Genomic DNA, 72089 nt, shown 5'->3' on the forward strand with positions numbered 1-72089 from the left:
TTTTAGTCTTAGGCTTTTTCTTTTTATATTGTAGGTTTTTTGGTAGGGTTTTTAAGTTAAGGGGTATGGGCCTAGGAATTATGGGTTTGGCAATTGTGAGCTAGGTCTAAAATTAGGCCTAAAAATGGGTGGCTCGAGCCCAAGTTCTACTCTTTCGCTGCGAACGAGATTAAAAATACGGGCTCATTTATTAGTTATTCCTACTATTCAAATAATTATTAAAATAAAACTAACCATTAAAACAAATCTATTTTTGGTATTTTCAAAAATCATATTAAAATAAAAATACGATACTATTTTTGTATATATTTTTTTAAGATTAAAAATGACTACAAAACATTAATGAACCTATTTTTGTAAATTTTTGTTTTCTTGTAATAAAATAGAGTAAAAGAGTCAAAATTACTTAAAATATCTATATTTTGCCTAAATTAAATATTTTACGCTAATAAATAAAAAATCTTGGGGAGGGTCAAAAATCACATGTCTACAGCTGCCCCTCTTTGACTGGAAACGTGCAGAGTTTTCAGACAAAGACTGACTAGACAGGTTTTTGACCCGACCCTTATTTGGAGAGACCAAAGCTAAGAGAGAAGGGAATATCTGGGCTAGTATCTGGGCTGCCTACATATCCTTGGCTATAAAGGAATCAGGCCACGTGTAGTTCAGAAATGAGTGAGATGACGGAGTATGCCGAGGTGGAGATCCGGTCGAGGTGCCATTCCACCGAGGTTCCGGTCCTCAGTCCTGCTATTACATCAAAATCAAAACATGAAAAAGACTAGCTAAGCCCATCAATTACGAGTTACAATATTCCTATCTATAAGTCTTTTGAAGCTTGATCTTGAGTCTTGAGTGGTTCTTCATGCAGACTTTAGATTTGAACCTTAACGCTAGCCAGTTGCAGGTGCTAGCTCGTTCTTCTTCAGATTTTCGGACCAAGACCGGACATGTAGTGCTTGTGACCTTGGCCATGTCTTGAGCAGCTCACATCCTTCATCAACTTCTGCATTTGGATTAACTTGTTGCCTTTCTCTCTTTTCCTTTATTGATTAACTTTTGTTGATCATCTAGAACTACTGACTCGCATTCTGGACGCGAGCTTCTTTCGTTACTGACTTGAATTGCATTCTGAATTGAATTCCCTTTTTTCCAAGTGGGCGCCTGATTGCTGAACTTGAACCGTCTTACCTTGTTGCTTGACACTGTTTTCCCTTGCACCTTGAACCATTTTCCCTGAAACTTGAATTGTCTTCCTTCGAAACTGATTTCCCTTGAAACTCGAGTTGTCTTCCTTCAACACTGCTTTCCCTAGAAACTTGAGTTGTCTCCCCTTGTTCTCCAGGTGGGCGCCTGATTACAACAAAATAGACAAAACAAAGAAATTTTTCTGCCCCAGTTTGCACTAGGAAGATTTGTGAGTTGTTAGCAAAGTTGTAAACCACTTGTACTATTTATGCAATGATGAAATTAAACTAAAGAATATAGTAGGAAAACTGTAAACTAAGCTTGACTAAAGTAAAACTGACCCTATTCTCCAGGCGGGGCTCCCTGACTGCTAACTTGAAATGTATTCCCTACTCTCCAGGTGGGCTCCTGACTGCTAACTTGAAATGTATTCCCTGCTCTCCAGGCGGGCTCCTGACTTCAACAAATAGATAAAACAAAGAAACTTTCCTGCCCCGGTTTGGTGGCTGGGCACAGATGTAAGTGTAAAATGGATCACATTGCCAAATATCAATAAGAACTTGAAAGCTAAAACTTGAATTGTAATCCCTTGTTCTCCAGGCGGGCTCCTGATTGCTGACTTGAATGTATTCCTTACTTTCCAGGCGGGCTCCTGATTGTTGACTTGAAAGTATTCCCTGCTTTCCAGGCGGGCTCCTAACTTCAACTTGAAAGTGCTCCCTGCTCTCCAGGCTGGCTCCTGACTTCAAGATAGACAAAACATAGAATTTGAAAGCTAAAATTTAAATTGTACTCCCTTGTTCTCCAGGCGGGCTCCTGACTGCTAAAGTGAAAGTATTCCCTGCTCTTCAGGCGGGCTCCTGACTTCAATTTGAAATGTATTCCCTGCTTTCCAGGCGGGCTCCTGACTTCAACATAGACAAAACAAAGAATTTGAAAGCTAAAACTTGAATTGTACTCCCTTGTTCTCCAGGTGGGTTCCTGAATGCTGACTTGAAAGTATTCCCTGCTTTCCATGCGGGCTCCTGATTACTGACTTGAAAGTATTCCCTGCTTTCCAGGCGGGCTCCTGACTTCAACTTGAAAGTGCTCCCTGCTCTCCAGGCGGGTTCCTGATTTCAAGATAGACAACACAAAGAATTTGAAAGCTAAAATTTAAATTATACTCCCTTGTTCTCCAGGCGGGCTCCTGACTACTAACTTGAAAGTATTCCCTGCTCTCCAGGCGGGCTCCTGACTTCAACTTGAAATGTATTCCCTGCTCTTCAGGCGGGCTCCTGACTGCAACAAAATAGACAAAGAAAATTTTTCTACCCCAGTTTGGTGGCTGGGCACAGATGTGGGTGTAAAATTAAGTCATATTACCAAGTATTACTAAGAATTTGAAAGCTAGGTCCCATTATCCAGGGGGGTCCTGACAACTCTTAATTAAATGACAATTTTAAATCTATGTTATATCTTCTAAAGGTGCGACTTCTGCTAAATCTTGTTATCTAAGAGGGTTTCTAAACTATTCCCCATTATCCAGGAGGGTCCTGAAAATCAAAAGTCAAGTTTTATCTTAAGAGTGACGACTTTTATGGTTGAATTATACTACCCTACAGCAAAATTTACGCTAAATGTTGCTATCTAATTGAAATTTTAAAGCTAAGTCCCATTATCCATGAGGGTCCTGAAAACTCCTAATTAAACCCTATCTCGAACATGTAAACTTCTAAGCCAACTTATATTCCTTTGGGATGCATTTATGCTAGATTATGCTATTTCTGAACATTTAAATTAGGTTCCATTTTTCTGGAGGGTCCTGAAAATCAAGAATCAAACCTGTTTGTTGACTGCCTTTCTCCACGGAGGGTTTCTCCGAAACAACCGAAATTTCCTGCCCATATTTCAAATCAAAGAAAAATCTTATCAGTTTAAAAATGTGGTGGTTAGTTTGTGGCCTTGACTTTGAGGGCGGTTGCTCCTTCACTTCTCATGATAACTGATTTCCCCTCGAGAACCTTGCTTGCTTATGGACTAGCCACTTTCTCTACCATCCTTATCACAGAAAATGCCCTTTCTCCGTTCAGACCCAATTCCTTCTATTTGTTGCACTGCTCATGAACTGACATTTACCAACCTTTGTGTTTTACCAAAAATACCTTTGATCCGTTAACCTAACACCCTCCATATGTTGTATCGTGCTCTTGTGTTGACGTGTACTGCACCTTTGTGTTTCTCATGAATTCCAAAGCACGACAATTGCCACCCACTCATTGCGCATGTTGTTTTTCTTGATTTAAACCACTGTCCCTGGCCTTGAGGTCTGTTGCTCCTTCACTTGCCACGATAACTTTGATTTCTGCTCGGAGGACCTCGCTTGTCACTAATTAAACACCTTTTGTTGATCTTACCACAGAAAATACCTTTGATCCGTTCACCAAACCCCTCCATCTTGTTGCATTGTTTATGAATTGATATGTACCAAACCGTCGTGTTTCACCGAAAATACCTTTGATCTGTTCAACTAACACCCTCCATCTGTTGCATTGTTCCTGAATTGATGTGTACCAAACCTTTGTATTTCATAAGGATCCCAAATTATGTTGATTATTACTAGCTCAATGCGCTTGTTGTTCTGTCCTGACTTATGACACTTTGATGTACTGGCCAAATCCCGTTTTGTGAAATTGAAAAGTTGTTGGAAAATTTTGAAGTCATTTCTCACTTATTTTGACCAAACAGACTCAGGAAGAGGAAGTAAACAAGGCAAAAGGAACAGAGTAAAGGGCAAAGGAGAGAGATAATTCCTAACAAGAAAACTACAAAGTAGAAACCTATCAGATGTGGATACCAACTCTAATGACCATGACATGCACCTGTAGCCTATTCTGTTGAGCAAGTCTGATGTTCAACCCATGTTATACCTCTGAACCGTGAAACTGGGCTTCAATGCTCCGATCATCCAATCTGATTCACAATCCTTATTCGACTTGTAGTGCCCGAAGGGTTTTCACCATATCGTCGCCTTACGGTGCCCGCGAGGGTTTTCACCAATAAGACTCTCTCATTTTTGGATTTCTCTCAGCTCTCGTTGCCCTACGGTGCCCATGAGGGTTTTCACCAATAAGACTCTCTCATTTTCATTATTTTTCTGCTTGGACCAGAGTGTTGCCCCTGATATGAATTACCTCTTCTTGCTTGACTTGGCATTCCTCGAAGACTAATCGGAAGGCCTTTCTTTGGACCGTAACGTGGGCTTTTGGATAGGGTTAAAAAAGAAAGGATATCAAAGGCTCAAAACAATTCACGTGGGTTCAACATTACAACTTTCGGAACCAGATTTTCTTACACCAACCATAACTTCTGCCCCAGTTTCTTGCTTGGGAACTTTTGGATTTTTATTTTGATGGGACCGAACCGTGAGGCTGCCTACGTATCCTTAAAAGGAATCAGGTTGAACGTAGTTCATGACATAGGAATTGCTCTGTTGTTGTGATTTTTCTTTTCTCTTTCTCTCTTCTTTTCTTTTCTTTCTTCTTTTTTCTCTTTTTGTTGATTTGTTTTATTTCTTTCTTCTTTTTCCTCTTTTTTTCTTTTTTTTTCTTTTCTTCTCTTTTTTTTTCTTCTCTTTCATTTTTCTTCTCTCCCTTTTCGTTCTTTTCTTTTCTCCTTTTCCTTTACTTATCTTTCACGCTTGTGTTTCTGATCTTTGCTACTGATTCTGAAAGAGGGGTATGAAAGAAAATAAATGAGGCTCAAAGGGGTAACTAAGGATAAAGTATTTAGATAGCAGAACAAAATGCCTTCGTCATTCCAATCTCCAAAACATGTCAAGTGCAAACTATACAATTTAAACAAACCAAGGAAAACATTTGTAACATCTTTTGATTGCACTAGATTTGATAACCATACCCACACATTCGCCTTCTACATTTGTTATATACAAAGCACCATTGGACAAAATTCTCACTCTCATTACCACGAGCGGTCCCCTACAAATTTGGGACAAACTTGCTTTTATCTTCGAATTGATGCGGCAGAATGCATTTCAATAGGGTTTCTTTATGTTCTATCTGCCCAAGTTTCACATAATTCGGGCTTGAAGTGATCTCAAAATGCCTTTACTTATTTCCCTCAAATGTCCCTAAATCTTCAACATTGTTTCATTGCTTCGTGATTAAACTGACTTTTAAAACCAAGCTGAGAATTACGCGTACATGTCACGTCACTAGAGTCAATAGGCAAAGAACTATAAAAGAAAAGTGAACTAAACGAAAATGACTAGAAATCACAGAAAACAGAAAATTGCATTAGACAGATGGTGACCGGGTTTGGACAATAAAACAAACAAACTAAACTGGGGCTACAAACCTAGAACAAACCTAGACAACACTAAACAGGCTACTAGACTAAACAAACTAGGCAAAATAAGAGGATAGAAGGGTTTGAGTCACAAGACAATATCTGGATTACAACCCTGAAATAACCCGGACAACAGAAATGACAACAAAATAAACCACCAAAACTCCTCCCTGGCTAACCAAGACAGGAGCGTCTTTCCAATTGACAAGCTCGGCATCTTAGCCACTGAATTCTGCATCAACATTACTAGGACCTTCACAAACTTCCATCACATTGTTCTTAACAAATTGCTTTTGGGTTCCCTTTGCTGGCTCGTTCTTAAGATCAACCTCTAATAGCACTGAAAACTTTGCAGCGCATGGGCCTTAGAGTATCTCAGAAGAATTTTCATATTCCTTTTCAAAACAAATCATACTCACCATATGCGTCTCAGGCGATGGACTTTGGCTAGTGTCTGCTGCATCTGGATTTTGCACGACAACGTCACCTACATCAATAAGCTTCTGAATTGCTTTCTTTAGATTCCAACACTTCTCTATGTCATGCCCCGGGGCATCTGAGCAATATGCGCACCTTTGAGAAAAATCAGACTTCTTTGGAAGAGGGTTTGGCATTTTTATCTGGATCGGCTTCAACATGTCCAATTGCTTCAACCTTTGGAACAAACTGGCGTATGACACTCCCAATGGGGTGAAAGCCTTTTCTTTTTTCAGCAACCTATTCTTAAATTCTTGATTAGGCCGGAAACCTGATCCAGGGGGTTTTCGATAGGCTCGTGGGGGTGGATAGGCATTTTGTGGAGCTGGGTACTGAGAGAGTAATGTATGATTTTGGGAGTTCTGTGGAGAGAAGTGGCATTGAGGAGGAACGCCTGGTGCATCAGGATATCCATAGGGACGATGTCGAGGCTGGAAGTGTTGATCGGGAAATCCCATCGGATCATCTTTTCTGTTTCTCTTTCTTCCACCCAAGCTTACTGGGATGTTTTGAATGTCTTTCGAACAACTCATGATTTTGCCTGACTTGATTCCCTCTTCTACTAGCTCCCCCATTTTTAACACATCTTTAAAAGGACTTCCCAAGGCCGGGATCAAATAACTGAAGTAAGTGGGTCCATGGGCTTGTAGGAAAATCTCAACAATTTCTTCTTCACCAATCAGGGTATTGACTCTAGCAGCTTGCTCCCTCCACCTGAGCCCAAACTCCCTAAAGCTTTCCTCCGGCTTCTTTTCCATTTTAGATAGGGAGGAGCGATCTGGGGTAACACCCGATCTGTATTGAAAGTATCGAACAAAATCTTGAGCCATGCCACCCAATGTAGGCCAATTACCAACATCTTGACGATTATGCCATTCCAAAGCTTCCCCAGTCAAGCTCTCACTGAAGTACGCCATCAACAAATCATCTTTCTCGCCAACACTTCTCATTTCACTGCAATAATCCCTCAAAAGGGCTACCGGATCTCCACACCCATCATACAAGTTAAACTTTGGCACTTTAAACCCCGCGGGCAGGCAAACATCAGGGGACACAGACAGTTTTTTGTAAGCCATGCTACCCTGGTTCCCTCTTTCTTGTTTGTTCTTTAAGGATTGTCTATGCCTTTCAACCTCCTGGGTATCCCATCTCGCCTGTTTCTTCCTGTGAACTCTTCATTTACAACGTGAGGCCCATCCCGCGGACCGTGCTTGTATAAGTTGGGAACCTTGTGGGCAACCTCTGAGGGGTAATATTGGGCATCATGAGCTTTGAGTGGGTGTTCATTGTTGAGGATGGTGGATAAGACCGGAGGGCAATTTTTGGGAAAGGTAATTGGAAGATGAGTGATAGAGCTACTAAGACGGTTGGAAAAGCTGTGATAAGCGGGTAGATCTGGAGAGTATGGAGGATCATCTGGCATTGTGTTCGGAGCTTGGGTAAGGACGGCATCTAGGAGGCTAGGTGGTGGCGGGGGTGGTACCTTCCCAGTCATCCAAGCCTGATACATGTCAGCCATGTATTGTTTTAACATATTTACCTCTTCAACCAACCCATTGTTCTGTTCAACCAACTGCTTTCGAGCGCCGGTGTCAACCAACTTAGTTCTGTTGTCGTCTGCCATTGCCTTTTGACCTTATGTTGTAGAGAAGAGCTACCACTTTAAAACCACAAACCAACCACCCTTCCATCATGAATATAACAAAATAAAACTATCACGTTCGCGTTAGGGCATTTAACATAAGATAATCTCACTTTATGTGCAATGCACCTAGCCACAGTTATCGGCTCTAAAATGACTTCGAGGGTACAAAAATCAGTTGGCATCATCCCAATTTATTTATTTCAACCTCTCTTTTCTTTGCTTTTCTAGCACTTGCTGGCTTGCCCATATTCCTTCATTTCTCTTTATTTTTTTAATCATCCCCTTTTCTTTCTCTCATATCTCACATCTCACGATTTCACCTCTCTTTTCTCTTTTCTTTTTTTTTTCTTTTCTTTTAACAGTTTAAAAAAAATGATTCGATCGAACCATATGTAGGTTGCATACGTATCATGACGCCGCATGAATTAGATCTTTGCGTAGTTCTGAAAAATCGGAAATAAAGTAAACAAACCAACGTTCTTATTATTTTTTTTGACAATCTGATGAGATAAGAGAAATAAAAGAAGCAAACCCCTTTTTTTGAATTTTTCTTCTTTTTGAAACAAATACTCTACGGAAATTATTAAGGAACAAACTCTAGAAGAGAATCTTTTTTGAACTTGCATTTGATATCCCTGAAGAAGGATTTCGAAGCGAGAAATGAACAAGATAAACGATATTTTTGGATTTCAGTTTTTGATTACCTAAAGGGAAAATTCTAATGATAAACAAAAGATAAAGTATTTTTTCTATGTACAATATCCTAAAGTTCTAATAAGAATAAAAGAATTTTTTTTCTCATTTTTCACTAATTTCCCAAAGAGACACCTCAAAAGAAAATCTTTTTGGATTTTGGAATTAACACCCTAAAGAAAGCTTTTAAAGAAGTATTAAAAGAAAATTCTCTTTTTTCGAATTTTGGTCCTAATATACTAAAGGAAACTTAAAAACACTTCATTTTAAGTCCTAGATATTAATTGCCTAAAGGAAAAACAACCTCAAAATTTTCTCATTTCTAGAATTAGCATTCTAAAGAAAATTTATAACGAAATATAAAATGCAACATCTCTTTTTGGATTTTTGAGTTACAGCACATTTTTCAAATATAAAATAGAAAATAACAATAATAAAAGACTTGACATTACTGTACAAAAGTAGAGAGTAAAAGACGGCATAAAGTGAGGAACAGACTCAAAACATAAATAAAACAAATCTCCTTAAGCAACTCCTGACTGAGCGATTCTGACTGGATGGTCATGGGAAATCTGTCATGCTCAAACTCCGGTAAATAAATCTGCATCTTTGAGAAAACTGAAACCATCACTATGTGAGACAATAACATTCCCTACTAGACATATGCAAGACATGGTTGAGGCTATTTTTGGCAAAATGGCTTATTTGGCCAAAAGGTGGCTAGAAGTGTAAAATTTGGCTATGACCCCGAAAAGCCAAGAACCTAAGATTTACTAGGAAGACCGGACCCTATGTGGGTTGCCTACGTATCCCGCCCCGAGAGGCGAGAATCAGGTTCGCGCAGTTCGGGCAAATTGGATACGGGCGAGAATAATCAAAAAAACCACTAATTCATAGAAATCACATTTTTCTTGCTTTTTCTTGAAAAATGATGAAACATGCAAAATCTTTTTGGATTTTCTTTTTCTCTCTTTTTTTTTTGATTTTTGATTTTTTAAAAATGATGAAAAAGTGCAAAATCTTTTTGAATTTTTCATGTTTTTTTTTGTCTTTTTTCTTAAAAATGTAACAAAAAACATAACTAGACCCTACTTGCATTATTTTTACACTCCTTTCTCTCTTTTTTTCTTTCTTCTTTCTTTTTTCATTGTTTTTTTTTTCTTTTTTTTTTCACTTCTTCATTTACCCTCAGTTATCATTGGTCCGCCAAATGTCCCTTTTACCCTTGAATAAATGCAACATGTAGCACATAGGATGCATCAAGATGGTCTGTTATTTCGGGCATACCTGTCCTAGACGGACCCAACCCCTGTATTGAGTCCCCTAAGTCAAATGCACATGATGCAAACAAACGTTCCTACTAGGGATCCGGCATGAGGCTATGTTTTTTCTAGGTTTAAATCCTGGGATTTTGGTCTAGACTTGGGGTACCCGAGCGGACAATTGGGGCCGAGGAGGGGGTGACGTACCAGGAGCACTGAAGTCTACCCGGCCTTGTCGCTTGCCCAGCCTCGTTCTATTTGGTATAATTTCTACAGAAAAAGCGGGCTACGTGAACGTATGCACCATTTCCAGAAGATTCAGATGGGTGGCGTAAGAAGACAGTTATATACAACTCAAACAACATCAAAGCGGTAAACAGATAGCATTTAGCACAAAAGGTTCACATAATACAGTAATATCAACAATAAATAAAGCCAAGTAAAAATCATGTTAACAAGCTCGAATTCTTGAACCCTGAACTAGAGATTCTGGGTTCGTTCCCCAGCAGAGTCACCAGAGCTGTCACACCTCCTTTTTACCCACACCCCGTAAAGGGCATAAATATAAGGGAGTTTTTCCAATTAAAGGACAATCGAAACGGGATTGTTTATTTATTAAAAAATCAGAGTCGCCACTTGGGAGGTTTATGGTGTCCCAAGTCACCGGTTTAAAATCCCGAATCGAGAAAGAGCTTGACTCTGTTTAGCAGTCTGCGAACCAGAAATCCGGGTAAGGAATTCTGTTAACCTGGGAAAAGATGTTAGGCATTCCCGAGTTCCGTGGTTCTAGCATGGTCGCTTTGATCATACCTGGCTTATTAAAATAATTTAATTACTGATTTTAGATCCTATGTGCATTTACCCTTTACCGCTTTTAAATTAAGAAAATTATATTGAAACGAGTCACGCGCACGTGTACCCATTTGGTTGGCGCGTCGAAAATCATGTCACGCGAACGTGTCCACAATTAATAACGCATTATTATTATTAAGAAAGTTTGACCAAAGTTGCGCGAACGCATACTCCGGTTTTGTTTTTACAATCATAATCATGTCACGTGAACGTGTCCACAATCACGGTGGTATATTAAACGCGTTTAAAGGCTTTGAATATTCATTTTACGTTCTTCCTTACGAGTTTGAAAACTTTGCAAAGTCAAGGGCTAGCATAAATGAATTTTAAAAAAATGACTGTAGTACAATTGGCCCCTTTTTTGAAGAAAAAAACAACTAAAGTTGGACCATTTACTAGTTCACAAGCTACTCCATTGTCCCTTAGCCATTTTCAGTAAACAAACCCAACGCCCCTTTTAAAATTAATTAACATTCATGACCCAACTGTACCAAATGCTCTGACTAAGGCATCTTACGAATTACGCTATCTCAAATTTAAACAAAGTATGTGTGCCTCCCTACTACTACACCTGAATTTAGATTCATATAAATCAAAATTATACCTTTGACCCAAAGCGCTCACAATCGAACCAACTGATGATGAGAAATGAAACACAAACAAATCATGGAAAACAACCAAGCACAGAATGATAAAAATTCAAGCCAAATAAAATCAACAAAAAAACTGCGATTAAAAGAGATATGCCATGAACTTTGCTGAAATGGAAAAGAAGCGGACCTTTGAGGTCAAAACCTTTCTTCACTATATTGAATTGCAGAAAGAAAGTGTCGGCTACAACTCAAAGGAGAATAGGCCGTCGAATGGAGTTCGAACAGCCTCGACGGAACTGCGACCAGACCTCGAGACCATCATCACCTCGACGTATGACTGGAACAGACTCCTTGAAAGACGACCTCCGACGAAATCGAAGCTCGCCGGAAAACTCGAACTAAACCAGAACGACAAAGCCAACGGTCTCCGGGACAAAGAAAAACCCTCGTTCCTCTCGTCTCCCTATAGGTGCATTTTTCTTTGTGAATGTTTGCGTTTCGTCTAGAAGAATAGGACACGGAGCTGCTGGTTCTCTTTTGGGTTCTACTCAACTGGAAGACGACGGGGGGTGTGTTCTGCGGTTTTATGGTGGAAGATGAAGGATGAAGACGATGAAGCTCACGGCAGCGGCTGCTTCTCCATCGTCTTAGGTCTCCTAGGTCTTCATCTGTTAGCTTTGCTGGAGAAGATGAACTCGTGGGGAAGGGGATCTGTTATTTCGTTCAACAAGAAGCCATGGATGGCTGCTTCAAGAAGATGATGAACGAGAGGGTAGGGTTCAAGCCATGGTTGTTGTGTGTTCTCGGTGTCTCATGGTGGTTACAAGCCATGGCTGTTGGCGGGTCCGTTGTGAAGAAAACGTCCGGGAAAAGGGGGGTCGTCGAAGAAGACGACGTGAATGGGGTGGGGGTCGTTCTGGTTTGCTGGGAAAATGAAGAAAGGTGGGGAGGGTTTGAAGCAGATGACGCACGGGGGGTCTCGTTTTTGCGCAGCTGCTCGTTCTTTTCTTTTCAGCGTTGTCTCCTCCTTCTTTTTAGTCTTAAGCTTTTTATTTTCATATTGTAGGTTTTTTGGTAGGGTTTTTAGGTTAAGGGGTATGGGCCTAGGAATTATGTACTTGGAAATTGTGGGCTAGGTCCAAAATTAGGCCTAAAAATGGGTGGCTCGAGCCCAAGTTCTATTATTTCGCTGTGAACGAGATTAAAAATACGGGCCCATTTATTAGTTATTCCTACTAGTTAAATAATTATTAAAATAAAACTAACCATTAAAACAAATCTATTTTTGGTATTTTCAAATATCATATTAAAATAAAAATACGATACTATTATATATTTTTTTAAAGATTAAAAATGAATACAAAATATTAATGAGCCTATTTTTGTAAATTTTTGTTTTCTTGTAATAAAATAGAGTAAAAGAGTCAAAATTACTTAAAATATCTATATTATGCCTAAATTAAATATTTTACGCTAATATATAAAAAATCTTGAGGGGGGCAAAAATCACATGTCTACAGCTGCTTCAAACTCAAGTGGTATAGACATATTCACCGCAGCGTCCTCAGATGGTTGGATCTGGACTATGATTGGATTGAGAGTAATTGTTGGTTTCTTTGGGTCATCACCTTTTGCGATCAACCCGATTGATCCTTCGGGATCCCAGTCATCTTCTATTTTAATCATGTGGATACCTCCACCCTTATGGTCTGGCAGAGGGTTGTTGCGGACATTTGGAGCGGGTTTTTTTGCCACAATGATCTTATTATCAATCAAGGACTGTATCTTCTCTTTCAAGGAGCAGCATTCATCGATGGTGTGCCCTTTCATGCCGAAGTGGTATGCACAGGATTTGTTTGGGTTAACCCACTGGGAAGGATTTTCAGGGGTTGCAGTAGGGATGGGGGTGACATAACTATTAGCTTTGAGTCTCTCATACAGTTGGTCAATGGGTTCAGCAATGGCTCTATATTATTTTGGAGGTCTCCGATCAAAATTAGGTCGAGGTCTAGGGAAGTTTTGGCGTACAGGGGGTGATTGATAGTGGGATGGTTGAGCATTATAGGTTTGGTAGACATGAGCAGGTTGGGAGTATCTGGGTGACGTAGGTTGATATGTAGGAGGTGGAGATGACTGATAAGTTGGTGGAGGAGCTTGGTATGAAGGTGAGGGTGCTTGGTAATTTGGAGTTGGTTGGTATATGAGTGGAGGTGTTGGGTAAGTTTGGTATTTGAGGAGAGACTTGGTCCTTTGTGAAACCATCATGGCTCCTACGTCCCTTTTCTTGGACACACCACCGGACTGTAAGGCCTTATTTGTAGCTTGCAAGGCTTCAAAGTTTGTAACCATACCGCTTTTGATACCTTCTTCAATTCTTTCACCCAATTTGATAATGTCGGAGAACTTGTGGTTCTCAATCATCATCAGTCGTTCATAGTATTGCGGGTCCTGAGCCCGGACAAAGAACTTGTTCATTTTCTCCTATTCTAAGGCAGGTCTGACCTTAGCATCTTCGGACCTCCATCGAGTAGCATACTCGCAAAACGTCTCTATGGGCTTCTTCTTCAAATTCTGTATATAGAACACGTCTGGTGCATTCTCTGTATTAAACCTGAATCTATCCATAAAGTCAGATGACATGCCTACCTAGCTTGACCACTTCTTGGGATCTTGGCTGATATACCAAGATAATGCATCTCCCTTCAAACTCCTCATGAACAGCTTCATGCGGATCCTTTCATCCTTCCCTGCTCCAACCAGCTTGTTGCAATATGTCCTCAGATGAACCCTTGGATCACTCGTACCATCAAACATTTCAAACTTAGGAGGTTTGTACCTCTCAGGCAGTTCGACATCAGGCTGTATGCAAAGATCCTCAGAGTTCAGCCCCTCGATTCCTTTGCTTCCCTTGATGCCCTGAATCCAGCTGGTCAGTTTCTTAAGTTCCTTGGCCAAGTTCCTAATAAGCAGATCCTTTTCATCAAACTCAGGTGTGCATGAGATAGGTTGGGTGGAGTGTGGCATGGTCTCCACGTAGATAGGAGTGTTATGGTGGCCTAGTGTATGGGTATGGAAATGGTTATTTGTGGAGTTTTGAGTTTCTGGGATGAGTAGTGGAGTGTTGTTTGGGGTATGACAAGTGTTACATTGGTTCTTTGGTGGAGCAACGTGGTGGCGAAGAGTGGGATGATTCTGTTGTTTTGGGATGTTTTGAGGAGGTGTAGGGTTTTGAGTATTAGGGATGTTGACATCTGGGGTGCTGAGGGAAAATGACAGGCTTGCCAGATTCCGAACCTGATCGAGATCTTCTTGGAACTTTAGCAGTTTCTGTTTAAGTTGTGACACATTATCATTTGGAATCGGGACACCCTGGCTATCAGTGGCCTCTACCCGTTCAACTGTGTTCTCCTTCCTAATGTTGGTCAAATCTTCCATCTTGCCATTGTTCTTGCTTTTGATAGGACTAAGAGGAGGAGTGGGTGGAGGGCCCCTGGATCTTGTGAAATAAGATGATGATGCCAGAATGCATGAACTAACCTTTGGGGAAGGGAATAATAAAACAAAAACAAAACAAAAATAAGAAACAAAAAGGTAATTAAGTTAGTGAGGATTATAAAAAGTATTGCAATATTTAAACACATTGTGCGGGAATGTAAATCGTGTCCTAATTTAGGAGCCTCTTTGTGCCCGAGGTAGGCCTAGCGATAATTTGGAGAACTTAGAATGCTAAATGCCTCATTTTATTGATAAAAATAGATGAATCCCAAAACGACACTAAATAAACAAGAAATAAAAGTCACTAATGGCTATTAGTCTTATTACATCCATAAAGCGAAAAAGGTGAACTCCTATCTACTTGGTCCCAAAAGGACCTTCCTCAGGTTGAATGCTCACGTTGATCAAATCCTCCAGCTCGCATAGGTTCACCAGTAAAAATGCCTTTGCCAGGTGTTCTCCTTCGTTTCCCTTAGCGTTTTGGCAATCGGCGACTCTCTTCCTCACTTTTCTTTCCAACTCCAGCAGACTGTATTCTAGCTATTCCAACTTTTTGCTAGCTTTGGCGGCCCTCACTTTCCACTCATTGATTTGGTCATTTGATGGAAGACTCCTCCACCAGTCTAGCAAGAGTGGGAGCGTGCTAATCTTACCAAAACTGGGGACCTCGTGCCTCATTTTCTACAAAACAAAAGGGTTAAGATTATACCCCCACCGGACTTGACTATTTAACATCAACAATTAGCATGAAGCATTTAGTTCTCCAAATAAATACACAGAACGTGATGATGTCCATTTGGGTTTAGAGAAACCCAGTGGACTTGGACAAGGCTATCTTAAAGGATCATTATGTGGACAACATAAATGACCCAGCTAGGTTTGACCATGATGCATGCACAATTTAAAATAGAGTAAGGTTTCTATGGGGTTTTAGACTGGTACCCTTGAGCGAACAACTTAAGGGGGAAGGCATGGAACTATTGACTGCACCGCTGATCGACTAGTTTTACCGCAAATATGCCTTTCAGAATTTAGGGGGTAATGATATAGGAAGAGCGCAACCACTCATCAAGCATTGCTATAATATTTGTTTGGCACGAGTGGAGTATGATGTTGAGCATGATGATGCAATAATTAAAAGCATGTTGACATGTATTTGCACGTTAAGAAAGCGATAAATACAACAGTTTTGTAATTTAAAGCGGTAATAAAGGAGGGAAACAAGAAAGATATGTTAGTTTTGCTTTTGAAGAAGAAATTAAATGCATAAAGAAATTAAACAAATAATTGCACATAGGGAGGTACAAATTCACAAGAACAATCTAAAATGGTAAAAGCCTAAAAATCCCCAGCAGAGTCAGCATGCTGTCGCGCCCCCTTTTTCCCTCCGCGGAGAAGAGTCCGGGTTTCGACATTCACGGGGTGTAATGACTCATTTCCTTTTGGAAATTGGGTGTTGTGTTTTTGAAGAGTCGCTACCTAACGATTTTTAAGGTGTGTTAGGGCACCTACAGGGTTTATCTACAACTATGTTTGATAACCAGAGATAGGGTAAGGGCTTGAAATTATCCTAAGGGGAAGATGTTAGGCACCCCTCAGGATCCACTAGTGGGGCTCCCGACCAGATAGTTTTTTGTGAATTTGTACAATTAGCAAGTAGGGCTCAAATAATAGGGGATTTAAGTCTGCGAGTGTTTGAAAGTGACTAATGAAAGCAAGGTTTTGAAAAGAGTTACAATCTAAGCATGCTTATGAATGTAAAAGGGTGTCGTAGGTTTATTTGTAATATGAATCACATCAATGCAATACCCGGTATGACACTCCTCAAAAGAGAGGATACACGTGGTATTAGCGCACCAGTCATCATATCCATATCTACCCTTTCCCGCCCCGTAAAGGTAATTAAAGCGAAGGTTGGTCTCGACTCTTATTGCATGCTGCTACTCGTCCCTTCTTATAAGTCCCGGAGGAATCTGGGACTCTTATCCTATAAGGAGGTTCTAGGCAGACCCTCAGGTTTAAAGGCAAAATACTAAGGCGACATACAAGACAAGTAGGACTGCATTTAAAGGGGAAAAACAGACAGAAGGCTCAGTTATACCTCCACAAATAATGCACATAGACAGCATGACTTATACACAGTTAAGGTCAGAATTTAAAATCCTAAGCAGGCTGTTTAAGTGGTAACATCAGAACCAGATTTATTACATCACTCAGAAAAGAAGTCTGAATCAGGTTTGCCTACTGATTTTAATAGTTGACAATTAAATAAAAGGCAGTTCCAGTTTTATTTAAGCTATTACCTAGGGCTTGCCTAGGCGCAAAGCGAGATGCAGCAGTTGTTCCAAATCATTAAGACAGTTTGAGATTATTTTTTTACTCAAAACATGTTGTTCTAGTTGTAGTTGCCAATTTTATTCAAAAAATATCACAATGTGAAAATTATTACTCTACTACCCTTTTCGTGAATCAGTAGTTAACTAGGCGTTTCTTAAACAAAAATGCAAACAGGATCCTAGAACATGGTATCTAATATGCACATGCAAATTGCAAGATTATTGAAAACAGAATCCTTAAGGCATGATTTCTAAGTGTACACAAGAGTTGCAGAATTTTTGAAATAACAGCTTTTTATATCAGTGTTGTTATTGCCCTAGGAGCAGGATTTCTAAGTAATAGACATAAAGCATGGACTAATGAATGAAGTGCTGAAGCAAGAAACATAGGTCCTAAGAACATGGTTTTCTAATGCATGTATGAATCCTAAACATGATTTCTATTGCACAATTAAGAATATAAATCTAATAAGATGCTTTCTGTCCCTTAACAACTATAGCATGCATATTTCCCCATCCCTTTTCACTAGACACCCCAATAATTGTTTACAAATTATTACAGGTCATGATAGAGTTACATAAGAAATGAAAAGTAAGAAGTTACAACTACAGGAAACCTGATTCTGACTTCCTCTCTGAGTTATGTAATAAACCACCTCAAATGTCAATATTGTTCCAAAGCCTTTCTCATATATGGGTATGTCAGAGTTCCCTAAGGACCTCAAGGGGTCCCGGGAAGTGCTCACACCCAGATTGCAAAACCAAGAGTAAGTGCAGCGTGGAAGGGCCAGCTCTTATGTATCCAGGTTCAGAGGGAGCTCAAGGGTCCCAAAGCAAGGCTCACATAAGAGGGGCAGAACCTAATGATCTAAGAGTGCTTGACATATATTTAAGAGAGTTGAGTTGGAAAAAAGTTTTGAAAATGATTGGTTTGAAATAAATTTGTAACAGCAACAGAAGAGCTACTTAGGGAAAACCGTTTTGAAAGGGACAGGGGATAGGAGCAACAATCAACACATACAGAATAAGTTCAGAGGGTAGTACAGCTTTAGTAGTTACAAACAGGGAAGTAGGGGTTGGGGGACATAGAGGACCCAAATTAGAAATACATAATTAGTCATGAATCAAGTGCATTAGAAGACATGCTAGTTGAGGGATATGAACAGGAACAAGTAAACATGCTAATTACATTTGAACAAAGCATGGCAGAATTTTGAGCATGCTGAGTGAAGCAGTAAATAAGAAGTACCATTTAACAGCATGAGCTATTAAGTTAGTGCAGAAAGAGACAAGGGTTGACAAACAAGGGAACACATAACGTTGAGTTTCAATATTTAAACTAAGAACATACCAGTTGAAGAAGCAAAGTGCATAAAAAGGTAAATAAATCAGAGCTCCACTGTCTAGCCTTGGCTTTCAGCCAGCTAGACAAAGCAGTAGCACAAGTAGTAGTAGCAGTAGCACAAGTAGTAGTAGCAGTAGCACAAGTAGCAGTAGCAGTAGCAGTAGCAGTAGCAGTAGCAGTAGCAGTAGCAGTAGCAGTAGCAGTAGCAGTAGCAGTAGCAGTAGCAGTAGCAGTAGCAGTAGCAGTAGCAGTAGCAGTAGCAGTAGCAGTAGCAGTAGCAGTAGCAGTAGCAGTAGCAGTAGCAGTAGCAGTAGCAGTAGCAGTAGCTGTAGCAGTAGCAGTAGTAGCAGTAGTAGTAGCAGCAGTAGTAGTAATAGTAGCAGTAGCAGCAGCAGCAGTAGTAGTAATAGTAGCAGTAGCAGCAGCAGCAGCAGCAGTAGTAGTAGTAGTAGTAGTAGTAGCAGGAGTAGTAGCAGGAGTAGTAGTAGTAGTAGCAGTAGTAGCAGTAGTAGTAGTAGTAGTAGTAGTAGTAGCAGCAGCAACAGTAGTAGCAGTAGCAGTAGCAGTAGCAGTAGCAGTAGCAGTAGCAGTAGCAGTAGCAGTAGCAGTAGCAGTAGCAGTAGCAGTAGCAGTAGCAGTAGCAGTAGCAGCAGTAGTAGTAGCAGCAGTAGTAGTAGTAGCAGCAGTAGTAGCAGTAGTAGCAGTAGTAGCAGTAGTAGCAGTAGTAGCAGTAGTAGCAGTAGTAGCAGTAGTAGCAGTAGTAGCAGCAGTAGTAGCAGGAGCAGTAGTAGCAGGAGTAGCAGGAGTAGCAGGAGTAGCAGGAGTAGCAGGAGTAGCAGGAGTAGCAGGAGTAGCAGGAGTAGTAGTAGTAGCAGGAGTAGGAGTAGTAGCAGGAGTAGGAGTAGTAGCAGGAGTAGGAGTAGTAGCAGTAGTAACAGTAGTAGTAGTAGTAGCAGTAGTAGCAGTAGTAGTAGTAGTAGTAGCAGTAGTAGTAGTAGTAGTAGCAGTAGTAGTAGGTAGTAGTAGTAGTAGTAGTAGTAGTAGTAGTAGCAGTAGCAGTAGCAGTAGCAGTAGCAGTAGCAGTAGCAGTAGCAGTAGCAGTAGCAGTAGCAGTAGCAGTAGCAGTAGTAGAGAAAGAGAGAGAGTTTGAGTGTGTTGTGAACTCAATTGTTCGTGTCTTTAAAGAAGAGATGGTAGGGTATTTATAGCTTTGAAAAGAAGTGAAAAATAAGGTAACAAGTAAAGGGTTAACACAAATATGGAAATAATTATCATCAGAATCAATTAATACAAGTATTTCCCCTTAATCAAGGAGTTACAGCTCAAACGGATACTACAGGGATAATTAAGGAAAGAGAATCAGTTTGAGAAAGATTGATTTTTACCATATAAGGGGTGGTAAAAGTATAGGGCATATAATTGAGTATAGGTACAGAATATACTTAATTTGGGGAAGGGATTCAGCAGGGGTGAAACACCACAGCAAATAAAGGAAGGGAATCAATCGATTTTAAACAAACGAGTAAAATTAGGGGTTTATACGAAAACCTTGCAATCAACCCGTAACTTAAGGAAATCAAGATCAATCAAGAAGGAGTCATGATTCTGCACTTCGACATATAAATAGAAAAGAATGAACAGGCGTATCAGACATGCAAGGTCAAATATATTGACAAAAAGGAGCAAACTAGATGAGCATAAACATTCAGAAGCGACATGAATAGGCTAAGGACTACTCGAAGTATGGTAATCAACGAGTCAAGTAGTCATGGCTAACACATAGAACCAGAGTGGAAAATCAAACTAATAGGTAAAGAAGGTCAGAAACAAGTAAAGAAAGCCTTTAAACTTACAGTAATAAGTGAAGAAAAATTTTAAGAAATTAGGGTTTTGACAGAGTTGAGTTTAAAGAGGTGAAAACTCAGAATCAGTTAAGATAAACAAAGAAAAAGGATCTAACCATAAAGAACTCAATCAAACAGGTATACATACAAAATAAACAAAGACAGTTCCAGGACCCCGGTTAAAACCAAAAGATACTTAGGGTTTTCAACACGATGAGTCAAGTAGAAGAAAAATATAATCAAACCGTTTAAACATAGTAAAATCATAAGATAATACTGAAAAATCAGAGGAGAAGTCTTTTAAGAAACCCTAATCTTGAAGACGGAGAGTTGCTTTTAAAAATCGGAGAGATCTTTGAGAAAAACACCAAAAGGTTCATAACATACACAGATCTAAGACAGATCTGAAAGAAAATCAAAAAATCTTTAAAGTTAGGGTTTCGTAGAACCTAGAAAAAGTGAGAGACTTCGAAAAGTTACCGATCTAGACGGAAAAGTCATAGATCTAACTCGAACAGCCATGGATGGCCGGAAAGAGACCATGGATAGAAGTTGAGCAAGGTCTGGACTAGATCTCTTCGAGATTTTTTCATGAAATCACGAAAACAGGCAACCAGTAGACATAGGAGACCGATGTACATCTCAAAAAGCCATGGGAGTCCATGGACTGAGTGAGAATCGAATGGGATTAGGGTTGATTTGGGTGGCGGCGGCTAGGGTTTGAGTGAGGTTGCAGAGAGAATTGGAGAGGAAAGGGGATTCAAGGCCGGCGGGTTGGTGGGAAATGAATTAGGTTAGGTGGTCGTTTGGGTTTAATTATGGTAGGTAGAATGGGGATCGTTGATCTGAATGAATAACGGTCCAGATTGAACGGGGTAGGTGGGGATCTCGTTTGGGCTTGGGTTAAAATTGGGTTAGGGTCGGTTTTAATTAAAAATTGGGCTGGGGAATTGGGGTCCGATTTGGGTTATAATTGAAATACAAAAGGGGCTGTTATTTAAATAGCCAGTTTTCTCTTTCTAATTTATGAAAAATAGTAAATAGTTTCTGAAAAAATAAATTAAAGTACTTAAATGATTTATAATATACAATTAGCAATTTAAAAATACAGGATCGAATTTTATGAATATAAAACATAATTAAACCTTAAAAGGGCTAGTATTGCAATTATGTGCAATCTAGCTTTAAAAATACTAAATAAAATCATAAAAATATGTAAAAGTTACTTTTAGCCATATTTTGGCATATATATAGAAATACAATAGAAGGGTTATCAAAAAAATAATTTTGGAAATAATTATTGGGAATTTTATGGATAAAAAGGGAGAAAATAAATCAATTTAAATCTTTAAAAGTATGGAAAAAATAATAAAACACTTGGACATGCTTATATATGCATATATATGTTATTTTGAAGTTATTTTATATATTGAAAATATATAGGGAAAAATTGGGTATCAACAATATGAGGTGACGAGCGTATATTTATGTGCCAGGGTTAATCTAGCTCGGGGGTGGATTATGTTATATTTATGTTTGTAGAATTTTGTGACATTTTGCTTAATGACTTGTTTGACTCTTAGATACTAAGGACATAATATTAAATGATAGATATAAAGACTTAGTTTGTTATAACTTGATCAAACTTGATGGAAATTGTAAGAATACATTGATGTGTCTAATTCGGTCATCTCTATGTGAAATCACTACTACATTACTACAACCGAATTTCTTGAGATGCTAGGCTCTATACTTGTGTTGTGGATCATTTATGAGATTCGTGGAAGTATTTGAATAATACGGTTCTTGAGGGTTATTGAACCATTGTTGACTTGGAAAGTTGTGATTTGGAATGTGTTTGGAATATTCGTTTAAGCACTCTCCTTGATGTTATTTGTGCTTCCTGCCTTATTTGTCATTAATACTCATATGCTTGGTAAGAAAGAGTGTAAAGCACGAAAGGAGACTCGAGGTATGGGGAGATCCGGCTAAGGGACACCTACCTCGAGGAAGCTTATCAAAGGCCTGACGCGACCTGCATCGAGGACAACATAATCTCGAAGTCAATCAAGAAAGAGTGGGAATTTCTCAAGGAGACATAGATCCGGGCATTAATTATAGGATAAGGGTTGTACGAAATAGTACAGGTCCATACTAGACCGTTATATACATGTACCAATAGGATTTTTAACCTTTATGAGCAAGGTACTATATTGGGGTTTTCTCCTCCTATATAAAGGGGACCCCAATCATTTTGTAAAGATCAGATCATTCACAGCCATAGAACATTCTTATTCTTTTCTTGTTTAACGTGATCAGCAATTACTCTTCAGCTTTATTGTCTTTACTTTATTGTTCATACTTTTTTGGTCTCAGCTGACCTCGAGTCCCTGGATAGACAAACTCGAGGCCCCTACTGCTTCAGCAACATTGATTTGGTTCATTATTTCTTCTCACTTAAGCTCAATATTACTTGTTTAATCACTAGTAATAGAATATATCATGTATCTTTAAAACCACAAATTATCTTTAATTATTACTCACATTTTTTGGGTAAATAATATCTGATCATTCTGTAATCATGGCACTTGAATTTTTAAGTGAAAGAATAAAAAGCATTAAACCCAATATCCATTTTAACCAAAAAGACTAAGGGGTCGTTTGATTGGAATACGATTTATACCGGTATAAATTATGCCGTTATAAGTTATATTGGGATAAGTTAAGCTGGGATTAGTTATACTGGGATTGTTGTTTATTCATTATTTGGTATGTTGTATTAAGAATGACAATTGCATAATTTCTAATAAGAATGTATAAATTATACCGGCGCTAATTACCCCACCTTCTATAAGGTATAAGTTATTTCAGTGTTAAAATTAACACCGGAATAACTTATATCTGGTTTGCTAACCAATCAGAATATTAAGATGATATTAATTTTTTATATCACCCTTATACTTTCTTGTACCTCGTACCAAACCACCCCTAATAGAAGTCCAGTACCTGAACCGTAGAATCTCCTTATCTATGCTAAACAAATGCCATTGAACGAATGAGGTTTTTGGTAAACATAGTTTAAGTTTAATGTTTTCTATTTCTGACTTGAAAAATCAAATGTCGCGTTATTAAAAAATGACGATTATATTTCTTCCTGACTGTAGTAATCTTTCGAGTAAAGTACTAAATAAATAAATAATTTTTAATATAAAAAAACTTTATTTATCTATTTTTAATACTTCAATTACCGTTTAAGCAATTTACTCGTGGCAAACACAAAGGTTAAGAAAATTCAATTTTGACTTTCAATATCTCAAATACCTTCCTTGGAAGAAAAAACAAGTGGTTACGTATTAAAAAACAAATCTTCAATCTTGAAGTACGTGCCACAAGGAAATTTAAGCCTATCGCCCACCTCCCAAATTCCCATGAATTGACAGTTAGTACCGGTCCCACAATTTCCACGTCATCAGATAACACCGAATTCCATCACCCGCCGCGTCACCCTAGCTCTCCCTCCTATATATAACTTGCAAAAAAGGGAAAGCGTACTGTAGCAAGCAAAGGTTTCGTACTGCCAAAATGAACATGTCACAACAATCACCGTCACCGTCCGCTGACCGGAGGTTGAGTGTTCTGGCGAGACACCTTGAACTGTCGTCCTCCGCCACCGTCGAATCCTCTATCGTCGCTGCTCCTACCTCTGGAAATGCTGGAACCAACTCTGTCTTCTCTCACATCGTTCGCGCTCCCGAAGATCCTATTCTCGGCGTAACTCTCTCTCTCTCTCTCTCTCTCTCTCTCTCTCTCTCTCTCTCTCTCTCTCTCTCTCTCTCTTCATCCACACACACACGCACTCACTCACATAACATATTAAGTATATGCGTGCTCAAATGTTCTGTATGTATTCATTTGTTCCGTATCAAATGTTCTCTTGTTATAAGCTGAATTTTAGAGGAATTGTAGTGCTATTTGCTAATCGAAAGAGCTTGATACTCATTCTCTTCCTATTGAATTAAATATTCCTTTTTTCTTATGGATGATGAATTTAAGACTTTTTTTTAGTCCGATCACTACGAAATTTCGATTTCAAGTTGATAGAAGTGAAAAATGATGGGGTTAACATATCAATTGAGCGAATAAAAAGAGAAATTCGTGTGTTGATATCTTCAAAAGTGTATTTAAATGTAGAGATATATTGTGATTTAGTTTCTGTTATTATCTTTGCCTTTTTTCTATTGAAATTTGAATATTATTTGTTGAAGTCTTCGTGACATATCTTGGTGTTATGTTTTGGTTATTAGGTCACTATTGCTTACAATAAAGATAGTAGCCCCATGAAGTTGAATTTGGGAGTTGGTGCATATCGCACAGAGGTGATCATCCTTTTTGGATTTTGTATTTGCGCTATTATGGTCAATGGAGCACTATTATCAGTTGCTGGATAATCATCCTTTTTGATATTTCCTTGATTGAAATCTAAAAACACGAATAAAAAGATATTTTTTGATGGATCTGTGTTTTGGTTTCTTCAGATTGACGCATTTCTGTTAATTGAAAAGAATTGTGATTGTTTTGGTGATTGTGGTGTTATTTTAGCTTCATACAGTTAATCCGACGCCGTAGTGTACTAGTGTTTGGCTGATGTGCTGCCAAGAGATAATGTTTAAGATTATGGTTTGCCATAACTGATAAAATTTAATATTAAAAGTACTTGGCTGGATGTTCTGCGTTTGCATAACTTGTAATGCATATGAAAAAGTTACCTTTGATTTTCATAATTAGTGAGAAAACTCAAGTAGCTTCCGCATTCCTGTCATTGCACTATCAAACACATTAAACGGTTTCCGACATATCTACCTAGTTTGGAACTTCATGATTTCTATTTTTCACACCTTGTAATAAATGATAATTCTTGGATCTGTGGTGTCTTTGTTCAAAAGATCACAGAGAAGATTGCATTTATTTTTTGTAGTCTAGTTGGCTCAGAGTCTGTCAAACACAACTTGTTACATCGCATTTTACCTGTTAGTTAAGAAACTTGGGTCATCAACAAATTTGTCATGAGGTGGTTATTTCTTGGGGCTTTGTGAATTGCTCTCAGCAATCTGCTAGCTTTCTTATGTGGACTCAAAACAATGAAGCTCTTGAGTTGATGTGTTGATTTTTCAATCAGAGTAAAACAAGTTCTATATTTGGCTGTGAGAGTAAAGTGGGAGCTATTAAAATTCCTAGCTGAATTTATGTTTCTTAATATCTTAAATCCTTAAAGGTAGAGGGAGAGGAAGGAGGTTTATTGATGAAGGGCTAGTAGTTGTGTATACTTAGTTCTTTTTCAAATTTCATAAGTATCTCTTGATGGTTTTTCTCGCTGACTGTTGAATATGGGGCTCCACAGTTTGTGTTGCTATATTGAAATGTTTCAGCTAATAAAACTAACGTGTTTCTTTTTCTTTCTCCCTTTTTTGGGGTTATCAGGAAGGAAAACCTCTTGTTTTGAATGTTGTAAGACAAGCAGAGCAGCTACTAGTAAATGACAGGTACTTGCATTGCCATTTCATGGAGTATGAATAAAATGTTTCCTTAATTCTATGTGATTAAACTTCAAGATTTCTGCAGGTCTCGCGTTAAAGAGTACCTATCTATTACGGGACTGGCAGACTTCAATAAATTGAGTGCTAAGCTGATACTTGGCGCCGACAGGTATAAAAGTTCCTGTTCTCTGTATAGTGTTGCCGATAAGATATGCAGGGAGATAAAGCATGTATTTTCCTGTTGCATAGGATGATATCTTCAGATAATAAGGCTCCATTCCAAGTGTTTGATGGCTTGGTAGATCTTTGTGAAGCATCTATTAACATTTGGTCACATTTTTTTTAAAACCAACTTCCCATCCCATCCATGCCATTCCACGTGTCAGTTATTCATGAAAATGCTGTTCACTTGCATACATGTTACTGCCGTTGTGTTGATTTCCTCAACTCTACTCATAATTTCTCTGTGTGGTCGCATTCTGGTGATCTGATTTATCTGATAATATCTGTACATGTTTTGAAATTTGGGTAGTGTCTCTTTGATTAGCGTGTAAAGCAAGCAACTCTTGATGCGTGTGATCAAGTGTATTGCTGTCTAGAGCTGACAGATGTTAAATTTATCTTATGCGTTTCCAAGATCTTCCAGATGTTCTATGTAATCTTTTTAGGCCAGCTTAAACTTTGACTTGCTTCATATACATTTATGTTAAAGGAGAGTTGTTAATATACTTCAATTTTTCACATTTTTAATTCCTCTTTTTACCTGTGGTCCTCACGAGCTCTTACTTTCTTTGCTTGGTACAGCCCCGCTATTCAAGAGAACAGAGTAACAACTGTGCAGTGCTTGTCTGGCACAGGCTCATTGAGGGTTGGAGCTGAATTTTTGGCTCGACATTATCATCAAGTAAACTGCTACATCTTCCTAACCTACCTTTCATTTTCCTTCGTTTTCTTAGCCTTCGTGGGTAAACAATCTTCAAAGTTGAATTAACCTTGATGTAACCATTCCTGCAGCGCACAATTTATATTCCCCAACCAACATGGGGAAACCACCCAAAAGTTTTCACTTTAGCTGGATTATCGGTAAAGAGTTACCGCTACTATGATCCAGCAACTCGTGGACTCAATTTTCAAGGTATGAAACACTTCCCTACAATATAATGATGTAACAGGATATTGTCCCATTAGATATCTATGGCTATGCTGTTTACTATTACTCTCTTCCAGGATGATGGATGTTCTTTTAGTCTTATTCTGGTATTTGATTACAAATTATCACAAGTCTGAATCAAGTTGTGGATGGATGGTTTCACTTGTTTGATTGCATTGTAATCCAGCAAACTTGTAAAGTCATCGTCATCTATGCTTTTTCTTTATACCTTTTTCTGCGAGGAAATAAGCGAAGAGAGATGGAGATATAACTTGATAATAATGGAATGCAACAAACGCCTAATTTAACATATTAGGGACCAACTAACGTCTACATTTGACATTAGCTCTTAACATTTTGACTTTTTAATACCTTACCAAAAATAAAAAAGATTGACATTCTAATGTCGCACGGAACCAAAGGTGGGAATAGCTGATAACATAGAAAAGTAACCAAACAAGTCCTGGAATCTTGTCAAAAAAGAAATTCAGTTGTCGAAATGTTCTTGAAAAAAGTTACTGCAACCGCAATGGTCGGAAGAATAGGAGGAAGAAATTCAATAATGCGGGTCAAATAGAGGAGGTGCCACTAAAAGGCCATTGGAGAGGGGCCGGGAAACACCATCTGAAAGAGGTACAGTGGTACCAGAAGGATTATCGAATGCTGATGCATAGAAACGAGTCAGAGATTGAAACAGTCACTGGAAAGAGGTTTGATGTTGTGACAGCAGTCACAATAAAGAAAAGTGGTGCAATCAGAATGATCACTGGAAAGGCTAGAATTGTAGAACTATCATAAGAAAGTGAATTGTGGAGGGAAATCTCTGTGAAAAGACAAAATCTATTTAGGTCCACAAGATCATAGAGGCTCTAATGCCATGTGAGAAACTAAGAGAGTGGACGGAAATAAATAGATTACTTGATAATTACTTGATAAAATACAATCCATACGTTTAAATCCGAATGACTAACTTTAATTTTAACACAACTTTTACATCTAAAAGTATGACACGTGACATTCTAACCTTTCGTGCTTGTGTTCACAACTTTGCATATCGCCGACTTGTTTACAAGAACTTTCTTTTTCGTACATGACAGGTTTGTTGGAAGACCTTGGATCTGCTCCATCGGGAGCGATAGTGCTACTTCACGCTTGTGCCCATAACCCCACTGGTGTTGATCCAACCATTGATCAGTGGGAGCAAATTAGGAGATTGATGAGATCAAGAGGATTGTTGCCCTTCTTTGATAGTGCATATCAGGTAAGAGATCATCAACAGATGTGCAGAGCACTTTGGCTGTTGGAGTTGTTGCTGTGTGAGCATTTAAAAGTGATGTGGTTTGTTCAGTATATGTCAATTAACCTTGATATTCAAACTTTGATATTCTAGGGCTTTGCCAGTGGAAGCCTAGATACAGATGCACAGTCTGTTCGCATGTTTGTGGCAGATGGAGGTGAAGTACTTGTTGCTCAAAGTTATGCAAAGAATATGGGGCTTTATGGTGAACGTGTTGGAGCTCTAAGCATTGTACGTCTTAAAGGACAATGGACAACTGTGCCTTATTTCTGAAAATTTATATCTCCAGTTGGTCATTTGTTGCATTACCTTTATTTTTCTCAGATTGATTCTCATGATGCATAAACTGTCTTACTGTTTTCATAGTGGCCTTCTTTTGTGATGTTAAAATTTGGTAGTTATGAACTGTTTAAAGCTTATATAGCTTACTTCCAAATAAATAACTGTGAGCCTTGGACATCACATATAAATTATTTTATATCACGGATTCGAGCCGTGGAAACAACCTCTTGCAGAAATGTAGGGTAAGGTTGCGTATAATAGACCCTTGTCATCCGGCCCTTCCCCGGACCCCTGCGCATAGCGGGAGCTTAGTGCAACGGGTTGCCTTTTTTTCATCCTGAGGCATAAAAAGTTTGTAATTTCTCAAGAATGAATAAAGAGCCTGTTATAACAGGCAATTTGCATATCATATGGTGTTGTTTGTCGCACAGTGATGACATATTTATCACACAAATGAAAGAAAAATGAAGGATATAGTTCTGAACCCTCAGTTAAACTCTGCTGACAGTTATAATTCTTCAAATTTTCTCAAATCTGTAGGTCTGCAGGAATGCTGATGTGGCGAGCAGAGTTGAGAGCCAGCTGAAGTTGGTGATTAGGCCAATGTATTCCAATCCGCCCATCCATGGTGCGTCAATAGTTGCCACAATCCTTAAAGACAGGTAATATATCAACCATCAGGAAATTGCTTCTTGGGACCCTAAAAAGCCATTTCCTTTCTTTCTATATGATAGAATCCAGTGTATGTTCAAAAATTATGTTTAGTCATTGTTCTGCAAAATAAATCACTAATTTTCTGCAGAAACATGTACCGTGAATGGACCCTTGAGCTGAAAGCAATGGCTGATAGAATCATCAGAATGCGTCAGCAATTATTTGATGCTTTACGTGCTAGAGGTAAATTTGCTGCATTATTTTCACGTATGTGTGCTCTTATTACATGTTTCTTGTTGCATCGACTTCGGATATTTTTCTCATTTTTGATAATTTCGGTTCAAGTGTCATTATAAATGCTACATTTTCGTGGCATATACTTCTACCCATAAAATATGCTGCAACTTGTTCCAGCTCATTTGTCTAGATAATTTATCAAAAGGACCAATCTTCACCAGCTGACTCTCCTGAATGAAAGCTTAATTTAGGAAAAAGATTAAGCAAACAAAACATGGAATTCGACAAATTCAAACATTTCTCCAAATCTTAATAGATCTCGATCCTCCTTAGTGCTTTCATCAACTTCTTAGGTAATTCACCTCTTAACTTTGGCTCTGACTGGGTTCTCTACCTTTGGAAAACCATCCCCAAAGATGTCCCTTCCATGACACTTTTTGGGACATGAACTGTTGGATCAGGCAAGAAATTAACCCCCCCCCCCCCCCCAAAAAAAAAAAAATAAATTGTTGGATCAGATTTTTTTCCTGATAGGTTGCATTCTTTCAGCATTCCCCTTAAAGTTTGTGATTTGGACGTTGTCCTCATTTTGGTATAAAAAATGTCATTGGAAACTTTCCATTTTGGCACATCAGGTGTTAGAATCATCATGTCTTCATAAATTGGCTATAGACAAAGTCTCATGTCGTCAGCTCCTTTCTTCAGTATCAGGCATTCTTTAATCAATGTAAGTGTCGAGCATTGCATGAGTAGGATACTTATTTCTATTTACATGAATTGATGGGCAAGTCGGGCATTTTTTAGTCGACTTAAAGGTCAAGCATTGCATGTATAAGATATCTATTTCTGTTGAATTCAATTGATTGGCAGGTACACCTGGTGACTGGAGTCACATTATCAAGCAGATTGGAATGTTTACTTTCACGGGACTTAACTCAGAGCAAGTTGCCTTCATGACCAAAGAGTACCACATCTACATGACATCAGATGGGTAATATGTCATTTCTCAGCAAAAAGTACTGTATATCATATCAGACTACCATGTCTCCTCCACATCTGATATGTGATTTTATTACCTCGTAAGAATTTCTACCCTCGGATGGTAAAACAGAAAGAGGGAAGGGAGTTAAAATCTTTTCAGCCATCAGTTAGTTCTTTTCTTGCAGTATTCTTGCTACCTTAGCTTTGATGAACGCTAAGAGAAATGTGGCTGTATTAATGAACATTTCTAGAGCATGGTTCTTTCTAAGTTTGTATTTAATTGTGGCAACTTCAATTAAGCTTGGGATATCAGATAATCCCAAAGCCTTTGACATACATCACATATTTCATTTTGCAGACGCATCAGTATGGCAGGTCTGAGCTCCAGGACAGTTCCACATCTAGCAGATGCCATACATGCTGCTGTCGCTCGGGCTCGTTGAGCTTGTTACTGCCTACTACTGTTTCCTTCCGGTTCTTCTGAGTTGTTCGCTGCTATCATTCTGGTTGACTGACCGAGTATCTTCTGTTGTTCAAGTAAATTCGATTGCAATTCCCTCTCTTTGCGGGTATATGGTCGTTCAAGCGTAATAAGTGGTTTCCTCTTAAGTTGGAGTTTTGGGATAAACCTATATTTGTAATAACTAGAATAAACAGTGTTTGTTTAATGTAGCAATCCTCTTTTAATAATCTCTCCAGTCTTAGCTGCTAAATAGGTCTATAAGCGTACGTACAATTGTTACAACCAATTTCTCTTATTTTAATGAAGTTAAAACTCATTTGATTATCATCTTATCTTAGTTAAGCTTATCTCCCAGAATTGACACATTCTGCGCTTCAACAGTAGTATTTTGAATAGTCTGCATTAGTTGAAACATGGGTCCATCGGGGAACTTCATTCGCCTTGTTCTCTGTTTAGGTCCATTGCCTCTTTTTTCTCTTTCTTCACCTCCATCGAAAGAAGTAAACTTTGGGCTGATGAGTTGCTTAATATTTCTTTGGAAGAATTCTAGTCGACGTTTCTGATTCATGTCTTGCTTGCTGAAGGATTCGTGAACTTGCTACGAGCATTGAAAGTATTTGGGTCTCATTCTTGCTATCAAAGTAAATCTCAAGAAAGAGGAATACAATTACATGTGATAATGGAGTCTGTCAATGGGCGGTGGCGTTATTTGATAGGTGACGGAGGCATTTGAACACCGAACCTCTGAATGATGTAACTCTACTTTGTAACCCATTTTGGGTGAATTATTGATGAATTATATTTTGGTTTAGACTACATTCAGTTGCTGGTCTACTTTTACATCTTGTACTTGGTGTTCCTTGCCTTCTTGGTACTTGTGTTACCTAAAACTGAAATTACACTAAATACATACCCAGTTTACCACTTTTTACCTGTAAGATAGGCACCATAAAGTAGGGCACAGTGATTAACTCATACATTTGTAAACTTGCACTAAAATGACACATGATAATAGAACTATTCTAAGTTTACCACCTTTTACCTGTAAGATAGGCAGTAGGGCACAGTGATTAACCCATACATTTGTCAACTTGCACTAAAATGACACATGACAATAGAACTAGTCTATTCCGTGAGTTGCTAATTTTTTCTCACCCAAATAAATCTACACTATCATGCCTCTTGCAAAATGAAGCTTCAAGAAAAGGCTTGTACAAATTGGTTTCCTTATTTAGCAAATGGAATTAAAGCAAAATAATGTTAAATGAAATAATAATGTCTAATCCATATCTTTTGACAAACAATTGGACAAGTATTTGTATATAAGGCCAAAAAATAAAAAAATAACCACAGGTATACCGATATTTATATATATTACAGCGAGAAGTTCTACCCTGAAACTTGCTGCTACCTGCAGCCTTTCAATAGGTAGGAGGAAGGACTTGCAAAACTGTTGTTGCTGGTGCAAAAAATTTCAGTTTCCTTTCCCTTTCCAGGGGATCCACATTCACTGAAATCAAGAGTACGCCTCTCACTCTGCAAATGAACAGACAATAGGAAAGTTAAAAATTTCAGTTATCTTGACTAGGAATTTACAGATGAGCAGCTTCCTAATTTTTCATCCTTCAGGCCCACTTAGGCTGAGAAACTTTGAACATGACCAGGAATTTACAAGAAAGCTGTTACTGTAATCCAAATGCCTCATTTTCATTTCGGAAAACGGCCAAAAATGTCCCTAACCTATTGTAAATGGCTCACAGATACCCTTCATTAACCTTTTGGTCTAAAAATACCCTTAACGTTTTCTTTGAGTTCAAATATGTTACTAGGAATTTACAAGAAAGCTGTTACTGTAATCCAAATGCCTCATTTTCAATTCGGAAAACAGCCAAAAATGTCCCTAACCTATTGTAAATGGCTCACAAATACCCTTCATTAACCTTTTGGTCTAAAAATACCCTTAACGTATTTTTGAGTTCAAATATACCCCTAAAACTGAAGGAATTCTGTTATAACTAACGGCTCAAGAAATTAAACCCACAACTCCCTTAATCTCTTCGTATTCTGCAACTCCATGTTTTTCTTCTTCGTAAATTTCCTTACTCCAATTTTATTTTGTCATAATCTCTTATCATTTTTGCATAAAACTTTATTCATTTGTACTAAAATTTTGTTTCTTTTGTCCGATAATTATGTTTTACCTTTGCCAAGCGGAATTCCAGTATTTTTGGGCTAGTTTTGGTGCTTAGCATTCACGGAAGACTCCCTACCTGTGATGAATTCATGAATAGCATGCTCAAAGTCATCACTGTATTCATGAATAGCTCCCTATTTTGACTATCTTTTATAGGTACTTCGGAGTTGACTTTCAAAAACCATTAAGTCATCATAGATGATAAAGAATGTAATTTGCTAACTCCATCAATTTGTAAGTCTTTCTTTCTTTCTATTTTTTAAAGTCAACATCTTAATTAATGAATCTGCTAATTAGACAATGTAGAATTGACCAAATTTCGATAGAATGGTATCATTTTGAATATAACCAAACACTGGGCTGGGAAAAAAAATGCATGTACCAGAAACTTAGAATTCATGGATCGGTATCATTTTGAATATAACCAAACACTGGGATGGGAAAAAAAATGCATGTACCAGAAACTTAGAATTCATGGATATTTATGAAGAAAAGGAAGCTCACTTGGCTGAAGAAGACAAAATGGAGTTGCAAAACAGGAAGAGGAAATGGGTTATGAATTTAAGTTGAATTTAACAGGTAATCGTCTACTGGATTGAATTTACTAATAATGGGTGGACTATATCTGTTAGCTTCAGGGGTATATTTGAGCCCAAAAAAAATGTTAAGGGTATTTTTACACCAAAAGATTAACGGAGGGCATTTGTGAACCATTTTAAATAGGTTAGAGGCAATTTTGACTCTTTTCCGTTTTCATTTTATATGGCGGTGTTTGACTAGGCACGAAGTTTAAGAAAGAAAGAAAGAAAGAGACTTTGACACATACTGAAAGTACCCTTAAAGCTTGTAGTCTAAAACTTGCCATGACATTTTAAAAATCAAAAAAATTTCAAATATAGAAAGGTGTCATCCTTTTGGTACAATGAAAAAGGAAATAGTGTCATGTAAAGTGGAAAAAAGGGGGTATATTATTATTTCTACTCGAATAACAGTATTTTCCTTCAATTTCATTTTTGTGGAGTTTTTTTAAAATAAAAATCGATGAGGAAAGAGATGTTAAAATTCTCAAAAACTGCATAATTACTATATCTGAAAACACATAATGAATTAGAATAGGATATTAAAAGTTTGTCGTTGCTGGGCACAACAATGGGATTGGACATACCATAACATTTGCTGACAAAAGAGAATGATTTTCATCTGCTTTCTGGTTTTTGGAGTTCCTCCCCCGTAGGATCGACTCTGGAGTTTCACCTCCCAAGACCTCCTGGGCATCTGCAAATGCCCCTGCAGTCTGCTCACTCAATTGCTTCATTAATCCAATAGCATCATAGCTTCTGTCACCTGGGCTCATAAACAGCGCAAGATCCTACAAAAGTTTCAAAGTACTTAAGTGTGAGCATGGAATTTCAACATACTAAAAGAGCAAACGTAAAGATATTAGTCACACAATAGAACATATAATGTAATTTACTAAATCCTGTTTACCTCAAAATTAAGTTCATTATCAAGTCTTGGGCTTGACAGAAAAGAGTTGATGAACCATGGAGATTTCCAAGCTGAAGGAGATTCAATACTCCTTTTATAAGGCGTTTCTCCAGATCTGATATGAATAGGGTCAATGGCAATTAAATTTGTAGGCCCAGAAATGCAACGTGGAAAGGATGAAGAGAAAACAAAGGAGAAAGCATAGGGTAAAATGCTTCAACGGTCTTACATGCTTACAGTCTCAGCGCCAACTCCATTTCCTGAAGTTTCAGCTGAGTTGTCCAAGGCTGTTGGTGCTGGAGCAGATTGCATTGATGTAGTGATGACAAAACTACTTCCGTCTTTCTTTCCACGTATACGAGGAGAGCAAATAACAGAAAAACATGAAGTCTCAAATGAAGATGAAACAGAACCTTGATTTGATGCAGCTTCGAGTCGTCTAGCATACTGATTTCCTAGAGCTTTACTGCAGAGATTTGTAGCTCTACCAGACTTGGCTCCAAAACGATCAGGAGAGAAGAACAGGTCACTTGCGTTCAGTTCAACCAGAACTCCAGAAGGTTGTTTTATCTGAAACAAGCAGAGCATAAAAGTTATATCCAATTAAAGGATTCTCTGTCTAACAATTTGATCGGGTCTTACGAACACATCCGAATAAACATACGGTTGTCATAACCATATTAAAACTGTCGATGAATTTAAGCATCAACCGAAAATTAGATTGACTATAAACAAGATGTTACAGTATCTTGCAACAAGACTATAAGACTAGATTGACTATAAACAAGATGTTACAGTATCTTGCAACAAGACTATAAGACTAAAGCACCAGCACGTTAAGAATAATGGAAACAAAGGAAACGGAGACAGTCAGGATGCTTGAACAGAAAGGAAGGAATTTCTCAACATAGAGCTCCAGTTTTTTGGTTGTATAAATTTTTCATTAAATTATTTTCGGATATTTAAAATCGATTGGTAATGCTAAATACTGACACCACCACCATTCTCAGAAAACACAAAGTGGTGCCAAAGGAAAAAAATATGACTCAACTCACCTTTCCAATTGCACTATTGGCTCCACCCTTTGTGCCCTTCCTTGTTACTTTCTCTTTAAAGTGAACTTCACCTCCATCTAACTGTCTCTCGCTGGAAAGTCCATTGCGTACCTTGTCCTCCTCCTTACTTCCATCTTCAGTTGGATTTATGTTTTCTTTATCTTCAGATGAAGCTTGAAGTTCCAACGTCTGATCCATAGTTAGAGAAGACTTTGTTGCTTTTTCATTTGCAGCCTCGTCAAACATAACATCTAGTCGAGAAAAATCCTTAGACAGATCAGAGAATGATTCTTGACGGAGATCACTTCCAAGCTTCTTTTCACATCTCTTTTCTGACAAAGGTGACACCAAATCACGGTGTCGCTTCTTTAATATGGAAGGTGTGCTGGTGAAAGTTTTGGCAGCACTTCTCAGGACGGCATCTGGACTTCCATCTCTAGATGGTGAATCCCACAGCCTAAATGGAGTAAGACAGTTCACAGAAGTCATCATCAACTGGCGGATGCCAAGAGGGCTGTACTCTTGCTGTGCATCTGCACCAGATTGTATAAGATCACAACTGAAAAATGGAATGTCCAAGCTCGGAAAACGAGGAGGCTCATAGTATAAGGCTCCTCCATCCTTCTGCTCTTCTGGTACGCTCGAATTTTCGTTCACCAATGGACATGTTTGAATAGTATTTGAAGGAGTTGAGCGAAAATCATTGACAGAAACTAGCTGTAGAGAATCTTTAGTTTGATCCAGTTGCTCTTCCAGGAGAGGATCGTCCATTATGTTGTCACAAGGAGTACCAGATTCAAAGGGATATAGAAAACCATCAGAGTTACTTGTGTGGGACTCCTGTGCTGGGTTTCCCTGCGATGGATTATGAAAGTGATTTGCGGCAGTACCAAACATGAGTGAGCTTTGCTCTGAAGAAAACTGTGAAGGAATAGAAAATGGTTGACCGGATGAAGTTCCCATAACATGTGAACACAGAGGGTTGCAGCAATTCTCTATAGACATATTTCCACCTTCAGAGATCTGATAGTTCGACGATTGGCAAATCAAAGAATCTGCAGTTTCATCAGCACCGTTCATACCAGTTTCAGAGGGAATGTATTGTGGAATTCCTGCCTCAGGGTATACCATCCCGCAACCCTCCACAGAGGTAAACATCTCATTGGGCTTATCTAAACCCACAACCATGCTTCCGACATTAGTCATTTCATACTTCACTGCATTTTGCTGTGGAAAGGTAACCATTTCGTGATTCCCATTACCAGTTAAACACTGCATGAAGAGCCCTGAAGAATCCTGCATCAACTCCAGCGGAGAAATATTAGGTATGTCATCTGGATTAAACTGCCATTCTTTTCCCATGGATGCTGCCCAGTCATGTGAGAAGTTATGCTCCAGGAGCTTGGATTCGTCAAGTTCACTAGGCACTTCTGCCATTGAAAAGGTAATATCTTCAAAGGCTGGGGTATAGTATTCAGAGCATGGTGCTGAACTGGAGCTTGGGTCCTTCCTATAATTTGAATCCTCCAGCAACTTGCCCTCCTCTCTTGTATGTACAAATGTATTGCCCATGTCACTTGTAGACTGGGAACAGCCTGCAAGATTTGACCCTTGACTGCATTCTGAAGCTTCCTCCATTTCGATTCCTTCTTTACGAACACTGTCATCTTCACTACTCTGTTGCAACTTCGTCGAAGAAGGGATTGATTGGTTCTGACGGTTGACATTAGGCAGAGAAGGGAACTGTGCAAGTAAACCGGATGCCAAATACGAGTCCAATTTCTTTTTGACAGAACTATTCCAGTGATTTTTTATTGCATTATCTGTCCTGAAAATTGTAGCAAAGTCTTTACATGTCACATAGAATAGTGTAGGAATGCTCAGTGATGACAACTTAAAAAGAAAATGGAACCAAAACAATCTCTTGTTCTATAAAGAGAGTGGCCAACAGCTTGAAAGTACCTTCCAGGCAAATACTTTGTTAACTCTGCCCATTTATTCCCGTAAATTTGGTGGGCGCGAATCAGAGTCAACTCCTCCTCCTGCGTCCAAGCTTCCTTGTTTATTCCAGGATTCAGATGATTGTGCCACCTGGAAAGATCACTCTTAATAGTTATTATAGCAAATTCACTAATATAAGAGAAAAAAAAATTTAGAGCTTCATATTCTTGAGAAACAACAACAACAACAACAAACCCAGTGTAATCCCACAAATGGGGTCTGGAAAGGGTAGTGCGTACACAGACCTTATCCCTACCTTCAAGAAGGCAGAGAGGCTATTTCCGGTAGACCCTCAGCTTAGGAAAGGTAAAAGGAAGGGCAACAACAAGCACACCAATCAGAAAACCGAAGCGAAAATACAAAACTAACACTAGGTACTTCAATCAGAAAACCGAAACAAAAGCAACAACAAATAATAACAGAAGTCAAAGAATACGAAAATACACAAGTGACACCTAGTCATGTACTAAAGCTACTGTTACAAACAAGGACAACGCTCTGCTACAAACAGTCACCTGCAATTTCAATTATGCTAAAAGAAAATGGAAGGCAAATGACACCAGAAAACTCCTATGAGATCTAAGGACATATGTAGTGCCAAGGGCATATTTCCATGAAAAAACAAATATTCTTCTACGGAAAGAACAAGATGCCTCTTATCATGCCATTGACATACATATCTATAATTTATGGAGACTTGTCAAAGTATAAGTTGAGGAATAGCATCTAGCAGTTAGTGAAAATGGTTAGGATGGGAAAACAGCAATCAAGTTGGTTAAAAAAATGTTCATTGTGAGCTGGCTGCATACGGGGGCATCTTATGAGGTTAAGAGGGTTGCTAGGAGTGTAAATTTCTCATTTAAACTGAATTAAACAAGTTAGGAAGAATTAGGAAGTTGAAATCCCACAAGCTGCCTCACACAAACTCTCGTAGTCACAGCAGAAATTTGGAGAAAATTGACACTAAACAAAGTGAAAAAAGAAGAGCAATACATATACCATTTAGGAAACAAAAGAATCAACTACTTGCTTACCTTTCTCGACATTGTTTTCCAATACGTCCCGGCAAATGTTGAGCGATGGTGGACCACTTTTTGGGGCCATATTTCTTAACTAATTCAACTATTACTTCATCCTCCTGCAAGTAAGTCAAAAAGTAAAATAGTTAAAAGCAATATAAAGGACATGGATGCCGAGTGTTCCAGAATAATCACATATTATGCAAGCATATGAACTTACCTCTTTAGACCATGGACCTTTGACAAGTTCAGGATTAAGAACTTTCTGCCACCGGTGCAAGCATTGTACATCAGTCCGGTCTTTAAAACATTCCGCTGCATGGAGTAAATTTCTCAGATCAGTACATCATCTTCATGTCCTTAATGCTGAAGTAGCAATAAGCTGATTTTATGTCAAATAGTCTCTGCTATAACGACTGGGTGTGTCATAAAACTTCAAATGCAGTTGTAACTTGTAAGTTAACCGATTCAAACATAGCATATGTTATAAGTTATAACAAGGAGAGGCTCCGATCCAATGCCTCAACAAATGAATCCAGCAAAACATTTCTACAGAAAATGATAGTGAGAAAGGTTTTTTTATTCGACAAATTGGGAAGACCAACTCATTTAACTAGAACATCTCTAACTCAGTTCAATCAATTTATTCATTAATTGAGCCAGGAGATATGTGACTACCAGCTGCTTCCTCTTATCAAATATGGATACTATGGTAGAAAATATGAGTAGAACAAGTAGGGAAAAATGACCAATTGAACATTTGATGCAGAAGACAATGGCAGCGAATCTCTGAGCTATCAGGTTAGAGTTGCTCCAAACCGACAAGGTTTACTTCAACTAAGTACTACTATTAAGATGCGCATAAAGAATTTGTACTTAATGTCAAATGGAGAACAATCTGGAAGCAACGAGTTAACTGTTGCTTTAAAACCTGTTATGAGAAAACTGGCGTTGCGGAGAAACTTCATCGAAGAAAAGGCTGAAAGGAGGGGCATTTGTTTTGTACTGACCCAGGACCAAAGAGAAGAGAGATGTTTTTTTTATTTTATGCTGTGGGATAGAGAAGTAAAATAACCGTAAAACAAGTTAAAAGCAAACACTCTATTTCACTCTTGGAATATGAAAAGTTTTCTCTTTAAAAGCTTCCTTGTGTAGATTCCTGCGATGAATCCAAAAGAACCCACAAATATAAACACACCATATCCTATTCCTGAAAAGAAAACAGCCTCCCAAAGATGACCTCAAGGTCTTATTCTTGAGCTATGATCAACTTCCAACTCTTTCAACTCAAAGTAAATGTTGATTTCTGCAGGTCTGACCAAAATGAGAAGGAACCAAAGTGAACCAAGAGGATGTTTTTGGCCAGCATTTCTCAGAGACTTGTACGTTAATTTACTTAGTCCATCTTGAAATGTCCACTAATTGTGTCTTACACATCGAACAGCAGCCCTAGTTTGGACCTTTATTTCGTGAACTACGTTTGACTTTTTTCTTTTTAACACAAAGTATATGTTGACACTAGGCATAAATGTAAATAAGGTCTTTCATCCTGAAATTATGGTTTCGCACATTATAGCAGGTCAAAACAAGGAGGAGCACTGGTGCAGACTGCAGACATCATTGAAAGGGCTTGAATGTAAGCTACTTAGAGAAACAGTTCTGCTCGTATGACCAAAACCTAAGAGAAACTGGCAGTTTACCGAAGCTGATAAACAACTTTTATTTCCTGCGGCCATAAAGTCACCACTCATTCAGAAAAACTCACGCTATTGTAAAAACAACACATCAACTTTCTGACTGTATAACTCAAGTAATCCACTAAGAAATTCCATATTTTCATTAATCCACCTGCAGAGGCAGTCTTGTTAAAGTGGACGAGAGATGGCGTTTGCCATAAGCATCTTATGTTAAAGGTGAAACTAGAAAGATCAGCAGCGTGCCCCATGAGGCCATGAATGTCAGGCACATTATGTTGTTAAATAACTTGATGATGCAACTTTACCTATTTTTTTCCAGTTTTTGCCCTTAAAACGTTGGACAGCTTTGCGTAGGATCTCGTCCTGAAAGAGAAAAGGATTTGTGTTGTTAAGACTATATAAAACAAAAGGTTGAAATCTATACTGAAATTGGTCATACTACACCACATGTATGTAGAAAACGAAAATCGAAACCTAGGGATTTCAGAAGGAGCCTTAGAAGTCAAGAACTAATGCATATAAAACTTCAACTAAGATGTCCAATCAATAGGCATCTACCACATAGGACACTTCAAGCGTTCTTTCTACATAGTGACTTCTCAATCAAATTAAATCCTTGCTATCATGTAGATTCAAATTGAGTACCGTTGAATGTATAGATCATGAGAAATTAGCAATAGACCCTTCGAAGAAAAGGGGGAACCAGATATTTTTGGGCTATATTTATACAAGTTAAGGAGGCTATCTGCCGCTGCTAGGTAGGAAAATGGACAAAAACAGTCAGGCCCATATGTTTCACTGTGCCTGCCAGCATGCTTTGTGATATTTGGAATGAAAGAACAAGAGAAGTTTGTATGTCTATACGTACTATTTTTAAGGACAAACTGAAAGATGTACACAACGTAGATAATCCTTTTGAGTTCCTACATGCTATAGTAACTATACAGAAACTGTACAATACACTCTCCTTTTTTGTATCACACGCTGTACAAATCAGCATTTTCTTATTGCTATATCGATGAAGAGGGTGTTTGGTTAGCATTTTCTTATTGCTATATCGATGAAGAGGGTGTTTGGCTAAGCTTATAAGCTAGTCAAACCGGCTTATAAGTACTTTTTGGCTTATCTACGCGTTTGGTAAAATTAAAAGTGCTTATAAGCCAAAAGCAATAAGTTGGTCTCCCCCAGCTTATCAAATTTCAGCTTATAAGCACTTTAAGTTTGACCAAAATATTTACTATTCTATCCCTAAAATACTTCTTTTTAAAACAAAACTCTTCGTATATTCAGTTCTTCAGCTACATATTATTAATTTCAGCACTTTTATCCAAACACATAACTGCTTATTTTTTAAATCAGCTTCAGCACTTAAAAGTGTTTTTCAGTACCTAATGCTTATCAGCTACTCCAAATAAGCTAAGCCAAAAGGGCTCGAAGTTATGTTACTTATCAAAAACAGATATTCCTGGGCTTTATGTGGAAACAGTTACCTGAAAGAGTTACCGTACAAATTCAGTTTCTTTTATGAATATTAAAGAAATACCATAAACCTATTTAAAGTTTTAAAATATGTAGCAGCTAGCAGTCATCACTAATGCCCTCTTAGCATAATTTTCTACTACCCAAAAGCATGGACAGCTCAATCAACTATGTCACAATGCAAACAAGTTGGGATCAGTGATATGAATCCTATCTCTATGTATATATTCTTCCCTATGAGGATTCATCAAAATTTGATTATTGTAACTCCCCCCTCTTTTGTTTGTACTAGGGACCTATGCCTCATAGGCATGGACAAGAACTTTTAATTAGGTTCAACCATTTTGACCATATTCATATTGTTATAGTGCTTGTGACAGTTTCCATCCTAGGAACGTATTACCACCATCTCCCAACGGAGGAAAAGAAAATTTTAGTAAGGAAAAAGAACAAAAAGGAAAAGCACATGCATTTAAAAAAGTAACTATCCATTGCTTACCAAAATGAAAGGAAATAAATAAAGAATAGCTTGAATGAAAGAAATTTCGACTTTTTTTCGATGGAGGAAGTGCCCACTTACTTCTTCAGTAGTCCACTGCCCCTTTGTCGAACGTCTCGTAGGACCACTAGTTCTCCTGTTAATATTAGCACCAGATGAGAGGGTAGTTCAGTATTCAACACGCTATTCAAGTGAGATTTATTGAGGTTAGTAATCTGTCTCAAAATTCATCTCAATAGCCTTGTCATGCCCTATCCACTAAAAGACGGAAGGGTTTGTGTAACATAGCAGTTCGATAAAGAAAGTGCACAAAATCACATAATGGCACTCAAAATATATGGTATGAAAGAAGCAATGGTCCAGTGCTTTGAAAATTACCCATGCAAAGGCCGAACTCTTTGGAGACTACTGCTAGTGCCATCTGAAGGAGTGCTTATTCTATCACTTTCCATAGTTGTTTGACACAAAGGCAAATCTGCATAACCCGCCACCCAAAGGTTGATAATTCTCTCCAGAATGTCTTCTCCAATTCATTATATGCCACCCTAAGATGTTGGATCTCCTACCTGCATAACAAAATGCATGGCTCATATTAGGGCAAAAACAACAACATTGTGATTGCTAAAAAGCATGAGATAACTATTAAAGAAATAATAACCATTCAAAGAGGCCTCGACTGCCTCATTTATCATTATGCCACACCTGCTCTTTCATGAACAAACCAAAAGTCCCAGTTTCAGCAATTAAGTATATTTCATGCTAATTCTTATAGTTTTGGAAGTAAACTAGCTTTTAACTTTATGTTGTTCAATTTGTGCAATGTCCTAATTGTATATAGTTCTAAAGAATCCATTTCACATGAAGTTTATTTAATTGAAAAGCAAGAAATTCGACAAACAAAGGAAAGAAAATCCAGCATATGAATTCCTACTGAATCGACGAAAGCATAGAAAACGTCCACCCTTCTTACCATTCAAGTATTCTAAGCCATGTGGGGTCAATGAATGCTATACAATCAACTTATCCTTTTGGGTGTCATGATCAGAAAGAAGAGAATATAGCATACAATTTAATGTGAAATGACAAGTTTTAATAAGCTAGGTTGTAAACGTTGAACTGAATTTAAAACTTTGCTGTCAACTCATTAATATTAATTCTTTTTGTCTTTCTTTGAGGTCTAAATTAATATTGAGATTTAATTCTTAGCCCCTTTCAATTTTCTTCTCTTGATTAATAAATTTCAAAAATCACCTATGCACAAATACTAAAACAAAGTAAAGCCGCAGCTCTCTTAATAAATATAGTCAGCTTCCTTCAAACTGAAAAAGTGAAAGCCATATCTATAAAAGCTACATTATCATCGACGCCACAAATCATAAATTGAGGGTTCAGTAAGAAAACACACAAATATAGGTAAAGAATACGCTAAACGAAATCAGCAAAATCAACAGCAATCTCAAGAAAGATCAAGAATAAGAAATTACTAAAATGACCCAACAAAAAGAATCTGATCAAACTCATTGGTTTCCTTATTAATTCAGGTGTAATTTTTAAAATAAAAATCAAATTAGGGTTCAAAGATACAACTTTTCACAAAATCAGGATTCAAACTTTATGATACCCAAATACCCAAGAACTCATTAATTAACAAATCACTCAAACCCAAAAAAAGATAATTAAAGAAAACCAATTACCCATCAAATTTTTCAAGGAAAATAAAAAGATAGTAAAAAAGGTCACTTACCGAACTCAGCTTCAAAAAATCCAAGAAAACCAATGGAGTAATAAAAACAAAACACATTTGCAGATCCCAAATACAAAAAGGACAAAAATTCAGAGATGACTTGTAAGATCTGCAAATGCACTGATAAAAATTTAGAGAGAGAAAGTCTAGTCCAGAGAGAGAAAGAGAGGTGGGAGTGTGGTGTTGTTTGAAGAAAATAATGAGAAAAACGGTCTCTTAGGAAATTCAAATGTTAAGGGAGGGCGGAGTATAGGGTTTTTAAGGTTTCAAAAACATATTTGGGACTGGTCAACGGTGGATAATTTGTATGTAAAGTAATCTCAGCCGTCCGATTGGTTTTATTTTTGATAAGTTTTCAAATTTTGTCAATGTTAACGGGCAAGTTTTTACCTGCTACCTGCTTTTGCTATTTCCTCTCTCTTTTCGCTTTTTAAAAAGCAGGCAAAGGCAACTCTTTTTTTTTTCTTTTTTTCAAGGAGGCTAGATTTAGTAAGAAACTAAATTTAGCTCCAAGAAATGCCAATTTATAAGATTGTCCCTCCCATTTTATATAACGTTTTTTTTACTGTGCATAAAGTTTAAGAAATTAAAAAAAATTGAAGCTTTTTATATAAAACTAATAGATATTAGTGGCTACAAATCATAAAATGTGAAGTACATCAAAATACGAGAATGTATCATTTTTTTTAAATCCATATTCACCATAAAAAAAAATACATCCCAAAGTTTTATTCTTCCAACATTTTGAAATTTAATGTTTTCAAAGAAAAATTTAATCGCTTAGAAGCCGTAGCATACACGACGTAGGTCATTATTAAGATATAAATTGCGACAAGTTTAAAGGGGACTAAGGGTGTGTTTGGTATGACAGAAAATACTCTCTGAAAAATATTTTTTCATTTTCCACTATTTGATTGCACAGATAATTTGAAAAATATTTTTCTAGGTATTACATTTTTCTGAAATTGGAGGAAAATGACTTCCCTAGAAAAAAGTTAGGAAAACATTTTTCAAAAACTCTACCTACCCTTACATCTAACCCCAACCCCCTCCCCTTCTCTCCCCTAGCCCACCTCTCTCACCCCCTCTCTTCAAAAAAGTTTTTTTTTCAGATTTTAGTTTTTTTTTCTTTTCTGTCACTACCTACCCAGCTAACCCCCTCCCCCCCCCCCCCCCGAATTTTTTTTAAATTTTTCTTTTGTATTTTTAATTTTTTGTAAAAAAAAATTACAGCACCCCACCCCCCCAAAATTATTTTATTTTTTGTATTTTTAATTTTCTATTTTTTCGTTTTCTGCACCACCCACCCACCCCAATCCCCTCAGCCCCTCTCACCCGCGGCAAAAAATATTTTTTTTTATATTTTCAGTTCTGGTTTTTTATTTTTTAGTTTACAGGTTTGAAATTTTACGAGTTCCAAAGTTATGAGTTTGCATGTTTATGTGTTTGGAAGTTTGCGGGTTTAGAAAATATGGAGTTTACGAGTTTAAAACGTTATAGGTTCAAAAGTTTACCAGTTCAGCCGACCGACGAGTAACTAGCGGCGGAGCCACGCCCTGAAGAATTCATTCCCGAAGGGTGCGTCCTTGACTCTGACTTCAAGGTTGAAAAGACCCCCTAGGTTGCGGGCCGATGTGAGCCAATGTCGGCTAAGACGAGGAAGTTTTTTCTTTCTGCGGAACAGTTTTAGATGTTTTGACCATTTTGTTTTTGTGAACAAGAGAGAACAAAGATTGGGATATTTGGTGTTTTGGGAAGACAAATAAAGAAACTCAAAATCTTGAAAGTAAAAGGTTCTATAGAATGCAAAGGAATATGAAGATAGAAAGTAAAGTTTGGGCAAGACAAGGAATATACATTTATAGGTTGAAGACGACGGTTCAGAATCGATAATGGCCGACAATAACTGATAGGCATTAAATGCCTCGACATCCGAACGGACGGGACATTTCGGTGCCCAGTTATCGCGGACGTCATGGTCGGGCTCGTCACTTATGTCATGGAAAACCGAGGGGAAATTCGAAGACTCAATTCGTTTCTTGTCATTACACTCCAAAAAACGAGGGGACTATCTGTATATAGTCAAAGTCGGGCAAGCCTAATTTTGTATGACTAACCGAAATTGGGGTGACAGATCAAGGCTCAGTCTCGGTTATATCAAACCATGGTACGAAGATGGATCGGTGAGCTTGTGGATCAATGACCGATCAAGATCGAGACCAGCCGGGATCGAGACTAAAGCGAGAAAGAGATCGAAGGGAGCCTGCTAAGCCGAATAAATGAAAGCCGAGATATCCGTGATCGGGCAAGGACCGCGGCACGTATCAAGTCAGGACTGGTTATTTAGTCTATTATGAGATTTGCTTCTGTAATTAGAATTGTACCATAAATAGAATTCCTCTACTATATAAAGAGGGTCCTGGTCATTTTGTATTCATCATACACTCATGCATAATCAAGCAATATATTATATTTTTTCTCTTGCAAGCTCTATTGTTCAGTTCATACTTTTCAATAGCACACTCAGTTGTTTCGAGGGTGACTTAGCTCGAGGGCCATAGTTGTTCATCACAGTGGTTTTATTTATTTTACTATTAATTTCTAACATTAATTCTTATATTTATCATTTTGTGCCAAGTAAAATCACATATCCTTAAAACCACTTATAAGTTTAATTGTTATCCAATTTTAAGGGTAAACAGTTTGGCGCCCACCATGGCATCGATCATACGATCAATGTTAGGCAAGGGAAAAGAATCCTTGGGGCATGCTTTATTCAGGTCTTTATAATCTACATACATTCTAAGTTTGTTTCCCTTCTTTGGGACTACCACTACGTTTGTTAACCATTCGGGATACTTTGCTTCTCGAATGGATCCTATTTTGAGAGTTTGGTTATCTCATCTTTGATGAAAGCGTGCTTTACCTCGGACTGAGGCCTCCATTTCTGTTTCACCAGGTGAAACTTCGGGTCCAAGCTTAATTTATGAGTAGTGATCTCTGGTGGGATCCCTGTCATATCGAGATGGGACCAGGTAAAATAATTCATATTAGCTTTAAGAAATTGAATAAGTTTTTTCCTTAAGCTCAGGAGTTAACCCCGTGCCCAGTTATACCTTTCGATCGGGCAGATGCTCGATTAGTATGATTTGTTCCAGCTCTTCGACTGTTGATTTGTGGCATCAGAATCATTGGGGATTATAAAGTATCGAGGTATCATATAATCATCATCCCCGTAAGTTCCTTGCTCCTCCGGTTGGCTCGAGGCTGGTGGTTGTGGTTGACCTCCTGCTTTACCTTTGAATATGATCCATTTGTTATTGAAAGTGTCGGTATCGGTATCACTTCATCGATTGCAAACATTTCCTTAGCAGCAGGTTATTCCCCGTACACTATTTTAACTCCATCAGATGTCGAGGAAACTGCCCTCATGTTATGGATCCAAGGCCTTCCGATCAGGGCATTGTACCTCATGTCACCCTCTATTACATGAAACTTTGTTTCCTGGATGGTCCCGGCCATGTTCACTGGCAAAATAATCTCGTCTTTGGTGGTTTCGCTCGCCATGTTGAAGCCATTAAGTACTCGGGTTGCGAGCACAATTTGATCTTGTAGGACGAGTTATTTTATGACCCTCGATTGAATAATGTTGGCCAAGCTACCTAGATCAATCAAAACACGTTTAACTTGAATTTTAATCATAAGGACAGATATTATCAGTGCGTCGTTATGAGGTTGTTCGAATCCCTCTTGCATCCTCGTTCTTCTCGTAATCAGTCACGTGTTCACTTTTCCCTTGTGATCGTCACCTTGGTGCATTTAAATATCGGTCCTTGAGGAATATCGATCCCTCTAACGATCATGTGAATCACGTGTTGTGGCTCTTCCTGCTCGTGTTGTCTGTTCGGATCCTGTTTTTGAAGTGGTTCTTGGCCCGATCACTTAAGAATTCTCGAAGATGCCCCTTGTTGAACAATCGGGCTACTTCATCCCTGAGCTGTCTGCAATCTTCTATTTTATAGCCATGGGTGCCATGATACTTGCATATTTGGTTTGGGTTTCTCTGGGCCGGATCGGTCTGCAGAGGTCGAGGCCACCTGGTATCTTTGATACGCCCAATGGCCGATACTATGCCAGAAGCATCTACGTTGAAGTTATATTCTGACAATCGAGGTGCTTCTTCGGACCCGACATCCCTATCGGAACCACTCTTGCTCATGAGACCTCGAGAGCTTCTTCCCTCATCATTCCTTCTATCATTCCGAACGAGGTTGCGTCCAGGCCCGTTATTTCTCCGATCTTCACCGTATGGCTGATATTTAGTCTCTGTTCGACCGTGGTTCCCGGTCGAAGTCCATTTTAACTCTGTCCATGGGCTTGTTAGGATAAACCGAACCGGTTGGATCCCCTAGTTGATCATCCTCGACCCTGATCTTTGACTGATACCAATTATGTACATCAGCCCAAGGGACAGCTAGATATTCGATCAAATTCTTCTTCAACTACTGTGAAGCTACGGAACTCCGAGTGTTGAGACCTTGAGTAAAAGCTTGAACAACCCAACCGTCGGTGACCAGTGACAAATCCATTTGTTCCATTTGGAATCAAGATATGAATTCCCTGAGCATATCGTTGTCTTTCTGTCTTACCTTGAAGAGGTCCGACTTTCTGGTAGCGACCTTAATGGCTCTGGCGTGTGCCTTTACAAAAGCATTTGCAAGCATATCAAATGAATCAATAGAATTATGTGGTAAATTATGGTATCATATCATAGCACCCTTCGATAGAGTCTCCCCGAACTTCTTCAGCAATACAGACTCAATCTCGTCATCTTCCAAGTCATTTCCCTTGATGGCGCACATGTATGAGATGACATGCTCATTTGGATCTGTGTCACGTTATACTTCGGGATCTCGGTCATACGAAATTTCTTGGGGATTGGCTTCGGAGCCGCACTCGGGGGGGAAGGTTTCTATACAAACTTTTTTGGAATCTAGTCCTTTCAATATCGGTGGTGCCCCCGGATTTGGTCGACCTTGGAGTTATAAGTTTCCACTTTCCTCGATCTTCTTTTCTCCTGTCTCGATTCGCTTTTTCAGTTCCTCCAGCATCTTTACAATAGCAGGACTGATTTCTGATTCTCCTTCATTCGAGATTGGCACTGATTCGGCTCTAGGAACAATTTCTTATGATGGCTCGGGCTCGATCCTGCTAGGTGCACGATTCAGATTTTGGAGTTGCGCTATTGCATCCTGTTGAGTCTGCAGTATTTCGAATATCATTTGAAGGCTAATCCCACCTTCTTCACTGCTTTATGCATTCTGATCGGCTGTTCGAGCATCTCTGCAAATGCTATTTTCAGGATCGACTGGTAATTTCCATTAATGGCAATATGGGAGCTGACGTCGATTGGGTCTACAGGCCGGGGCTCCATCAGGGTTGATTGGAGGTATCCGTTTCCCGGGGCGCTATGTTGTCGTTCTCGCCATGGAGACCAAGGCCATTGTCTCTGTGTGTGGGTGATACTTGAGAGTTTGACATGTTGATCCTGGAATCAAAGACACTTCAAAAATAAGCGTACAATAGTGTGTGTTACGAAAATTGTACCAGGCAACCATTATTATCCTTAGCCCCACGGTGGGCGCCAAACTATATATCCTTAAAATCACTTATAAGTTTAATTGTTATCCAATTTTAAGGGTAAACAAATCTCTTACTAGAGATATAACGCTTAAATTAGCAAAAAATTGTGTCTAAATTTTCAGCAAAAAGGTATCGCTCCCTTAAAGGCAATGTAAGAGCTTAATGATTAATCTTCAAATCTTAAGCATTATGCAAGATGAAAATTTTATCTAATAGAAAAATTGTGTAAAGATCTTCAAATATTAGACATAGTTCTCGATGAAAACTTTTGTACAATGAAGTAAAATTATACCAGCGTATATTTTAATAAAATTATATGAAATCTTTAAGGAAGTATGTACTAATATAATTTTTTTAATATAAGTTGTGCATAAAAGTTTTAAAATATTTAGTCAAAATTTCTAGACTTATTATTGGTAATCTTAGAAACTTTACATGATTGTTATAGAGGAGTAATTTTATAAAAAATGTACTGCTAAAAAATAGAGGTTTTTGTTATAAGTAAAAAGTTGTTATAGAAAGATAAAATATCGTACTCGAATAAGAAATTAGTTTCGAGAAAAATTAGGCTTTGTAGTGAAAACTATTATATAAGAATATTGTTATAAAGAGGTCCAATCTATATTATATTATATTAAAAGAAGAGTAGTGAAACATGTGGTTAAGCCAAGTGACAAGCTAAAATGAAGTCATTTGGCAATTTTAAGACAACATTAAAAATTTGAATTATAAATAGAAACATATTTAATGGAAGTAGTCGTACAAGATTTTCTATAGGTGTGAGCACGTGATTTTTGCCCTATATGAATTACTCCCATAAATCCAAAACAAAACAATTTCTTTCAGTATTTGCAATTTTGGAGATTTTCGTGGCATTTTCTGGTAGTTGTTTGCATTTGTCTGTGCATTTTTATTTTATTTAATTAATGAAAATTACAAAAAATATGTTGCATTTGCATTTAGGATTTAATTTTACATTTTTAGGATTAATTGACAAATTATTTTATAAAAAATAGGAAAAATCACAAAGATAGTTTATTTTGCACTTTTAATTTTAATTTTGAATTTTAGTAGTTTTTCCTTTAATTTGGTTTTAAATTATTTATAATAACAATTATTAAGGATAATTAATTTAATATGGTAGGATAATTTGGTTTACAATTTAATTTAGGTTTTAATTTTAATTTTGGAAAAAGAAAAAAAAGAATTGAAAAGGAAAAGAAAGAAATAAGAGGGTTAAATCTGGGCCGAAATCAACCCAGATTTCCCCAGCCCAAACATAATCACCCATGTACCCGGCCCAAACCCACGACTGACCCGGTCTGGATCCCCCCTCAAACTAAACGACGCCGTTTCGATCAGTATTGATCTGAGTCGTTGATCTCCACTTGATCGAACGGCTCGGAACTAAAGCTTGGGGAGTATTTATATGTCCGAATCTTCCCCCCCCCCTCAAAACCCTTTTACTCAACACCCCACCAGAACACCCAAGCTTAACCCTAACGGAGCCGCCCCAATTTCCACCACCATCCACCGGCGGCGCCACCTCCAACCACTCCCAAAATGACACCTCATAACCATCAAGAGCCCCTCATTCCAAATTCCCCTTCCGTTTGCCTCGAATCAACCCAGAACATCTCGAATCTGGTTTTGAAAGAAAACCCTAGCGCTGCCCTTGTGCTCTCCGGTGGCGCCACCGCCTTCGTTCAGCCCCAAACTAACACCCCACAACCCCCAGGATCCCCTCATGCCAAATCCACAATTACTCTCCTTCGAATCGGCCCGGAGTTCCGCGAATCTCGAATCTGAGGTCAACCCCAAAAGTTCAAAACCACACTGCCGTCAATCCTGGTGCATGCATGGGCAGAAGGCACCGTTCTTCGAGGTCTGAAGTTCGGATTCAAGGTTCGACCTTAGCTTTGTTAGGGCTTTTATCTCCGATGGATTCCGAGTCTAAATCGGTAAGCCATTTTCTTCTCTTGTCTTCTCTTCCTTTTGATTGTCTTATTCTCTTCCTCCTCCTCTTTTCTTTAGTTTAAACTTCTTATACCAGTCTGACTGAAACTCGACTAATCTCTCGAGTTTAGATTGGTCTTCCGGTCATTGTCCTTCTCTTTCTCATGAAAGTTTGTTTTCTAATATCTTTAGTCCGTTGTGTCAATAGCATGGATAACCTTCTGATCTTGTTTTCTGTTTAGCCATCCAAGTTATTTTAATTAAGTTACTTCAACTGAGTTAAAACCTTGCCTAGTCATTGTTAATTGATCAGTAAGTTAGTAGAGTTGCTTTGAAATCATTGCAAGTTATCATGGCCCGCAGATTTTTTTTTCTTTTCAAATAGATAAGGTTTCGTCTGGGGCTTTGGTTTGTCTTTAGTCCATTTGGCAAAAGGCAGCCCAAATTGGTTTGGGTTCTTGGGGGTAAATTCAGTCGTGGGTTAATTTGACCCATGTTTCATTTGGGGTTTAAGGTAAATAACAGGGGTATGGGGGTTAGTTTGGGTAGTCTTAGTGAGGGAATCTACTTGTAACTGTTTGGGAAGCTTCTAGGAAGCTGGGAGGGGACTACTTTGCAAAGTCTGAATTTAAACCAAGGGTGTTTAAGCTAAAACGAAAATTAGGGAGGGACTAGAAGTGCAAAGAAAAACATTGTCTGCCCTATTTGCTGGCCTATAAGGCATTCTTACTTGCCATAGAAGGCAGGGATTAAGAACTGAAAAGTAGAGAAACTTGGAAACTGCTGAAAAAATATTGAAAGGGTTTGAATAATATAAAAAAATACAAAGAAAAATCACAAAATTACTGTTACATTGAAGCTTTCTGCAATTCCTGGGGTTTTCAAGTTCGGAAGTAATCTCTGATTCATTCTGGGCTCGAAATGGTTTAGAGAATCTGGATTTGTTGTTTTTGAAATGCTGAAGTGCATCCACTTCACTGTTGATCTTCTCACCTTTTTTTTTTGCTCTAATTATATCAGGTATTTTGAACTGTGACTGAAAATGATGCTTGACTGAGTTTCTGTGTGAAGATCTGTAAACCGAGTTGAAGTTAAATGACAAACATTAGTGTTGATTACTGCTTGATTCTGCCATTTTTCTTTATTTATTTCATGTTTGCCTAGTCTAGCTTATTTTGCATACTCCATTCCTTGATATTACATTTGCTTTAAGTGATGGATTCGGACCTTGTCTGAATGTAGTTGATTCAGGAGTATTTATTTGGACTTAGTGTAATATGTGTTAGTCCAATGATGTCAAAGTGTCACTTAGTTCTGCTTCTACTTGTGTGTGAGCTTCTTGCATTTTTTAAAAGGGCTTTCAATTGGGTATAGAGTGAAAATTTCTTGTTGAAGCCATATTGTCAAACATATACATGTGTTTCGAGGTTCTTTCAGGTATTTTGATGGAAACTGAAATAAGAATTGATTGTGTTTGATAGCTAGGCTAGTTGTGTGAACGATAATGATGTTCTAAGGAGGATTCATTCAATGTTCCAATTTCAGTAATGATTGGTAATGGGTCTGTTGTTATTTGGGCACGGAATATTCTATTTTGGCAAGATAGGGAGATCGCCTGTTGAGTTTTGTTGAAATAAATCTCACTATGAATTGCATATTCACTTCAGAAGATATGTTAGCGTTAAAATATGCTTTGCATTTGAGTCAAGGATTATCAGAATTAGTTCAAACTTAGATTTTCTTGAATGATGTAATTTGCCTCAAACATTGGCGCTGGATCGTGAAACTGGGCTACCTTCTTTGGCCTAGTTAGGCCGAATTCCTTTTAAGCGATGGGATTTTCATCTGGGTTCATGTCAAGCCCAGTTGCTTCTTTTGCTGGTCATGTAGTAATTGGCAGTTGGCCGTTGGGCCTCTAACCAGCCTAGGCCTTTTCATAATCAAACATGGATCATCTATTACTAGTTTGTTGATATTTAAATTTTAGCTTAAACATTAGCATAAAATAAGTAGAAATCCTCTTACGTCTCTTAATCAACTAGTTATGCTCATCAATTAATTGAGGTGTCCACATTTAACATAAATAGTTATGGCTCTCACAGTTAAGTCTAGAAGTTAGAACAAATCGTTGTGTCAAACAAAATTATAAATGCATGGCCCTCTTCTAATTTTTTATGATTTAGATACAACAAATAACCAATTATCGTAGTTTGTTTTAGGCACGTTTAATAGATTATCGTGGTTATGGACACGTTCGTGTGACATGATTACGATCTTAAAAACAACACGAGGGATGCGTCCGCGCAACTTCAACTAATTTTTCTTGAATAAATAAACAAGGTGTTATTAATTATGGACACGTTCGCGTGACATGATTTTTGACGCACCAAAGGAAAAGAGTATACATACGCGTAACTCAATCATTTACAAATAATCAAGTGATTTAAAAGCGGTTAATAGACAAATGCACATAGGATCTAAAATCAGTAATTAAATAATTTTAATAAGCCAAGTATGATCAAAGCGACCGTGCTAGAACCACGAAACTCGGCAATGCCTAACACCTTCTCCCGGGTTAACAGAATTCCTTACTCGGATTTTTGGTTCGCGGACTGTTAAACAGAGTCAACCTTTTCCTCGATTCGGGATTTGAACCGGTGACTTGGGACACCATAAATCTCCCAAGCGGCGAATCTGATCTTTAATAAATAAACGATCCCATTTCGATTGTCCTTTAATTGGAAAAATTTCCTTGTACTTATACCCCCTCGGGTGTGTAAAAAGGAGGTGTGACAATAGGTATCTTTAATTAAATTTGTGTATAATCAGTTATGGTAGGTATCCTTTTTTGAGCAAGAATCAATTAAAATTTCGTTGAAAATCTTATACACTAATTTTAAGTTGAAATAATAATTCTTTATTTAGTATAAGTTTTGTATCTAACCTTATTTGTGAACAATATACATTATTATAGGTATCTTTAATTAAATTTTGTGTACGGTTCAGTTATGGTAGGTATTCTTTTCTAAGAAAAAAATATTTAAATAAATATTTTGTATCTTACAAAATTGATAGTTCATATCCAACGATCTCTTACTATTGAAAAAATATTTATTATAAATTTTACTTTAGAGCTAAAAATATTTTTTTAGAAACATGTGATGTAATTAAATTAGTGAATTCCAAATGTTTGTTAATGCAGACTTTATATGATGAGGTTTAAATTTATTGAAATGAATCTTGCAAATGTTTTGAAAAATGATTTTTAAGGAAAAAAGACTTCTAAACTGCCATATCTCTTGCATATCTTTTAGACTATTATCCTTAACGAAAAATAGAGTTATATAAATAACTCAGATAATTAATTAAGAATAACAAGGTAATCAACCACGTCAAGTGGTGTGATAAGAAAAAGTTAAAGTAAAAGTTAATAAACATTATAATAAAAATATTGAATTTAGATTAAAACATATTTAAATTGAGATAAAGAAAATTTAAATTGAAGGATAAAAGTTTTTGAATTGAAATCTTAAATCTTGAATTAAAAGATAATCTTTTTTTGAATTGAGATTCAAAAATCAAGTTTGATTGAACGAAGCATTATAATACTATTAAAAAAAATTGCAGATCTTATTGATTTTTCTTCATGCTTCATTGCTGTTAGATCTTCTTTTATGAATCAAAATCTGTAAATGTGTAAATATAGTATTTATATATTGTGTATCTATATTTGTTAGAGATGTGATACTATATGATATATTATAGGAATATGATATTATTAGAATATTCTTAGGAGAGATTTTAGGGAGTATGAGCTTAAACTCATGTATATATAATCTTCTTTCTGGGAAAGAGAAAGCAAGTCCGATCCATCTAAAAGTTGTACAATCTCTAATGTATTATTTTTCCCATTGAAGCAGTGGTAGTACAGTAAATTCTCCTTTTCTTTCTTATTTAGGAACCTTTGAAAAAAATTTATAACCATGATACGATATTGTTCTTAATGTTTAATTCATTCATTTTTCAGAAGTATATCATCATTTCTTAAAAGTAATTAGTATGATTTTCTGGTGAATTTGAATATTATAAGGTTCATCAAGTTGATATAAAATGAAGGCATTCTGCGTTGTTCATAATTGGATAATGTGTATGCGCTATATATAATTACAGATAATTATTGTATTTAAATTTTCAGTCAAATATTTTATAATATCATCTATCATTTATTTTGACTATTTTGATTTCAACAGTCCTCATGTTTGGTTGAAGAACATAGAAAATACTCTTTAGAATATCTACAAATAAATAGTAATAGCTACAACTGTTAAATATTAGAGAACCCATGAACTTTGTATGGTAATTATCTCAATTGATTGGATCCATTTGATGCATTGTTCTTTAAAATAGAGCATCAAGGACCGAGAACAGCTTCTTTGTAATATAAGATGGTATCGATTATCTCCTGAGTTATTTTTTCATTAGTGTACGCATTGAAAGAACATGATTTGAAATAGTATATATGTCTAGAAATAATGTCGAATTGAATTGTACTTTGTCTTTACTATGACTTAATTCTCATTTGCTTATTTTCAAACCTTTTTATGCACTTTTCTTTTAGCTTCTGCAAATAATAGAAGATATTATTTGTATGGTATGCCAGGAATACAATTATTCAGATTTTTTTACTACTTTTCTTTATTTAAATAGTAGTAATTTAACAGTTACAAAATTATTGAACATTTAGAAAAATAAAGATCAAATTACTTTTAAACAAAAATTATTTTGTGTTGTTCTGTCATAGCTAAACTTAATTTTATTCTTCTTTTTACCATTTTTTTGCCTTCTCAACCGATTGAATTTTACTGAAATCAATGAATTCCTAGCTATAAAATAAGAGTATCAAAACAAATTAAATTTAAGAGTTAGACTAAGTATTGCATAATGCAACAACGAACTAACAAGGTTTAAAAGGTTGAAAGAATAATATTTATTTTAATTTGAGATGATAAATTATTTTTTATTTGTGAAGAGCAACGATATACACTAAATAATGTTACATATCTCAAATCTCATTAAGTAACGTCAATAATAAAAATATGTAATAATAAAAATCCTCTGAGCAACATAGTGAAATGTTAAAAATAGAAAGAAATTTCTCTTGTAGAAAATTTTCAATAATTTAAATAAAATAGAAAAAATTATAGTTAATAGACTTAATACAAAATAAAAAAATATTAAAACATTAGATAAAAAAGTAAATGAGGAAAACTAATCAAAACATCATAGTATAAAAAATATACAAAATAGGGCACATAAATTTTAAAAATAAAATAAAGTAGGAAATACAAAATTATTATTTATATATTAAATATTCGAAAAACTGTTAACAGTATAAGAAACAAAAAAATTTAAAAAGTAGGAGAAATAAAAATGTATATCGATATATAAAATGGAATAATGGACAAGGATACTAACCCATTAATAAAAGCTTTTATATCTATGTAATAATACGAAATAGCCGATAATGTAATAAATTAAAATAATAAATAGAAAAGTTAATTAAAGCTATATAATTAGTTTCCTTTAATTTTATTATTTTATTTTTGGTTACACTGCATTAAAGATACAAAATAACAGTTGAAATTTTATTAAAATAATATGATTAATATTTTTTTAATTATTATTCGCATATTGCGCGGGTTCTAATATTAGTTGTATTTAATAATTCACTAATGCGTTAAATTGCGATATATAATTTGTTATGCAGTATGAGGTGTAGCTTTAGAATATCAATTTCCAACTTCAATATCAAGACTCTTTGGCCCTTTTTTTTTTTGTATAAATAAAATATCAAGCTGGGAAGTTTGTGATTTTGTCCTTAACTGGATATTGTAACTTTTAAAATGTTGACTATTGCTCTTTTGGGCCAATTTTGAATAGAATGATTTATAACCGTTTATTTGAGATGCTCATAATCAAATTGATATATATATATATATATATATATATATATATATATATATATATATATATATATATATATATATATTAATAATAATAATATTTCAGTAAGTATTTTATTGGAATTTGTGAAATTTTTTTGACTTTTCGTCGGCAAAGAAATTGTCATAATGCAGCTCCTCGAGATAATAAGATGGACTTTTCAACCGTATTTGGTGTATGAGTTGGTAAGAATCAAAATATTTTCGCCGGCTGCACATCAATAAAGTCGGCAAAAAATGAAGATAGTGGAACTGTTTGCGGCTAAAAGGATGTAGTTCGAAATTACTTGGAGCATAAAAGAACAGCTTGTTTGCTTTACATGCTAAGTTGAATTGTATTGTTGCTTTAAATAAAATATTTATTTTTATTGTTACTTAAATTATAGTATTGTATCGTTAAATCTATCATTACATAACAATGAGAAGTGTCACTTTATATAACGACTGATTTGGTATAGTCGCACTATTACCTTATTTTTTTTCTCATCGTGCCCTTCTCCTTATAACTAATAATCATATTTTATATCCTGGTTTTTTATATAATAATTCTATCTCGTATTTAAGTTTTTTTTTTATTTGTAATATTGCAAGTTAATTCTCCGTATTGTTTGTACATGATATCTTGAAACGATGACAAACAATATAATCTATTGAAATATTATATATATAAAAACGATACAATACAATATGCTACGGTACATTATAAAATGGAACATAACAATCATCAAAACAAGTTGTTAAAAAAGAAACTACCCTGAAACTAAAGACAAACGTATTGCCGTTGTTTTATGGCGATGCACTGCCAAAAAATATTTATTGTAATGCGAGGGCAACAAGATACACAATTTGAAAACACCTAAAAAGGCATGCCCCGCTGAACCTTATAACAGAGATGACTTTTTAGGGGAAAATTCATATTTTCCTAGACTTAAGTATCAATGATAAATATTTGTGTTGCCCATTGTTTTGTACTTTGTTATTAAACTTGTGGAGATTCTTGAGAGCTATATTGTGGACTTGGAGATTTGATGGAGGTTTTTTTTTCCCGATCTTTATTCATATATTTTGTTGATTTCATAATTATGTGTGGCTAAACTTCGTATTTATGGTTGTTAGAACTTGGCATAATTCTATATTATTTAGTGAATTGGTTTTATCGTATTGATTATTGAGTTATTTACCCGTTCTTGTTCTTACTTAGTTGATTGCTTGTGCATCATTATATATTATTTATGGATCTTAGTTCAAAGGCGTTAAGATTGCTATAACATTGAATAAAATGAGTTCATAAATCATAGGCATTAGAGGGGTTCAGCTCTTCTCTAGTGAGCTTTACAAACGACGACAACAACAACGATATATCCAATGTAGTCCAACATATGGGGCAATAACTATTGATTATTAGTGGAGCAAAGCTCACTGGAACAGGGTCGAATCCACGTTAGAGGAATGAATGCAGGAGTTGGATAGAATATAGCCATTCGTCTTACTTAGAGCAAATTAATATAAGAATTCTTCATCTATATATTTTAGATCTAATTTAATCGACGAAAACAATATGGGGCTATGAGCATAACTCCTTAATTTGAGTTTCTTATTGAATTTTAGTTACAATCCGAAAAAAGTAAAGAAGAGTCGCATACAAGACACTGTGTCTGACATTTCTTATCCGGTGCTTCGTCACATTATTTCTTCCCATTTTTCATGAATTATTTATGTACAAAAAGATTACAGAACAAACATTTTTCACTAAATCGAATAGGCAATGGCAAATATCTAACATTCGCCCTTGATAAATCATCAACTCAACTTCAGAGCAAATAATAAATTAAAGCGTGAATCTATTCTCACAAAATGTAATGAGTTCATATAATTTCCAGATTTAATACAATTCAATCTAGCACTCTAAAATACTAATCTAACTAATATTTTTTGCACATACTTTCTGATATATAATACATGTCGAATAAATATCATATTCGATAGAATTGAGTTTAAATCTTCATTGTAAGACACACATACGACCAAAGTGTTTTTAGTATGTGCATCTCTTGCCTTCTTTGCATAGTCCATCTAATTTGCAAAGGGCATCTATGACAATTCTTATATATTATAAGAACTCAACTTTTTATACAGAGAAACCGCGATCGAAAACCGATTTAATTGGACAAACACCAGCAACCAGCAGCATCAAGTTTTATCACATCCTTAAACACAAACCAGAAACCCACATCCTTAGAAATCCGTAACAGTATACCATGGTGAAGAAAACATGAGAGAGCCATTACGTTTGGAAAACAAAACGAAAAACAAGAAAGCACCTTAAACGAATGGTGAAACAGGAACGATGAGGATGAGAAAGAGGCAGGGGATAAAGAGAATATAAATAGACGTGTGGAGAAGCTAGGGTTTCCTAGATCCGATTGTAGTGAAATGACAGTTTAGTACACATCTTTTTTATTAATTTTGGCATTCTAGATTCTCTATCCCAATATAGTTGCTTTAGCTTTCCAAATATGCATAAGCACACTGATACTCACGTCGTATGACAATTTCGTACCCTATTCTATTCTGTTTCCGACTATTCCTGGTACTCTTTGTTTTTTAGCTTTCTAAATATACCAGAGATACTAATAAGTAGAAGATCATTTGCGTATATATAATTTATTTTAAAATTTATAACTTTTTATATCTCTCTTGAAATTTTCTCACTTAAAACATATCCTTATATATTCTCCCTCCCCTATCCGTATTAATTGTTTCCCAATTTCTCCACTAAAAAATTGGAGTATATCCCAATGTCCCAAGCCTCTTTGCCTTTACTAAAATATATCTCATGTATACTAATAATAACTATAATATATAGTATAAACTTATATGAAAATGTTATATACGTATGCAATACAACATACCTTCATTGTATAGTATCACTTTAGTTCATCTGATGTATACTACTAATAAATATGGTATACAATATATGATATTGGTATAAGTATACAATGGAATACACCTTTCTTTGTATAGCATCACTTTAGTCTATCGGATGTGTACTACTGATAAATATAGTAAATAATATACAATACATCATATCTTTATTGTATAATGTCAGTTAGTTCGCATTGAATTATTTAGTATTAAATTTTACATGCTATACATTAATTATGATGTATATCTTGTTCCCTTTTTTTTGATAATTTTTATTTGAAGAATATTTCTCCTACTACCGGAGAAGGAGAACTTGACAAATAATGGATCGTTTGTTGAGAATGAGGTGGAGAAGGAGAATATAAATGAAAAGGCCATAGACAATTTTTCGTATTTAGTTTCCTTATTTATAGGAATTGAGATGGAGTATTTTTATGGTGATTTTATTAAATATGTTTCATATTCAGTTTCCTCATTTATAGGAAGCCGTATTTAAGAGCTATCTCCTTTATTTTTTTACCGTGTTTAAATTGTAGAATATGTTAATTACTTTATAGTTATAGACTATGAAATATGTACTTATGAAAACTTCCCTATTTTAAAAGCACATTGTTGTCTTCAAAAAATTCAATAACTTGTTCTGGTCTTCTCATCTATCTCGCATAAAATAATATATAAATTTTACAAATATTGTGCTAATTATACATACATTATTTCTTTCTTATGCAATCAGTCATTTATCGATTGACATTTTAAACCCAACCGATAAATGATATGCACAATTTTTATAATTATATGTAGTATTTTGATTGAAAATATGTAGTTTCCTAGTGAACGGGAAGGGAGAATTGGAGGATGGGTTCTTTTCCTCTCACATTTAACCTTGACTAATTAATATCTTTTTTCAGTCCATAATTAGGAGATGTATTTTAATCTATAGATCACTTTACTCAAAGCAGTTCTACTATTGGTTAGAGTTAGAATTGATAATTACTGAATCGAATGGTCCATTATATTGCTTAAACTTCATTACTTTTAAGAGTTAGTGACCTTTAAATGGTTAACTATTGCACTCATTAAACTTTTGAAATTACAAGGCTAAAACTATTTTTTTTTAAATATTAATTTTCTTACATCTATATTTATACTCCGTATAGGAAATGTTTCAATAAGAAACCCATTGACCATATGCTACATTATCCATTGCTACTAGTTTTAATATAACATTTCATTTAATCATTTAAAATTTTATTGTGGCAAAAAGGTATAGGAATTTGAAGGTGTGGAAATTTGAAAGAATAAATCAAATAAAGAACGAAAGAAAAAGAAAAAATTACTTAATTAATACGCAAGAAAGTGACACAAGACATGCCCATCTCACGTGTCCGCCTAATTCTAGAAAAAAGAAGAAAAATATAACAAGATTGATATAAATTTTAAACTCACAATTTCACTTTGAGAGGTGCATCCAATACCCATGCATCATATGATATTTTGAACTTGGGTGTACACACATATATTTAAGTATTTTTGAAAAATATAATTATACTACATATAATCTAAGGAGAAAAGTATAGATTCACGTGCCCCATGAAAACCCCTAACACACCCTTGGTTCAGGGTAATAACCTTCTTCAGGCAAAAATAATTCGTAACATTAGTATTTTACCCAAGTATCGAAGCTCTACCTCATAACAAGCGCAAAAGATTCTAAAAGGAAAGAAAAAAATGGTATACATGTATATATGATCAAAAGCAATACAACAATAACTAAACCAATACATTTATTATATTCGATTTGATTTGATTTGATGTTAATAATTAAAAAACCGATTAAATTGATTTGACCAAAACCAATTATGAACCCCCTAATTCAACCATAGCCCGTTATTGATTTTGGAATTAGCAAATACTCTAAAAATCATACTTGCATAAGGACATAGGAAAGAAATATAGAGGTACAAAGAGAATCTAGAAAAAACATTTTTCTCTAAACTAAATAAAAATGCAATGTTACATACTTAACTTCTGCCAAAGAAAAAAAATGGAAGTGATAATACATCAACTCAATTGCAGAGAACATGTCAAAGAGTCAAATCTATTTCCGGAACATGTAAAGAGTCCATACACGCTTCAACTATATATATTCAGAATTAATATCTATACGAGACAACTCATTCTAACATTCTAAACTATCAATCTAACTTATAATCTTTTGCGAATGCTCTTAACAAATTTCGTTACTTTTAATATATTTTGCTATCTTTGCATAGTCCATCTACTTTACAAGGGGCATCTATAACAAATTTTACTTATTACACTACTAGAAATCTGGGAATTACCGACCAAAAATTTGCGACCAAAGTTGGCCGGTCCAAAAAAGCGACCAAAGTTGGTCGCTAATGTGGAGAAAATTATTAAAATAATTATTTTAAATAATTTACCGACCAAGATTGGTCGCTTTTTGATCGGTAAAGTGGTCAACATGTTGACCGGACTGGTCAGACTTGCTTGGTCAAAGAAATATTGAAATTAGCGACCAACTTTGGTCGCTAATGTGGGACCCAGTTATAACATTTTAATAATTATATTATTATTTAAAATATTTTATAAAATATAAATAAATAATATTTAACATTGGCGACCAAAGTTGGTCGGTTATGAAAGGGGAAGCAAGTAGCGACCAACTTTGGTCGTTAATTTGGACCCAGTTATAACGTTTAATAATTATATTATTATTTAAAATATTTTATAAAATATAAATAAATCTTATTTAAAATTAGCGACCAACTTTGGTTGCTAATTTTTAATTCTAGATAATTAGCGACCAAAGTTGGTCTCTTTTCAGGTCAACATTGGTCAAAATTAAAAATCACTTTTATATTTACTATCTAAATAATATAAATGTAATCCGTTAACACTTTTATAATACAAGGGATGAATACACTAAAATATACTCTAACATTATATATATGTAGTTAAAGTAGTACAATGAAGCATGTTTTATATATATATATATATATAGGTCGAGACGTTTTGTTTTTAATATTTAACGATGCATCATTGAATATTAAAAACAAAACGTCTCGACTTATATCAATTAATTTGTTATAATTGATTCATCAACTTATAACCTAGTGATGAATGAATGTAATCATTAACTCTGTTATAGTACAAATATTGAATACTATTATATCAATTAATAGAATAATATTATATTGGTTTATCAATTCATTAATTATTCGTACATAGTAATGTATAAGATTGATCATCAATTACAATATAGTTTATGCGTGTGTATGAAACTACTCATATACTTAAATATAACTTAAAAAATTCCTTTACATAGATGCTATTATAATCTATTAAAAGTAATTACCTAGTTAATATAAATTTTTTTTAAAGATTATGCTTATAGTTTATAATTATTTATAATAATTGTAGTTAAATAAAATAAATATTTATAGCTAATAATAATTTTTTATAGCTTATAATATTTAAAAATCAAAAAGGAAAAAAATTATTTAATTTTTTTTTAGAAATAGCGACCAACGTTGGTCGTTTTTTCTAATAACAGAGTCAAAAACGGGTCCCCCCCCCCCCCAATTTCTCTTATTTTCTTCCCCAAAATTTCCCAACTCTCTCTCAACACCTTCCCCTCCCCTTCTCTATTTCCCTCATACAAATCCCATTCCCCCACCACTGCAACCGCCGGACTGTCGCCCCCCCCTCTCTCTCCTTCTCCGCCTAAAAAAACCTAGGTTTGAATTATAACCTTGAATCTTTGTTGTTTCTAGTTTTTGTTTCAATTATTTCAATATTGTAGTTTATTGTTTCAATTAATGTTTCAATTCTTTGAACATTGTATTTTATTGAGGATTAGTGTTTAGGTCTTGTTTTAATTAGTTTTGTTAATTAATTTTATTAACTAATTAGTTTAATTATTGTTGAATTTAGTTTAGTTAGATTTGAATTATACTTTGTATTGTCTTGATAGTTTAGTTAGAATCTAGGGTTTAGGATATGAATTGAACCTTTAGGATATGAATTGGACTTTTAGTTTATGAATTGAACTTTTAGTTTATAAATTGAAATTTTAGGATATGAATTGAACCTTTTGGATATGAATTGAACTTTTTGGATATGAATTGAACTTTTAGTTTATAAATTAAACTTTTAGTTTATAAATTGAGTATTTTAGGATATGAATTGGACTTTTAGTTTATGAATTGAACTTTTAGTTTATAAATTGAAATTTTAGGATATGAGTTGAAATTTTAGTGTATGAATTGAACTTTTTGGATATGAATTGAACTTTTAGTTTATAAATTGAACTTTTAGTTTATAAATTGAGTATTTTAGGATATGAATTGGACTTTTAGTTTATGAATTGAACTTTTAGTTTATAAATTGAAATTTTAGGATATGAATTGAACTTTTAGGATATGAATTGGACTTTTAGTTTATGTATTGGAATTTTAGTTTATGAATTGGACTTGTAGTTTATAAATTGTAATTTTAGGATATGATTTGAACTTTTAATTTATGAATTGGACTTTTTGGATATAAATTGAACTTTTAGTTTATAAATTGAAAATTTAGGATATGAATTGAAATTTTAGGATATGAAATTAATTAACTAAAAAAAGATTAGGATATGAATTAGCTAAATTAATTTGTTCTTGTTTTATTTGTATAGATGGAACATCGTACTTGGATGTACAATAGGAATTATCTTAATCGGCGAGGATTGCGGGAGGATTTTGTAGAAGGGGTTGATGACTTTACTAGACATGCAATGTCACTTCCACCATACCGAAGTGAAGGAGTAATTAGGTGCACTTGTGTTAAGTGCGACTGTATGAAGTTTGGAAAATCGGAGGAAGTTAAGCTTCATCTTTATAGGAAGGGGTTTATAGTGAATTACTTTGTGTGGACTAATCATGGAGAGATGGATGGTAGCCATGGGATATTTCATAACATGGTTGTGGGTGAAAGTAGTAAGTTGGTGGAGAATACAAATCGTGATTCTAGAATTCATGATATGGTTGCGGATACTTTTGGGATGCACTTAGGGGGTAAGCCCAATGAAAATGTTGAACAAACTCCTAATGATGACGCAAAACGTTTTTATGAACAGTTAGAGGAAGCTAGTCGTCCACTACGTAAAGGAAGTCCGCACTCTCAGATGTCTGTTGCAGTTAGATTACTAAGTATCAAATCTGATTGGAATATTTCTCAAGCAGCCATGGACTCTTTCATTGACCTTATGAGTGAACTAGTTGACCCTAATATCAAATTACCTGGTGATTTCTATAAGGCAAAGAGATTAGTTTTTAAGTTAGGACTTTCGTCAATGAGAATTGATTGTTGTGAAGATGGTTGCATGTTATATTATAAAGATGATGCAACTTTAAACAGTTGTAAATTTTGCGAAAAACCTCGTTTCAAGAGGCTTTCTAGCGGGAATATGGTCGCTATCAAGTCGATACATTATTTACCTCTTATACCTAGGTTAAAGAGGTTATATGCGTCGATGAGTTCTGCTCCTCATATGAGATGACACTTTGAAAATAGAAGACCACCCGATGTTATGTCATCCTTCAGATGGAGAAGCTTGGAAGCACTTTGATGGGACATATCCAGATTTTGCTAGTGAACCAAGGAACATTCCGTTAGGTCTGTGTGCGGATGGCTTCATGCCTTTTTCTGTATCTGCGACACCATATTCATGTTAGCATGTCTTTCTTACACCTTATAATCTACCACCCGAGTTGTGCATGACTAGTCCATATATATTCTTAAATTGTATTATCCATGATCCACGTAATCCGAAAAGTTTGATTGATGTATATTTGTAACCTTTGATTGATGAGCTAAAACAATTGTGGTACGATGATGTTGAAACATATGACATATCAACCAAGCAGAATTTCAATTTGCGTGCTAATTTAATGGGGACAATTAACGATTTTTCTGCATATGGAATGTTATCTGGGTGGATGACTGCTAGGAAGCTAGTTTGTCCTTACTGCACGGAAAATAGTAAAGCGTTCACTTTGAAACATGGCCGAAAGCAATCATGGTTTGATTGTCATCGTCAATTCTTGCCTCCTGATCATGAGTTAAGAAGGATGAAAAATGCATTCAAAAAGGATAAAATGGAATATGATTCTCCACCTCCGATACTTTCAGGTAAGGAAATTTGGGAGAGGGTCCAGAACTTCAGTAAAGTTACTGAAGCTCCACCTTATAGATTCCCCAGATACGGTGTTACTCATAATTGGACGAAATAGAGTATACTTTAGGAGTTGCCTTATTGGAAGGATAATCTTCTCCGTCACAACCTTGATGTCATGCATATTGAGAAGAATTATTTTGACAATTTGTTCAACACAGTGATGGATGTTAAAGGTAAGACAAAGGATAACCCGAAGGCTAGAATGAACTTACAAGAATATTGCAGGCGGCCTGAATTATACTTGCAGACAGAAAACAATGGTAAGATATTCAAGCCCTAAGCAAGTTACACATTCACTTTGGAGGAAATACGGTAAATTTGTGATTGGGTAACGAAATTGAAGATGTCTGAGGGTTATGCGTCGAATCTTGGAAAAAAAATTGATATGGAAGTAAGGAAGTTGAGCCATTTGAAAAGTCATGACTGTCATGTTTTCATGGAAACCTTAGTGCCTATTGCATTTTGTGGTTTGCCTGAAGGAATCTCGAAACCCATCACAAAGATTGGTTTGTTTTTCAAAGACTTGTGTTCTTCCACATTAAGGGAAGAAAACCTACTCCTAATGGATCAGAACATTCGTGTAACTTTTACTAAGCTGGAAAAAATATTTCCATGTGATTTTTTTTGATGTGATGGAACACCTTCCAATCCACCTTGTACACGAAGCACGACTTAGAGGGCATGTTCAATGCAGATGGATGTATCCCTTTGAGAGGTAATATTATAAGTTTGATGTAATTTTCTGTTGTATTTGAATGTTCTTGGCTAACCTGAAATTATGTAAGACAATTGGCAAATGCAAACAATTTGTAAAGCAGAGGAATAGGATTGAAGGATCTATATGCGAAGCTTATCTTGCAAAGGAAATTGCTCATTTTTGTTCTTATTATTTTGAGAGTAATGTGCCATGTGCTAGGAATAGGCCCAATAGGCACGCGGTCGAATATGTGAATGATCCATTATATCCGCCTATGTCCATATTCAATCAACCAGGCCGATGTTCTAAGGATGTTAGAAAGAGAAGTTTGAGTGATATGGAGTAAAAGTCAGCTACACTTCATGTGTTGCTAAATTGTCCCGAAGTTGTACCTGTCACACCTCCTTTTTCCGCCCCGCGAGGGGTGAAGGAGTTTTTTCCAATTAAAGGACAATCGAAACGAGATTTATTTATTTATTTCAGAGTCGCCACTTGGGAGATTTAGGGTGTCCCAAGTCACCAATTTTAATCCCGAATCGAGGAAAAGAATGACTCTGTATTACAGTCTGCGAACCAGAAATCCGGATAAGGAATTCTGTTAACCCGGGAGAAGGTATTAGGCATTCCCGAGTTCCGTGGTTCTAGCACGGTCGCTCAACTATTATATTTGGCTTATTTATCTGATTTTTTAAATAATTAAGAACTTATATGCAAATTTAGCTTTTAAACCGCTTTTATCATTATTCCTCTTATTATTTTATACAAGAATTGCAACGTCGTGAAAACGCATCTCGAACCACGTCACAACCAGTGTACACGTGATTTGTTGACGCATTTTGACTCTGCCAAGATTGGGATTTGGGTTACATAAATGCACACCCATGTTTAAGAAAATACCCTTATTAAATATACGCCAAAATACTACGCGTTATTATACTATTAGGTAGGATATGAAATTTACTAAATGGTTCATCCCGGAATCTAAGTATTTTTTTAAAAAAATAAATAAGATTGGAGGACCCTGCAAATTTTGTATTGTTTATATTTATTTATTTTTAGCGAAATCCTCCCTTATTTTATGAATATCTTAAAATGACTACATTTCTTTTTATTAAACTTGTCTATAAATACAAAAATCAATTTTTTACATACTTAAAATAACGTATTAAATACTAGTTTAAGACAAATATTTAACGAAATGAAATATCACTAAAAATGTAATTATAAAAACAATATGGAATTGTCAAATAATATTTTAAAAGAAACTAATTATCCCATCTAGATTAAATTCACATTGTTAGATGACTTGAGCTATTGAAATTAATTATTTACAATTACGGAGAATTAGAAACAATCTTGATTACTAATGCGTATTTCTAAAATTTAATTAATTTAACCTTAACTAACCTTGTTTTAATTCAAATCATGTTATAATACTTGATTCGCAAAATCAAAAAAATCCTGTTTTACCTAAATTTAGCTACATGATTTCGATTAACTTAAGGTTAGCGATACTAAAACCCTTATAAATAAGGAACTTAATCAATTTTGCCAAACTGATTTAATAAAGTCATTTTTTACGTTATTTTCTTCTCGCTCTAATTATTAGACAGTTTAATCAGTAATGAACAGGCTTAAATATATACTACCTAATAATCAGGTTAAGGCATTGTTTAATATACGCTACAACATATCTAGTTATGCCAAATGACAGTGATTTACAAAATAATAATACATGAAATAATCTAAATACAATTAAAAAAAATAAAACTAAATTAGAAATTTAACATTCCATTCTTCATTTCAGCTTACAAAATGCCAAAATTACAGTTGTGTACCTGATATTGCCAATATAAGAAGAAGAAAGTCAGCCACGTAGTACGTAACACAGCAATAACAATAATAACCAGCAATCCAGTCAACAGAAATCCCAGTGACAGATTTGAAAATCAAAATAAAATCCAGAAATACCGACAACAAACAACGGACAGAAACCAAGGGAATTTTCAGATTTGAAAGGCTAATTAATGTTTAACCCTCAATTTCTAAACCCATATATCAGAATATTTATCATGTGTGTGCTACTCTCTCTTCTAATTTCCAGCTCCTTTTTTATTTGTATTTTTTTCTTTTCTTTTTTTTTTCTTGAAAGTTTTAATATTTTTCGGAATTTTTCTTTCTCTCTTAAATATTCAGCTCTTTTTTTCTCTCTCTCTCTATCTGTCTTTCTTTTTTTCAAAATCTGATCAAGTCCTTCCTTTTATTAACATCTTTCAGCATTAAAAAAAAATAAAACCCACTATCTTCCACTCATCCACCTTTTAATCCCATTACCTAATATTTTGTCCCCCACTTTATTAAACAAATACCCCATTATATCTTGTCTCTCATGCTTATATTAAACAATTGCATTATTCCCCACCATTATATCTTGTCCCCTATTATTGATTATTTTAATATTATCTTAATTTTAATGGAAAGAACTCAAAATAAAAAATTATTCAGAATTTTAATTCCAAAAATACCCCTCTGCCCTTACTGAAATTACCATTTTACCCCTGAACGTACTGCAAATTACCAAACTACCCCCATCAGCTATAACCAATTCACCTAATTAATTTCAACCAAAATACAGCAAATATGACCAATTTCTAAACAAATTTTTAACAACAAATTCAAACTAAATGATGAACAACAAAGAAACAACTAAAATTATCTTGATTGAACAATATTTTTAACAACAAACAAACCTACTTTCAGATTCATGTATATTCAGATTTCTAAATTCAATAATCATTTGAACTTAAAATTAAATCTAACAACATTACAACCAACAATTTCTATATTAAAACTAAACAAGATCATGAAGCAAACTGAAGAAATAATCATAAATGATAAACAACAAACAAGAAAATCAAACTTATACTAATTTCGGATTCAAGAACAATCAAACAAAGTATGAACATAAATGAAAAGTTTCAACAACAATAACAAGCAAGTTTTATTCAAATTCGAATTAAGCTTAAACAAAACAAATAAACATATTCAAATCACTAAACTTCAAATAATCAATTGATCTTTTTAATTAACTCCAATAAAATTATAACAAAGATACATGATTCAAAAAAAAATTAAAAACCAAAACATAACTTCTCATTAAATCACTAAATTAAAGACGAACTTTAAACAAAATGAACACGAATTTAATCTACAACAAACAACGGATTCAAGCGATTTAAACTAACATTCTTTTATATTAACATTAAATCCTTTTAAATTAATAAAACAAAATGAAAATAATTAATTGAATCTTCAACTTAAATCTAACAACAATATAATTAAACTAACCATTTTTATCTAAAAATAAATAACAACTGAATAAAAATCAAGAACAAGAATCAAACATTTAATGATTTCATATCCGAAAAATATCAAACGAATTACGGACGTGAACGAAACTTAAACCAACTAACCGGATCGGAACGATGATGAACTCGAACGAAAACAAATTTGCCCGGAAACAAATATCGCACCAAAACCATTTGATGTTGAAGACGATCACGAACGGACAAACTAAGAACTTGAAGGAGAAGTAGCGGACAACAACAATCAACGAGCTGGAGCTTGCGTCGCAGCAGCAGTACGAGCTGCCATGGACGACGCAGCAGAAGGAGCAGAAGAAGCAGACGACGCAGCAGCAGCAGACGGGCAGCAGCAACGCAGCAGCGGCATCCATGGGTGTCGAGCTCAAACTCGACGATGACGAAGTTGGAAGAAGCGGAAGTAGTGGTTGCAGCGACGAGCTGCAGCTCGTCCATGGTTGGACGTAGCAAAAGCAAGCAGCAGCAGCGAACGGAGAGGAAGAAGGAGACGCGCAGTAGGGCAGCCATGGGAGGTCGTTTGAGGTGAGGAAGAAGACGAAGTGTGTGTGTGTGTGTGTGTACGTTGCTGTGTATGTGTGTGTATGTGCTGATGCGTGTGTGTGTGAAGGGGGGTGGTCGTGGGGATGAGGGGGTAGGGCAGCAGCAACGGGGGGAAGCCATGGGAGGGGAGCTTGGGGTGTTTTTTGGAGAAGAAGAAGATAAGGAAGGGGGGGGGGCAGATGGTTAGTGTTAGGGTTTTTTGGGGTTTTTTTTGTTTTGTTTTGTTTTCTTTTCTTTTTGTGAAATGTAAGATAATAGGGGTGTTGGGTTATGGACTGGGTCGACCCGGTTTAAAATGGATCGGGTCATGGGGAAGGTTGGGTATTTTTTGGGCCTGGGGTTGAAATTTGAAGAAGTGGCCCAATCCGATTTTTCTTTGTATTTTTTGCTCTCTTTTCTTTTACTTCCTAATTAATAAAACTAAAATTCTAAATTAAATTACAAACTAAATTATCTTATAAAAAAAACTAATTAAATCTAAAAATAATTATCGCACATTTAAATAGCAATTAATGACAAAAAATCGCACAATTTAGACGTTTAAATGATAAACATACAACGTACATTTATTTTATGATTTTTTCATTTTTTGTAAAACAAACTTAATTACTAACAATTGTAGGATTAAATCCTAAATGCAAATGCGACATATTTTTTGTATTTTTTATTAATTTAACAAATAAACATGCGCAGACAAATGCGAATAATTATCCAAAAAATACCACAAAAATAAAATAAAAAATAAAAAAAATTGCACACCAAGGAAAATTGTTTTATTTTGAATTTTTGGGAGTAATTCCTTCATAGGGCAAAAATCACGTGCTCACAACTGCCCCTCTTTGTTCGAAAAC

At 36.0% G+C, this 72089-nt stretch overlaps 3 protein-coding genes across 5 annotated transcripts; 1 reads left to right on the forward strand and 2 right to left on the reverse strand.

Annotated features, from left to right (window-relative positions):
* Positions 1-13703: 13703 nt before the first annotated feature.
* LOC138875823 (uncharacterized) lies at positions 13704-14492 on the reverse strand. Its single transcript, XM_070154695.1, has one exon. It carries the CDS (start codon positions 14490-14492, stop codon positions 13704-13706), a length of 789 nt encoding a protein of 262 aa, XP_070010796.1.
* Positions 14493-23618: 9126 nt separating this feature from the next.
* Positions 23619-30999, forward strand: LOC104231374 (aspartate aminotransferase, cytoplasmic). 3 transcript variants are annotated; one of them, XR_712074.2, is made up of 12 exons: positions 23619-23848; positions 24382-24453; positions 25556-25617; positions 25697-25780; positions 26416-26515; positions 26626-26746; positions 27859-28022; positions 28152-28289; positions 28881-29002; positions 29143-29237; positions 29867-29958; positions 30102-30193. XR_712074.2 is itself a non-coding variant. In XM_009784363.2 (12 exons), the coding sequence occupies exons 1-12, from the start codon at positions 23660-23662 to the stop codon at positions 30653-30655; spliced, it is 1353 nt and encodes a 450-aa protein (XP_009782665.1). In that variant the 5' UTR covers positions 23634-23659; the 3' UTR covers positions 30656-30999. The 3 variants fall into 3 exon arrangements, 2 of the variants coding, with proteins under 2 accessions (XP_070009080.1, XP_009782665.1); XM_009784363.2 differs by lacking the exon at positions 29867-29958 and adding an exon at positions 30571-30999 and having other exon boundaries at positions 23634-23848; positions 30102-30222; XM_070152979.1 differs by lacking the exons at positions 24382-24453; positions 29867-29958 and adding an exon at positions 30571-30999 and having other exon boundaries at positions 30102-30222.
* An 885-nt stretch (positions 31000-31884) lies between these two features.
* Positions 31885-44073, reverse strand: LOC104231376 (transcription factor MYB3R-1). Its single transcript, XM_009784364.2, has 12 exons — positions 43852-44073; positions 42486-42673; positions 42189-42243; positions 40435-40492; positions 38653-38747; positions 38448-38551; positions 37375-37503; positions 35413-37240; positions 34587-34927; positions 34358-34472; positions 34035-34238; positions 31885-32211 (listed from the first exon to the last, which is right to left on the reverse strand). Exons 2-12 carry the CDS (start codon positions 42557-42559, stop codon positions 32083-32085), a joined length of 3132 nt encoding a protein of 1043 aa, XP_009782666.1. The 5' UTR covers positions 42560-42673; positions 43852-44073; the 3' UTR covers positions 31885-32082.
* Positions 44074-72089: the final 28016 nt, after the last annotated feature.

This window comes from Nicotiana sylvestris, chromosome 8 (assembly GCF_000393655.2).
Source record: "Nicotiana sylvestris chromosome 8, ASM39365v2, whole genome shotgun sequence".
NCBI lineage: Eukaryota > Viridiplantae > Streptophyta > Magnoliopsida > Solanales > Solanaceae > Nicotiana > Nicotiana sylvestris.

Excerpts from the sequence above, each read along its gene's own strand:
- LOC138875823 (XM_070154695.1), bottom strand. The coding sequence starts at position 14,492 with ATGGAAGATTTGACCAACATTAGGAAGGAGAACACAGTTGAACGGGTA.
- LOC104231376 (XM_009784364.2), bottom strand. The coding sequence starts at position 42,559 with ATGGAAAGTGATAGAATAAGCACTCCTTCAGATGGCACTAGCAGTAGT. Across the intron at positions 38,748-40,434 it reads CAAAAACTGGAAAAAAATAG|CGGAATGTTTTAAAGACCGG; the intron begins GTAAAGTTGCAT and ends TACTCCATGCAG. Across the intron at positions 34,928-35,412 it reads CCAATAGTGCAATTGGAAAG|ATAAAACAACCTTCTGGAGT; the intron begins GTGAGTTGAGTC and ends TGCTTGTTTCAG.
- LOC104231374 (XM_009784363.2), top strand. The coding sequence starts at position 23,660 with ATGAACATGTCACAACAATCACCGTCACCGTCCGCTGACCGGAGGTTG. Across the intron at positions 28,290-28,880 it reads GTGTTGGAGCTCTAAGCATT|GTCTGCAGGAATGCTGATGT; the intron begins GTACGTCTTAAA and ends TCAAATCTGTAG. Across the intron at positions 29,003-29,142 it reads GCCACAATCCTTAAAGACAG|AAACATGTACCGTGAATGGA; the intron begins GTAATATATCAA and ends AATTTTCTGCAG.